The sequence below is a fragment of the Balaenoptera acutorostrata genome, chromosome 4 (genome assembly GCF_949987535.1).
Source record: "Balaenoptera acutorostrata chromosome 4, mBalAcu1.1, whole genome shotgun sequence".
Lineage (NCBI taxonomy): Eukaryota > Metazoa > Chordata > Mammalia > Artiodactyla > Balaenopteridae > Balaenoptera > Balaenoptera acutorostrata.
This window is the reverse complement of record NC_080067.1, coordinates 36,236,486-36,287,239: the sequence shown is the minus strand read 5'-3', so window position 1 is coordinate 36,287,239 and position 50,754 is coordinate 36,236,486. Positions and strand designations below refer to the sequence as shown.

Genomic DNA, 50,754 nt, shown 5'->3' with positions numbered 1-50,754 from the left:
TCCCATTGTGGTGGCTTCTCTTGTTGCAGAGCATGGGCTCTAGGCACACGGGCTTCAGTAGTTGTGGCTTGCGGGCTCTAGAGCGCAGGCTCAGCAGTTGTGACGCACGGGCTTAGTTGCTCCGTGGCACGTAGGATTTTCCCGGACCAGGGCTCGAACCCGTGTCCCCTGCATTGGCAGGTGGATTCGTAACCACTGCGCCATCAGGGAAGTCCCATGTTTAACTTCTTGCACGAGAAAATATATGGAGAGCTATATGCCGAGTGGTGGCATTTCAAGATATTTTCATTTTTTTCCGTTTTGGGGGATATAATTTCAATATAGTAGAATTCTCCCTAAAAAGGAGAGTTAGGTGTGCAGTTCTAGAAATTTTGACAAATGTTTTCAGGTATGTAACCCCACCATAATCATCACCCAAATTTCCCTTCTGCCTTTTAATAGTCAATACCCGCCAGCTCCAGCTCCTGACAATCACTAATGTAATTTTTGTCCCAATAGTTTTGCCCTTTCCAGACATCGTATAAGTGAAATCATACAATTGAGTCTGACTTCTTTCACTCGGCAAAAAACATTTGAGATTTATCCATTTTGGTGTGTGTGTCGGTAGTTTGTTCCTCTTTGTTCCTGAGTGGTATTTCATTGTGTAGATAGATGTACCACAGTTTATCCATTCACAGTTGGTGGACATTTAGGTTGTTTCCATTTGGGGGCAATTATGAATTAAACCACTATAAACATTTGAGTACAGGTTTTTATGTGGCCATATGCTTTCATTTCTCTTTGGTAAATATCTAGAGTAGATTACTGGGTCATATTGCAAGTGTAGGTTTAATTTTTCAAGGAACTACTAAACTTTTTCCCAAAGCACCTGTGCCATTTTGCCTTCCCACCAACATGCATTAGAGTTCCATTTGCTCTGTATCTTTGCCAGGACTTGGTGTTGTCAGGTTTTTTGTTGTTTTTTTTGTTTGTATGTTTGTTTTTTAAAAAAATTTATTTATTTATTTATTTTTGGCTGTGTTGGGTCTTCGTTTCTGTGCGAGGGCCTTCTCTAGTTGCGGCAAGCGGGGGCCACTCTTCATCGCGGTGCGCGGGCCTCTCACTATCGTGGCCTCTCTTGTTGCGGAGCACAGGCTCCAGACGCGCAGGCTCAGTAGTTGTGGCTCACGGGCCTAGTTGCTCCGCGGCATGTGGGATCTTCCCAGACCGGGGCTCGAACCCGTGTCCCCTGAACTAGCAGGCAGATTCTCAACCACTGTGCCACCAGGGAAGCCCTGTTTGTATGTTTTATTTTATTTTGTTTTAATCATTTTATAAGTAGATTGTAGTAACCCATTGCGGTTTTATTTTGACCAATGATATGGAGCATCTTTTCAAGGGCTTATTTGCCACTCACATCTCTTCTTTGGTGAAATGTCTGTTAAAACATTTTTCCCACTTTCTTTCCTTAGGATGTTTATTTTCCTATTGTTGAGAGTCCTTTATATATTCTATATACAAGTCCTTTATCAGGTACATATTTTTAATATATTTTCTCCCAGTCTGTGACTTACCTTTTCATTTTTTTTTACACTGTCTTTCAAAGAGTAGACACTTTTATCAATTTTTTAATTTTATGGTTCATATTCTTTTTGTCTAAGAAATCTTTACCTAACTTAAGGTTACAAAGATTTTGTCCCAGAAGCTTTATATTTTAGGCCTCATATTTAGATCTATAATACATTTCTAATTAATTTTTAATAGGATATGGTTCTCCTTTTAAAATATCTTTGTTAAAGTAATCTTTTTCATAATGATAAAACATTTCTTGTGTCATCATTGATATGAAAAAGTCATTGGCTAGCTTAGCTTACATTCCAACAGAAGGGAAGGCACAGAGTGAAGTGTGGTTCTCTTTCATAAGCATCCCAGGTTCACTGAATTTATATCTATTCTCTGTAGTGCCCAGGGCTTTGACATCATTTAAAGACACAGCGTCATGTCTGATCTGACTTGCTGGTCATTTTCAGCACATGATGAGTCAAAGAGTTTTGGCTCCTAAGTATGGTAATTTCATAGGCTCTTCCCAGACCAGCTTGGGTTTCCCAGCACTCACCACCCCTTTATCCACCCGTGGGTGCTTATCTTGGGAAGAGTCTTTAAAGATAAGGGATTTGTAGACTTCTAGGTTGCTTTGTCTACAATTTGCTTTTATTATTTTTTCAAATAATGACTATGCACAGAGAAGTCAGATAATTAATAAAGATCTCATGTTCATTTCGATCTGCATTTCCTGGAAAGGGACTCTTAACCTAGAAGTTTTGCCTCGCTTTGCAAGAGCTTAATGAAGCTGTCTTGGCCACCAGGTTTAAACTGTTCAGTTTTAACACTTTGATGTCCTAGTGACTAGCTTATGTTTTACCATCCAAGGGGACAAGTATTGTTTTACAAAGGTGAATAAATATGGACTTGGGCAAGATCTTCTCACGGGTGAACAAAATATTTATTTTTCTAATTAAGCTGAGGAAGAGAGGGGTGGAGAGGCGGGGAGAGAATGGTTATAGTAGAAGGAAAGATACGTGAAGATTAATTCATGTGTGATCCGCCCTGAGGGTGGGCGGATAGAATCAGATCTGAGTAGGGCATGCCTTATTGCCTGCAGATTTGCTAAAGGATATTGTAGTCTGGGAAGGCGAAGAAGAGGAAGGGACCCAGTATTCAGGAGAGAGTGTAGAAGGAAACTGAGTTTGAGCTAGGGCTGGGAGTGGAAGTCAAGTCCCAGATCACCATACCTAACTGCACTGTTTTTTTGGGGTTTTTTAAGTAACCATTTTTAAAATTTAAATACAGTTAACTTACAATGTTGTGTTAGTTTCATGTGTACAGCCAAGTGATTCAGATATATAGATATAGATATAGATGTATATACACACAGGCATACATATATATGTACTCTTTTTCAGATTCTTTTCCATGATAGGTTATTACAAGATATTGAGTATAGTTCCCTGTGCTATACAGTAGGTCTTTGTTGTTTATCTGTTTATCTACAGTAGTGTGTATATGTTAATCCCAAACTCCTAATTTCTCTCTCCCCCTCCACTCCTCCCCACTATCCCCTTTGGTAACCGTAAGTTTGTTTTCTATGTCTGTGAGCCTATTTCTGTTTTGTAAATAAGTTCATTTGTACCATTTTTTTAGATTCCACATATAAGTGATAGCATGTGATATTTGTCTTTCTCTGGCTGACCCTAACTGCACGGTTACACAATCCGTCTCAGGACCGGCTAGTGAGGCCCCGTGCTGAAGGACAGCCAGCACACAGCTATAGAGCTGCAGCAGGGTTGCTTGTGTGTGCCCCAGGACTCAGTTCAGCCCTACCCACCCCCTTCTGTTCTTCTCCACGAAGTCATTCCCAGGAAGGTCAGCAACCCAGGACTCTTGTGGTTCCTCCAGGATTGGAGGGTGGGGTCCTGGACACCTATGGGGGTAGGGGCAGCATGAAAGGAAAGTGCTCCTGCTTGATGAAGGAGGGACCAGTCAAGACCAGCCCGAGCAAAAGCTCCCATGAGCTAAGGCAGGGCGGGACACAGGGGCTCTCTGACTGGCGCTGACACACATGTGCTCGTGCACTGCACACGGGGTCCAAGGCTAATACCACACACCCTTCACTCAGGTGACCCTCCCAGCCAGTTCCACCTGGTGCGACAAACCAAGTACCAGACGGTGGGAAGAGCTGAAATCAGTGCTTCCCAGGAAAGCAAACAAACAGGTAAAAGACTTAAGAAAAGTTTGGCAGGGGAGACCTACATTTGACTTCTGGGAAGAAGGGTGACAGCTGGCAGAAAAATGGAGCAATCAGCTAGAGCAGTAGAGGACAATTCAAGGCCCTCTTTGTGGGGCAAGACTGCTTCCTTCTTTCTGCAGACTGGCCTCCAAAGCTTTGACCTTGTGCCTCTCAATTCACCTCCAAATTTCCAGGAGATGGATTCTGACTGGTCCAGATGTCTATTCCTAATCAATGTAGGTGAGAAAGGGTGGGTCACACAGTACAAATGTGGTAGCCACAGAGTTGATATCTGTGTGTGTTGAAGGAATTTCTCAAAGAAAGTGCTGGGGGCTGGGCAGACACCCCAAAGGCGTATGTGTTACACTGTAGTAGCACCTGCAGTAGTCATTTCACACTGTTGGCTCCGCGGGGCTCATTGTCTGGTTAATTGTCTTTTCCCGTGAAGCCCTGCCAACCCAGATTTCCCCAGGCAATTAACATTTTCAAACCTGAAGATATCTTGTTGCTTTGGTCCCATCCTTAGAAACTCTTAAGGCAATATGGAGTCTCCATTTGGTCATCCATTATTTTTAGCTGTCTCTGCCCATAGTCAGTGTTCAGATAAAGGTTTGATATGAAGCTAACATTTTGAATGAGAGACTAGTCTATGTTTTTAAGTAAGTCACTAATAAAAATGTATGTCTATGTACACACTGCTATATTTAAAATAGATAACTAACAAGGACCTACTGTATAGTACAGGGAACTCTGCTCAATACTCTGTAATAACCTAAATCGGAAAAGAATTTGAAAAAGTGTAGACACGTGTATATGTATAGCTGAATCACTTTGCTGCACACCTGAAACTAACAGCATTGTTAATCAACTATTCTCCAATATAAAATTAAAAAAATTTTAAATGTCTAAAATTTAGAATTAACACAACATTGTTAATCAACTATACTTCAATAAAAAATAAATATATTTAAAAAGAATATGGTAAATATGTGGAAAATATTAAAAATCACTCATTTTTAATAAGCAATGTTTATTATTTTTGCTTTAAGCAAAATAATGTATATAATAGTGTATTATGGAGTTTATAACAAATGTAGAAATAAAATATACAACAACAAAAATAAAATTCAGAGTTAGTCTAAATCTCTCTCTAGCTAGCATAGCTCCACAAGTCAACACTCCTTGTCTCTACAGATTTGACAAGATATAAATCCACCTAATTGTACTATCATTCAATTCTCCAAGTTGAGAATATTTTAGGAGACTTTGTGATCTGCCTGACTGAAAATTAAGCTATCCTACTACTTGGAACATCTTAACCAGAGAAGGGGTAGGAAATCTAATAATTGTCCCAGTGTGTCTGAAAAGAAATGAGTTAATACATAGAATAACAGCTGAAACAGAGTAAGCCCCGCTATGTATTACATTTTTGTTAATATTATTTTGATGCAAATCATCAAGGAAATTGTCAGTATTTTAAGTGTCACACACCCACACAAAGGAAAACATTTATACAATAATAATAGTTGGTAATGACAGATTCAAACTACTCCAAAGTTTACCATCTCAATACACCTTCCCCAGGTTATATCAACGAGGAAAATTATTACTATTTCCCTGTACTAGAATCTGGTTCATCTATTCTTATTAAAGGAGGTATCTCAGACTGTGTCTTCCTTCTGTAATAGCTTGGGCATCCTGCTGGGTTGAGGTTTAAGAATCAACCTAGCCTTGTAATGAGATACCAACAAGAAACCCAGAAATATCAGGGGTGTTACACATCTTATCTGACACAGGCAGCAACTTTCCTCCACTCCAGCTCTCCGGCTGTTCTGTATAAGAAGCCCAACTCTTATACTTATCCCACCATCATCACCAACCCTGAAAATCCCACCATCATCACCAGCCCTGAAAATCCCACACTGAATTCTCCCTCCAGCCCAAATCCACAGAGGCTTCATCTGTATTCTAAGAGAACTTTGTTTTCTTTTTCTTCCCTCCCCTCAACCCTTTTAATCCTCTAGTTCAAGCAATTAGCTCTACAAATATTAGCTGCAATCAAGGTCTAGCGCATGTGGTAATTTTCCCCCTAATAAATCAATCAATTCTTTCTGTGGAGTGGTTTCTTTTCCCCTTACAGTCATTAGAGAATGACAGTGCTACTTCAGGATCACCAGCAACTTGAATTAGTCAAGGAACGTCAATCAAATTTGCCAGATTTTGCTTTAAAGATGAGAAAAATGGGATAGATTCACAAAGGCCTCTTGTCTTAGAATAGGAAGCTTGATAAACCCTTGCTGAATCTCTCTTAGAGACGCCTTGGAGTATAATGATCCATTTGGAAGAAAATCGAAATCACTCTTACTAGTGACAAATCAGACAAAACCCAGAAACACTCACCAAATAATCTAAAAACTAATAATTGGAATAATCAACCATCCAGTATTTCTCAGCCGTGCAATGTTCTATAATACATAACAGGTTAGTACAGCAAATAAAGAGAGAGAAATAATCTAGCAAATGGACAAATTTTAATTCTATAACTTGTGAAAAAAATGTTTTGTAGTTAGAAGGGAATTAAACGATCATGTGGTCCATGCTTATCACCGTGCTTCTCAGAGCTGACTTTAGGGTTGGGATGGGGGACTCTTAGGGAATAAGGAGCGAGGGGGGTGCCCAGTGACAAAGCTCCTGGATCCCCACCTCTCCCAATATAAAAGCTCGATTTTTATCTCTTATTACACCCAAGAGTTCAGTGGAGGAAATGGTTTCTCCAGTTAAAAATAATTTGAGAATTGCCTATACATATAGCCAAGACCACTCTTTTCATAAATGACTAAAACAAATGCCAGAGAAATTAAACAATTCTTAATTTAGTGATGGACCTGGAGCCAGACCCTGGAGCACATCTTTCTCCCCAGCTCTCTCTCCACACCCCACCATGCCGTGCTCCCTCTTACTCTCAGGGGACACATCAGGTGAGAATCTCTATGCCTTTGGATTGGAGCCTTTTTTTTTTTTTTTTGAATGGCCATAAGGAAAAACCAATGAAGCCAAATAATTAGCATGAGAAGAGACACAAATACTATATTGGAAGTAAAAACATCGTCTGCAGTTGTACTCCTTTCTCGATATTGTTTCCAGTCACACTGGGGAATTATATCATCATCCAGCACCGGAAAGGGGTCACTGGGGAGGGTGGAAAGGCTTAGTTCCCTTTTCTTATGTCACCAAATGTATTGCTATTAAGATTGAGAGAAGTAAAGAATACTTGGTGAAAACTTGCTGACATTAATGACTCACATTCTCGGAGAGGCTGCAAGGAAAATGGTGTCATCACTATAATTCAAGACACTTAAGATGAAATTTCAAAAGAAGGCTGTCAGGCATAATGACTGCCAGGTTCTATTATATCATTCTCGGAGGGTGGATCACACACACTACTATGCAGCCTGTGGGTGGTTGATATTGAAGTTTGAAAGGGAGCTGCACAGAGAGGAGGGGAGATAGGCGCAGGACCCGAGGGGGACCCTTCACAACCGGGAGACATCACCGCTAACGTTCATGTGGTGACTTGGGGTAAAGCTATGATCCACGACCTGGTCTTTCATCTTGGAGAGGCTGAAACTTGACCTCATCGGGACAATTCGACAAGATGATGTGCTCTTGGTGCTGAACAGAATTCAGGAAAGTCTGAGCTGTAAGTGGTTGTGCCAGTTTATTAATTTATAATGAGAAACTTCCTCTCAAGTGACCAGATGGCCATGCCTGATACAGTCCACCGCTGAGATATCTGCAAAGCCCAGCCAGTCATCAGAAGGCAGCCGTTTAGAATGGGGTCTGAACCCTGGCTCTGAACCTTGACTGCACAGTGCAATCACCTGGTGTGATTCGACGTGAAGGCCATACTCTAAAATCAAACAAATCTGAATTTCAGGGATTAGAACCCAGACATCAGCAGTTTTAAAAAAATCTCCCCAAGTGATTCCAATGAGCAGCTGAGACCCACTGGCTTAGGGCAAAGAGACCAGCCAGGTCACCATGAGGTTTTAGGCCTCATTGTTTCCACATGGGGATCCATAATTGGTATGTCATAGACAAGTAGTTTTTTTTTTTTTTAACTGGGAACAGATAAAGTTTTGTCAATTTTTTAGCTTGCCAAGTAAGATGTTAAAAATTCAACTACTATTATTCCATTAAAGAAAGGAACACTTAACAAAAATTAGGAAAGACAAATTTCAGAATAAAAGGTCAACTTACTACGTTGTATTTATTTTTCTCATGTTTCTACAGATCAGGGAAAACTTCACTATAGACTGATGCAAACTTAAGAACTGACGTGATCTAATTGCTGTCCACACACATAGTCAGGGCTTTTCTTCTTGGACAGCTTTAGGTACATTTGGCTGGGTTTTGTTCATTAAACCAACATCCTATGCTAACTACCCCTCTCTTACCATGTCCTTTCTGTAGAGGTATTAATTGTATTGATTAAGTTGTAGGTGATTCCTGCTTCTAGGCTTGGAAGTATTCTGTCTCCTCCAATTACAGAATATGTTGATTTAATTAACTTAGCTCTCCTTAGACATCTTAAAGTTTCTGTAATGGGTGTGGCATATGGACCCTCACATAACCACTTACTAGGGGCACTGGTGCCCCCTTGTTTTGCTAGTGGGCAATGATGGCAATTATTCTAAATCCAGTGGAGAATTCATTGGGAAGTCAAATGAGTTGTTTATTTTGTGTGTCAAGTTACATGAAATAAATAGGCTTACTTACATTGTAAACCTAATTTTGAGTGACTCTTCAGAATCTTGTGTGTGCGCTGTCCTGCGGCCATGGTTTATGTTCCCCCCTCCTCCCCTGAAGGGACATTGGCATTATTGAATTGGTTCTATACTTAGTTGTCTATCTCCAACAAGACAGCGTCTGGCAACTACTAAAAGAGGGTAGCCGTGCCAAGAAGTCCAAGAGTACACCTTAAAGTCCCCCTCAAAGCGCTATTAACCTAAGACTCATTTATGCTGCCAGTGGTGTGGAATCTTCAGAGATTAATTTCTTCTAAGCTGCCATGCTTAAAAGTGGATCAAGAGACTAGAAGCTAGCGTAAACAGGTGCTTCTGACCAACTGGGAAAGTTCTATTTGCAGATGTCTGTGTTTCCCAGGCACCCAAGATGTATAACAGATGATGGGCTACCCTGCTGTTACTCCCAGCTCAACCCAACCCAAACTGAAGAGCTGGTCATCTCTTCAAGGTCAAGGGTTGCTACGAATAGCACATAAATCTCAGAAGGCCTGGATTTGAATCCAGTTCCACTACTCTCTTGAGCAAGTTGTTTGCTCTTTCTGAGCCTCAGTTTCCATATCTATGAAATGGGGATATCATGGTGATCTTCCTCATCACTTTATACACTAATTGTGAGAATTAGATAATTTAGGTAAAACACTTAGCAAGATGCCAGATGTAATAAGTTCTTACTAAAAGTTCACTTTGTAGGTCAGAGCCTAGCACAATAATGTGGCATAAATAGACATTCATTAAACACTTACACACACACACACACAAACGAGTACTATACCTGTTTGCAGAAAAAGGAATCTCACTGGAAATGCAGTTAAAAAGCTGTCACTGAATTCTGAACTTTAGTTTTCAGATCTCGACAATTTAACCAAACTCACTTTGCTATTTAGTCTTGCTCACACCTTTGTCTCTTGTCTCTCTGGCCAATTACCTCTGCTGGGACCTGTGCTTTTCAGTGATGAATTCTTAGTGCCTTCCATCTGACTACAATCCATTATTTCCATGACAATGCCTTTGTCTTCTTTCCAGATTCTGGTATTTCTCAGATCCAGAACCACATCCCCTTGCCATTGTCCCAAAGCAGCCAAATGTTTTAAAGGAAAACATTTAGAAATCTAGATATTTGCGCCTGCCTCTCCATATTTTTGTGTGCCAGGAAAAAACTGAATCAAACTCTCTATTGACACACTGGTTCTAAATCACTGATCTGGGAGAAAAGGAGTTAGGAGCCCCGGTGTTTGGTCTACGGTGCTTCAGATCCATACAGAATCCCCTTCAGTCCATTATTTTATCCTGCTACAATGAACATTTTCCAGAATCAATTAATTGCCAATATATATGTGTGTGTGTGTGTGTGTGTGTATACATATTCTTCCTACCTCTAATGACACTCCTCTTCTCTCCCCACCAAAAGCAAAAACAAAAATAAAAACACATCAATAAATGAACTTCTCAAGTTGCTGAAAATTTACCGTAGGAACCAAGCCTGTTTCTGAAAGTTTCAACTCACCCAATCAGACAAAAGGCAGAGGAGAGGGGAGGCATTCATCAAGTTACACGGAGGACTCCATCTGTTATCTTAGACCTCTGTTACCAAGGGACACAAGAGGAGATACCTGACGGCAGTTTGAAAGAGTTTTATTTTACAGATTCTTAGTCCAAAGATTTCAAATTAGAAGCAGCAGCAGAAAAGGAGAAAAAAACCAAGTAAGTGTGATGAAGCCTCCTTCATCCTGGCATTCTGACATTTAACCTGGTGAGAAACGCCGTCGATGGTGAAGTTGCCTTTTCAGCGGGGTTCTGTCTGTCCAGCTTCCATAATAAATGCAGTCAAAGGGGCAGTCACTTCTCATCGGTCACAAAGGTCTGGTTTGTGAACCTCACCCTCACGAGAGCCATTTCTCATCATGCCAAGCCAACAGAAGAAAGTCATTTTTTGCATGGCTGGGATGTTAAGCTTTGTGTGTGCCCTCGGAGCTGTGACAGCACTGGGGACACCTTTGTGGATCAAAGCCACCTTCCTCTGCAAAACTGGGGCTCTGCTCGTCAACGCCTCGGGGCAGGAGCTGGACAAGTTCATGGGCGAGATGCAGTACGGGCTTTTCCATGGAGAGGGCGTGAGGCAATGCGGGCTGGGAGCAAGGCCCTTTCGGTTCTCATGTAAGTAACTATTGCATTTGAATTATTTAATACTTTAGGCAAACTCTTCCAAGTGTTGCAAGAAATTATTTTTAAGAGCCTGGCCCTGTCTACTGCAGGATTTTTTAAACAGGTATGAACTATTTGAAATACCTAGGTCTCTTCTGAGCAGTTTCTTCTTCCTAGTTTTTATTATTTTGTTTTTATTATTTCATTCTTGCTATTTTTCTTATGACAACTTATAGTTCATGAGTTGCCAGGGAATTAAACTTTTTGAAAAGATAAGCAATTAAAATTCTTAAATATTAATATTTATGTAAGAAATTATGGGCTCCTTTTTTAAAAGGGAGGAACTTGTGAAACAGGAAAGCTGTAAGAGATGATCTTGGTTTTGTTCTTTAAAAAAGAACTAGTGTCATGGGCTCCTTAACCAACTCTAGCTGCTTTTCCCCCTTGCACAGAACTTTGTTTCCTGTCTACACCCTTATTTTCCTTCCTAGAAGCTTTGCTGTCGAAAAATATTCTTTTTTTTTTTTTTCCTTACCCAATTTGGATCATTTGACTATAGAAATTTAAAATGATACGCTGTGCTAACTGGGAAAGAATTAGAAGCCTATTTAGGATAGAAAATTTGCCACTGATTAACCTTCGAATCACGTACAGAATATGAGACAGATTTTCCTGTCGCGATATTCGTGAAATGAAAGTGTTACCTGTAGTATTTACAACCTGTTTATCTTAAGAAGAGAATTTAAAAAAAATTACCATGTGAATAGGCAACTCATTAAATGAAAATTAATAAAAAGTCATTTGTTATATCTCTCCTAGTGCACATTCAGAAATTATTATTATTTCAAAAGGGCTGGTTTGGAACAATCTTATGAAGACACAGCCAGTAAATTACTGCATAAATCACTCTTCAGGAAAGGAGGTTACCAACTGAGGCATTTAATATGAATTATTATTTTGCCTGGGTATTTTTTTTCTAGCATAGGTAGAAGGCTAAATTAATTGAATTTATTATTAACGTATGCAGTGTCTAATTAAATTTCAGTGTTGGCCTATTTATATTTCTGCAACATTCCTGACAATTTCTTAGCAGTCATTGGATACCAGCCTTCAACTCACATAGGCTGTTAAGTGATATGAATTTGCATAGGGCTCCAGAAAATCCCCAAGAATTAGTCTTCAGCTTTTCAAGAAATTATCATCTACAAGATTTGATGAAGTGGATACCCACCCTTTTCACTGCATGGCTTTAGTTCATTAAGGTAATGGGGCTCTTAGAGTTGCTTAGCTTCCCTTAGGGGGGAAAAAGAACAAAGCAGAATGTCATGTGATTTGCAACTGTATTAAAAAACAAAAAAGGAAAAAAGATGAGTGAAACGATTTAACCATGAGTCATTGGCAGCTAAAGCGTGAATAAAGCTTCTCACAAATGAATTTAGACAAAAGCAGGGAGCCTACAGGGGATTTTTCTGGAGCCTTTGCATTTTGTACAGTGAAATGAAGATAAACTTTACTCATAGCACAGGACATGTTCCAAAACAATATGTTTTCTAAATACTTACTTCACAGTAAGCGCTATGCATAGCCTGTCTCATTTAATCCTCACAGGGCCACAGTCCTCTCTGGTCCAATGAAGGATTTTTTATGGCTGTGTCCTACACCGGTTCTGTCTATAATGAAGTAGTTCTAATCAGGTGCCCCTTTGCTTTCTGTGAAGACTCACAGAGCTGGTGGGCTTTAAACAATACCCTAGCCTATCTCACAGGATTGCATTAGTCCCCATGATACTCTGAACATTTTCCCCAGCCTAGTGAAGAAAATCTTGCATTGGATAGTGCAAATTTAGTTAGAGATTTACTCTGAATAAATTGGGCATTGACAGTGTCCTTAGTCTAAATGAATTTTTGCTTGGTTCTGCTGTACAAGTTTATGTGTGTTATTTTTATGTGCAATGTATGTGTCACTCTGAAAACCCAGATGTATGGTATAATGTGAGGATGAAGAATGGACCAGAAAAATAGTTAGGCGATGTTGTCATATTTGTTCCTATTAAATGTTCCCTATTGACCATTCTATCTCTTTTAATTATAACAAAAATCTTCCCTGCCAGCATGCACAATTATGCTGGGAAAACTTCTGCCTCGTTTACTCCGGCTGATTCTCATCCATTTATGGGTCAGCAATTCATCTTCTAGAGGTCATAGCCTTCATACCTAGCACACAATTTCATTCATTATAATGAAGGACTGTTTTTCTTTCTAGGCAACACAACTGGTCGGCTTAGTTTTTCCTGATACGTCACCTGTAAAATTTTAATGATGGTGTTTAAACTCTAAATGTAGTCATCAAGACAAAAAGGACCGGTTTTTGAGCGCAGGGTGTGTGGGTGGGTTTCTGTTTTGGTTTGAAACAGTGCAGAGCATCATAAAAATATGATACCCAAGAATCATATGGTATCAATCATTCCTAGATATGCTGATCTCTTCATTGCCAAGACAGTTCAATGAGCTGGGGAAAACATATGGAATATTTTTTTTTGACATGTGAAAAATAAAATTTAACCAATCACGTATACACACACTTGCAACTTGAGTCATACTTTTTAAAGCATCTTGGACCTTATGATGGAAAATTTGTAAAATTTTCTTAGCAGAAATTTAGCTGACTTCACATTTTAGAGAAGCAGAGTTTCTTGACCAAATGAGGCATATGACCCAGATTGCAGAGGGAATGTTGAAACTACTTCGGTGAGCAAGCAGGTGACTTCTCAAACATATTTTGGGGTAGTATAGTTGGGATTCAGGGTCTCTGCGACCAACACTGAGAGTTGGCACTCGATCTCCATGGTCTCCTGCAAGTGTGACTACTGTCTCCTGCAGATCCCACCTGTTCCAGGTGATCTGCCTGCATCTCTCCCGTCACCCTCCCTACGCATGGCGGAGCTGCAGAGGTCTTTGACATACCACCTTCTAGTAACAATGCCTATCTCTCCCCGCCTCCTTAGCGCACCGCCTGTGTGGAAGCAGGCACAGTGCGGGCAGGAGGGACACCTATTGAGTTTGAGGAAGACTACCTGGTGGGAGGGAGGAGGCAAGGAAGCCACCTGTACTGTGTCACCCAGCATGCAGGGCCCCTCTGGCCTTTCATCTCGGGGTGGTGGTGGGGCTACTGTCTAGTCTCACTCACCCATTAAAACAATCCAGCTAATAGAGATGTTGTTCTCCTCCCATTGGGGGGGGAAAAGGTGATTAGTGGGATAGCAGATCGTAATGTTTAGGAAGCACTAGCATGAAGGGGAAAGCCAAATTCTCACAGTCAAATAACTGTTTCCTCCTTTATCCTTTCCAGACCTTAATGTTCACCCTGTTATTTCAAACCACCTTGTACTAAAAGTGTTTGAGGATGTGTATTTCACTGCAAGGAGAACGGGAGCCCCAAGAAGGCAAGGGGCTGTGTATCTCTCAAACCATCCCGTTTCTCCCTCAAACCAGGGCCTAGCATGATGGCTGTCACAAAGGGGTGCTTAGTAAATGTTTAAGCAATTTGTGATGCAATTTGCCACTCACTGGAGGTTAGACTTGCAGCAAATCATGTCACTTTGTTGGTTTTCAGTTCTTGCATCTATAAAATGGGAGGTGAAACTAGGCTATTTCTAATGTCTCTTCCAGTTCAAACACTCTATGATCTATATAACAAGGGGCTGGCTGTCCTAGACAAGGCCCTTCCAGCTTTAGATTTGCATGTGACTCTTCTAGCTTCAGTTGCTTGAAACCCCCACGGACAGATTTTAGCCACCATCATCAGAAGCGGTGAGTTTTGTATGCCTTTGCTCTTTCATTTTCAAAGCTCCTGATTTTTAAAGTGAAGTATTCTGAAATACCTACCATTTATTAGGACCCAGATGAATTTCATTATCAAAGTGAATGCTTCTTTTTTTCCCCCTGTCATAACCTTTTACTTTTTGTGTAGAAAATTACAGGTTAAAGAAGGAGAAAATGAAAAATGGGGAATTCTGGAATTCTAGGGAAACGGGTTAGTGGGTTCCAAACAGCAGGAACAGCCATAAACACTCATGTAATTAAGAGAGGATTATTGAGAAAGCAAAAAAAGGGAGAAAATCAAAAGGCAGGGAGAGGCTGCCCTACTTCCTTCCGTTTTTTTCTTTCATTTTTCCTAGAAACTCCTCTTCCATTCTCACTGAAAAACTCCTCTTTCCTGAACCTGATTTCATAAACTGGTAACGGCAAGAAATGAGGAATGACTAGTATATTTAACACTCCACGGGTATTCTTTACCCAAAGGCAGAACTTAAGCAGAAATTATCCTCAAATTAGCGAGAAATATGGAAAAGGTGTTTTTGAGAAAAGGAACTTCTGGCTCTCCTTGGCTAGTACAGGACAAGAACGTTTATTTCTCTCTCCTCCCTAACAACTACCTCTAATATCCTTACCGGAAAAAAAATCCACAAAATCAGCCTTCTTTGACAATTGTAATTTTGCATATACGTGTACACACACACACATACACACACCTTCCTTCCCTTTAAATTACCCTCCACTCTAACAGCCAGTGAAGTCATTGACCTGGGCTTTCCTGAGAGATGAAGTAGAGGCTGGCAGGGCTGTTTCTGAGGCTCTATGTGGCAGGACCTCAGTGGAACTTCCAGAACTTAACCCTGGAGTGTGAACTTTACCTGTTGGAGGACGACTCCTAAATCGTTCTCACAATTTGCTGCTCTGCCTTCTCTTTTAGTCTCTGAGGGTGACTCATCTTCCCCAAGGACTTTCAGACAATCCAAAAGAAAAAATTACTAATTCCAGCTGCCCATTTATTGGGCGTCTCGCGGGTGCCAGGCATTCTGCAGATATGAACTCCAACCCTTACGTGGGAGGTGTTATGATGGTAGCATCTCTTGAACAAATATAGAAACTGGAAACTCAGAGAGGTCACAAAACCTTCCCAAAGTCACAGACCTAGTAGGTAGCAGACCTAGGATTGAAATTCTTGATGTGCTCATTCCTCTGCCACATTCTGTCTCCTTACAATATACAAAGAAGGATGCAAAGAGTTGAGGGAAATGTAAGAGTAGGACTCAGTTTCACCACCTATTTAAAATATTATGTTGGGTTGGTGAGGACGTGGAGAAAAAGGAACTTTTGTGCACTGTTGGTGGGAATGTAAATTGGTATACCCACTACCCACTATACCATGGAGGTTCCTCAAAAAATTAAAAATAGAACTACCATACGATCCAGCAATTCCACACCGAGATATTTATCCAAGAAAGCAAGAACACTAATTCAAAGAGATATATGGCTTCCCTGGTGGCGCAGTGGTTGAGAATCTGCCTGCCGATGCAGGGGACACGGGTTCGAGCCCTGGTCTGGGAAGATCCCACATGCCGCGGAGCGGCTGGGCCCGTGAGCCACAACTACTGAGCCTGCGCGTCTGGAGCCTGTGCTCCGCAACAAGAGAGGCCGCGACAGTGAGAGGCCCGCGCACCGCGATGAAGAGTGGCCCCTGCTCGCCGCAACTGGAGAAAGCCCTCGCACAGAAAAGAAGACCCAACACAGCCAAAAATAAATAAATAAAATTAAAAAAAAAAAATTCTCCCTCCCAGGTTCATAAAACAAAAACCCACACATCCCTATGTTCATAGCAGCATCATTTATAACAGCCAAGATATAGAAACAAAGTATCCATCAACAGATGAATGGATAAAAAAGATAGGTTTTACATATACAACGGAATATTATTCAGCCATAAAAAGAATGAAATCTTGCCACTTGTGACAATGTGGATCAAACTGGAGGGTGTCATACTTAGTAAAATGTCACACAGAGAAAGACAAATACCGTGTGTTTTCAATTATATGTGGTGAATTACAAAATACAAACATAACAAAACAGAAACAGACCTACAGATACAGAGAACAAACTAGTGGTTAGCAGACGGGAGCTGGGTGGGGCAGGCAAAGTAGGGGAAGGGGATGAAGGGGTACAAATTCCCAGTTATAAAATAAATAGTTATAAGGATATAATATACAACACAGGAAATATAGTCAATATTTTATAACTTTGCAGTATAATCTACAAAAAGATCAAATTACTATGTTGTACACCTGAAATTAATATAATATTGTAAGTCAACTATACTTCAGTTTAAAAAAAAAAAAACCTCAAAGGTGAAAAACAATTATGTTGGTGCTTCACAAAAGCTAGTTCTCATATAACCGGGTGATGGTACTTGGCCTTAAGATTTGAATTCATTCATTTCCTCTTTATTTCACATTTCAGTGGCCCTGATATCTCAGCCCCCATCTTTGACCTTTGGAAAGTAAAACTGTCAAGCCAAGCCTGTTTAAGAATCTGGGTTGAGCAGGTCACATGGGTTACGTAATTATATTACCTTGATGTTGATAGTTTACGTTGAAGGCAGAGATATCTGACCGCATATGTGGTTAGCTGATTTAAAATCTCTGCCGACGAAAATCTACATGGTATGATCTTCAAAGTTAGCTACTTGGACTACAATAAATGTTTCACCACAGCAATGATGAAAATGGCAGGCTCCTTCCTGAGGTGACATGAACAGTTTCAAAACAGAGGCAGGGATGAAAAAAAAAAAAAAGCAGGTACATTTGATTCACTACAAAAACTGATATTTTTTTAATGAGGAATCAATGGGATAGATGGGATAGAATGAGTATAAATCCAGATCTCTTTTTTTCAAAAGATGAAACATAAAAACTCATTTTAATCTCTGAACTACATCAGGGTTTTCATAAAGCTAAAGGCATATTTCTTTTAAAAACAAAACTCATCTAAATTAAACAATGACAGATATGTGCCTTTCGTCTAGTCACCCCAGGCTGGTTGTGGTGTGATGCTCTTTTATTACAGGTATGAGAGCACTGAAGAATAGCTAACTGTACCTGGCAGACTAATTTATGCAGGATTCGTATTTCCCTCCCTCTCGGCATGTTATAACTGTGGCAAAGCCATTCTTGGGAGTTATTACCCCAATATAATCATACCCCATGGACTCTGAGCAGTTAAATGGGTTCTGTTACCAGAGACACAGATGCACCAAAGCATCTGCCGTCCCTCAGCCACTGTGGGTGATGAAGACTCACTGATGGGGCTGCTTGCAATATTGGCTGGAGTCAGGTAGATACAGTTCAGCTGAGAGAAATTCAGGCGCGGTACCAAGAAAACTGTATTATAAATGGTTCTATCATATCATCATGTCTCCTCCTTTTAAGTGCTGGGGCCATGGATTTCATTCTCCCTGACCACGTAGCCATCAGAAGCCTGGCTCAATACCTGCGTGTGCGACTAGGGGTGATATTAAAGGAGATGAATGCACTGAGTTTATGGCAGGGAATGTCTTTTACTGGATTTTCATAATGACTGGCTGCAGATGGGCTGAGGGGAAAGTCAGATCAAGAGCATTTCTGTAAGAAGAAAAGAAATCTTCCCCCTTATTCCCTTTCAAGAAAATGAATAGCTGAGCACCAAGGGGCCAAATACAACTTCTTTTTGAAACCTACCTTTTATGTGAAGGACACGTTGAGAAGAAAAACAGGACCTCTGAAGCTACCATCACGGCTTTAATCTAGGAAGAAGTGGCAGCACCATGGCTAACATCATCATCAGAGGGGCTGCCTTCATTCTGAGAGCTTCACAGATGGTGTTACCTGCAGTTTACATCTAGCCAGATGAAGACGAATAGGGTCGATGCGACCTAAACCATTAAATCAGTGGTCTGTAACCCTGGCTGTGATTTAGAATCACCCGGGGAGCCTTGAAAACTACTGACGCCAAGGCTCCATCCCAGACCAACTGAATCAGGATCCCTGGAGGTGGGGCCTGAGCACTGGATAGTTTAGAAGCTCCCCAAGTGATTCCAATGTGTAGCCACGGCTGAGAACTATTGCGGTGGATGACGGCCAAAACAGGCAGAATCAGGTGAGGTCAAGGGTCAGAAGCCCTCAGTGTTAGGGCTGGGCAGGTCACCAGAAGGAGGGCGGTGAGGAGAAACAGTATTTAGTATTGTTTCCACACAGCTAGGAGGTTTTCTGGTCAAATTTGAGTTGGGATGCTTGCCTTCCGTTCCTTTAGCTGCATATTTCTGTGAAGGGTCTCACACTTCATCCACACCCACCTGGCCTCGGAGGGAATGAGAGATCTGATTGATGGGTTTGCAGGAAGACACCGAGCATACTTGGCTCCCAGCCCCAGCGGCTTCAAAGGCTTCCCCTCTTTCCAAATCTGCCCACCAGTTACCGGAGTCTGCTCTTCCCCTGGCCAGGGTAAGGAGCCAGCTCTGCCCTGGATAGGGAGGCCCTCGGCTGTCCAGTCCTGCCTGTGGCCGGCAGGGAGTGGGGGGAGACTCTTAAGTCAGCGGAACTGGGGGGACGGCACATTCTCCAGCACTTTGTCAGAAATAAAGCTAATGTCTTGGCCTCCATCTGCGTGTCTCCTGTGCAAGGGCTCTGCTCCTTCTAAGCGACTATCACGATTCCTCTTTAGAGGTGTGTCATCAGCCCAAGCATCATTTTAGACAACCATTACAGAGAATGTGCAAGCAATTGCACAAGGGAAACAGAAGCGAGACTGGGAACAGTAGATCAGACACTGAGGGAAGTGTGTGACAGGTAGCAAATAAGTGATTAGCTCTAAATCCGAAGTTCTTGGATTACGGACAGCAGTAGTCACCCACCAGGTCAGGAAAAAAAAAAAACTCTGAGCTACGAGATAGTTTGCCTGACTTCCATGTAATCTAAGGGCTCCTCTGGGAGGATCTTAGGTCCTAATGTACAGATATGACCCCCACCTGTGGTCAAATAACTCCTCCCCCTCCCAGTGATCAATCCTGAGACTTGAAAATGCCAGCACTCTCACTGCACTGAGTTCTTAAATCCACCACTCTTGGTGGAACTACAACTCTTCTGCCATTCTTGTCATGTTAAAAAATATTTAAGTGATTACGTAAAATTTACAAAGAGCTCCCACATAAATGATCTCACTGTGTCTCTCAAAAATTCTGTGACTTATTTCCATTACCACCCACATTTACAGGTACGGGAGCTGAGGTAGCAGAGACCCCCATGAGCAGTAAATGGAAAAACCAGATTAATCTCAGACTTTCCTAATTCCCAAAGCTATGCTTTTCCAAACCTGCCATATTGTCCTTTGGTTGATGCCTGGCTATTTTTCTCTCTTCCCACCAGCTCCCCGCCCTTCTTGCTTTGGTCATGTGTGATATTCTAACCACCTCATAGTCTTGGTTAGTGACTAAACAGGTTTAGACTGGGTTTACTGATTCCTGTTTTAAGAATTGCAGGATGAAAGATATGACTGCTAGACTGGAATCAGTAAGAGATAAAAAGAGAACAAAGTTTCAGGATAAAATATAGCAGAAGAACCCAGGAGATAGAAATAAAATAAATTTTAAGGCAAGTGAAATGAAAGCCATACATTTATAGCAATCAAATAAAACATGGATTAATGGCAAGTTATAAAAGAACATACTTAGCAGTTAGTAAAAACAGTTTTTTTATCTTATTACTCTCCAATGATCTATTGAAAACAGTGTAACCTCACATGTAAGACACAAGACCTTTGTAAGTTAGAGTATATGTGCCCGCATCCCCCTCACCCCCCAAAAAAAGATCATTGGTGCTTATGTGCCCAAGTGTTCTTCTAGACTCTGAGGACACAAAGGGAATAAGAGAAACAACTAAGAATCTAGCAGAAGTGTTTTTAAATAACTGACCACTTATAAGAGCTGTACAGGTTCCTCAGTCAAGAAGGGCTAGGTTGTGTTTTAATAACAAATATGTCCAAATGTTATAGGTTTAAATCAACAAAGAATGGGAGTTCCCTGGTGGCCTAGTGGTTAGGATTCCAGGCTTTCACTGCCATGGCCCGGGTTCAATCCCTGGTCGGGGAACTGAGATCCCGCAGGCTGCGCAGTGCGGCCAAAAAAAATCAACAAAGATTGATTTCTTGCTCACAGTACATATTTGTCAGAGATTAGCTATAGGTCTGTTTCAGGATGCAGCTACCATCCGGAATGTCACCAGTTGTTGCAACAAAGAGCTGTGGAGACTCTCACACTGGCAACTAAATTCTCCGACCCAGAACTGACACAGGCCACTTCCACTTATATTTTATTGGCCAAGGTTGTTACATGGGGCCTCCAAAGGGGCCAAAACGTGCAATCCTATCGTGAGAACAGAATGGGGAAGAACCAGAACTATGGATGGTGGAATAGCACCCTTCACCATCACCATGAACGTTTTTGTTCAGAAAGCTCAAAGAAGGAGAATTACTCTCTGTCAGGGCAAGGCACAGAGAAATCAGAGGAAAGGGAGGATTAGAGTTAGATTTCACTAAATGGCATTGAAGAAGCCAATGTGAGCAAAGGAACAGCATGAGCCAAGGTATGAAGAGCCTATTGTGGCCAGAGTGCAGAGGACGCATGAGAGACAGGAGGAGGAGGAGGAAGGTAAGGCTGGAGAGGAAGCAGGGACCAGAATGTGAGGGAATTTGCTGAACGGAAGCAGTTAACTTTATCCTGTGGCCATTGGGAGACCGTTTAAGGATGTTTAGCATGTATGTGTCAGGACAGAAGATGGATTAGAAGACCAAAAGAGAGGTGGGTCAGAAGGCTCCTCCAAGATTTGGAGGTCCAAACCAAAGCACTGTCAGAGGGCTGGAAAGGGGAGCAAATATTTCCAAGATAATCAGAAGCAAAAATCAACAGGACTTGGTGACAGAGGATGAACCCCAGATTTCCTCTGGAGGGATGGTTGTGATCATTCACCAAGCTAAATACAGAAGCGGAGAATTTAGAGAGAAGATGAAATTACTTTTGGTCATGTTTAACGAGGTTCACTTATGGGCCAGCAACAAGAGACATCCATTAGTTACGCAGATCCGGAGGTCATGAGCGAGGCTGGGGCGGAGGCACAGTGCTGGGAATTGGCAGATGGGAGGTGGTAGTTGGAGCTACAGCTGAAGAGGAGGCTTCCCAGAGAGGGGAATCGAATGAGAAGGCAAAAGAAGATGCGTTCTAGAAAACACCAATGTTTCCAGGTAGAGGAGGAGGGACTTGCAAAGGAGACTGAGAGGGGATGGTCAGTGAGCTGGGAGGGAACTGTGGGAGGAGCAACCTTCAACCAGGAAGCAATGGTCAACAGTCCGGACCACCACAGAGGCATCGCATGAGAGACAATGAAGATAGCCCTGTGACTCTTATAGACGATCATGGGGGACCTTTGTTAAAGCAGTCTTGATGGAGTGGTCCTCCTTTAAGAAGGGAGGTCCTTGCAGGAGCCGAGGAGGGAATGAAATGTAAGGACCCAAAGAAAGACTGAGGTCAGGCAGTAGTTAGAAGAGTCCTAAGGCCAGGCTACGGGTGTGTGTGTGTGTGTGTGTGTGTGTGTGTGTGTGTGTGTGTATGTGTGTACAATGGGAGAATCTTGAGTATGATTCTATGCTGAGGGGATAGACCAGTAGGGAGGAAAAAGCTGAAGACAGATAGGACACGTAGATAATTAATGGATTTAGGAAGGACCCTGTGAAGCAAAAAAGGGTCTGAGAGCACAGGGAGGAGGCCAAGCCTTGGACAGGAGAAAAAATTTTTTCATTAAGAATGGAGGGAAGGGGGCTTCCCTGGTGGCGCAGTGGTTGAGAATCTGCCTGCTAATGCAGGGGACACGGGTTCGAGCCCTGGTCTGGGAAGATCCCACATGCCACGGAGCAGCTGGGCCCGTGAGCCACAATTGCTGAGCCTGCGCGTCTGGAGCCTGTGCCCCGCAACGGGAGGGGCCGCGATGGAGAAAGGCCCGCGCACCGCGATGAAGAGCGGTCCCCGCACCGCGATGAAGAGTGGCCCCCGCTTGCCGCAACTGGAGAAAGCCCTCGCACGAACCGAAGACCCAATACAGACAAAAATAAATAAATTAATTAATTAAAAAGAAAATCCTAAAAAAAAAAAAAAAAGAATGGAGGGAAGGTTGGCCTGGACCAAGAAGAAGGGTGGCCCTGGGGTACTGAAAAGTTGAGGGAATTCCTCTGATAGCCTCTGCTTTCTCTGTGAAATGGAACACTTCGGTTCTCTGGATATTTTCGAGCCTTTTGTAGGCCAGGCAGACAAGACTAAGGGAAATGGAGTGGGGATGTGACAGGTGCTTAAAAGCGGGGGGAGGTTTGGAATATCTGACGAGGGACAGAAGAGGGAAAGACTGGAAAAGGCTTTGCAGAAATGGGGGTGCCACAGATCAGAGGCTCAAGGAGAGTGGGAGTCCAGGGGCAAGACATACAGCCCAAGGAATAGAGCGCCCCCCCACCAGCCAAATGACAGCAGGAGGGTAAACTTCCTAAAGAGAGCATCCCCTGTGACTGCGTTTTCACTCCCAGTCATTAACTTGTGACTTACTTAGCTCTGTTTCATAATAGTAGACTGTAGTCATGAGAGTACCACAGCCTTCCTCTGTGCTGAGCGAGCTATGTGATGTGGGTTCCCTTTCTCTCCTCTCCCTCCTGTGACTTGGCTGCCTTCTATTCAATTGGTAGAGTCAGTCCAATGACTAGTTTCTTCTAGCTCTGTTTCTGACTTGTCAGAAATCTCCACTTTCCAGACTTCACAGAGGGGAAATTGAGCTTTGAACCAGGAGTTTAACATGTATGTTACAGACTCTAACTCACCATCTTTAGGTTCCCTCGACCTTTACATATCTAGATAGCTTTCTCTTAGAAAGCAGGCTGGCCCAAGTAATTCCTTTCCTGGGAATTCATCCAGAAAGGTTATTCCTGCTCATCACCCACCCCCAAGATAAGAAAGAAAAAGGTATGTGCTTGAAAATGTTCATGGAAGCATTAGCTATAACACTGAAATAATGGAAAGCTACCTAATGGACAATACTGCATCAGTTTGATGGAAAATCCATGTAGTTATCTAAATGGTAGTTATGAAAACAATCTGTATGACATGGGAAATGCTTATAGTCTGAGTAAAAAGAACAGAATGTGACCTTGAAACTTCATTATGATTATAGTAATGTATAAAATAAATAGTAAGATGGACAAAGATTTGAAAGGAACAAAAATAAAGGAAAAGCTTGCTTTTTATGTTGGTGAGATTGTGGGTGAAATTTGTACCTTAATTTCCATTTCACTGTTATAATGTTGTTCAGTTATAAGATCCCTCCATAAACAGCTGGACCTTTGCTCAAACTAACAGAAATATGGAGAGAGCAAGTCCATCTTCCCCCATCCTCCTGCCTTGCTAACAAAAAAGAGCTGTGTCATGTTCAAGTCTGAGATGGATTCTTTCACAAATCCCGAACTTTAAACCTTGTTATTAAACAGCCATCAGTTTCCATCTAACATGTTGACAATCTCCCAAGTATGTTGGATTAAAATTTTTCTTTTAATAAAGAGATTTGAAATTCCATTCCAGTTGCCAGCCAGGTCTTTCAACTTCTTAAAAGGAAAAAAAAAAAAAACCCACACTGGCTCCTATCATCCCTTTGGCAACTATTCTATTTTATTACTGCATTGTCCCAGATTCTCTCCAAAAACTCAATTCAGCTTCTATTACCACCAACCCCAGAAACAGCTTATATCAAGGTCACCAGTGACTGCCTGACTCAAAGGACAAATTCTGGTTCTCAACCAGAAACTCCCATCACACTTCAAACTGCCAACCCTCTTCTTCTCCTTTGGCCCTGACGTCGCTATCTGTATGGTCCTCTCCTCTCCTTCCTTCCCTCCTCACCGATGTGGCACTAACTCCTTTCCATCAGAATCACTGGCTTCCACCAGGAATCCCCAAACCTGCTAACCAGACTCCATCCCTGTATCCTACTCCAAGCAAAACGTATCCATCCAACACATCTGTGTCCAGCAGCTGCATTATGCCTTCTCCACAGCAGCAGAACCCCTTAAGGAGGTGAAAATTGATTCTTGGGGGCAAGAAAATATCCCTTACTCCTTAGAAAGTATGTATTATATGTGTATAAAGTACACATACAAATACAATACAGAAACCAATATACAATATATCTGTGGTATTAAAATTTCATGCATGGGGGGTGATTAGGAGGAAAGTCTAAAAAGACTCCTTGGGTGAGGAGCAACAGTGAAAACAAAAGGTTGAGAAATACTGCTTTGCCAGCATTCTTAGGTGCTAGGAATACAGCAGTGGGTGAAACAGACCAATGCACCTGTCCTCATGTTACAGGGGAAACAAAGAAACAAATAAGTAAAAATATACCGCTTATCAAACGGTGATAATTGCTATGGAGAAAAATAAAAACAACACAAGGTGTTGGGAGTTCGGGGGTTGGGGTGGGGGGTGACTGGGCAGGGGGTTGCAACTTTAAATAAAGAAGGCCTGCCCGAGAAAGTGGCATCTAAGTAAATACATGGCGGTAAAGGAGCAAGCCATGAGTTATCTAGGGAAATATACAGGCTGAGGGAACAGTATGTGCAAAGGCCCTGAGGTAGCAGTGTTCCCGGCTCGTTTGAAGTACAGTAAGGAGACTAGTGGCTGGAGCACACCAAGCAAGGAAACAGGTAGCAGATGAAGTCAGAGGTCTGACAAGAAGTCCAATCATGTACTGCCTAGTAGGCCACTGTATTGACTTGGCTTATACTCTGGGTGAGATTAGAATTTTCTAGAAGGGTTTGAGCAGGGGACTGAAATAACCCAATTCACTTTTAAAAGATTCCACTGGCTACTGGGTTGAGAGCAGATGGCAGGATGGAGGGGTGGAAACAGGGAGACCAGTTAGGAAGCCCTTGCAGTCCTCCAAGTGAGAGATGGTGGTGGCTTAGACCAGGTGGAGCAGTGAAGACAGGGAGATGTGGTCAGGCTCTGAAGGTGGTGCCAGGAGGTTTTCCTGATGGATTAAACATGAAATGTGGGAGTTAGAGAAGAATCAAGGATGAGGCCAAGGAAGAATCGGACTGCCAGCAACCGAAGGCTTGCTAAAGGGAGAAGGCTAAAGGAAGCAAGGGTGAGAAGAGGAGATTATGAGCTCAGTTTGGGACACCTTGAGATGCCTATTCAGTATCCCAGTCAAGATGTTCAATAGGTAATTGGAGGACATGCAAGGGTGGAATTCAGGGAGAAGTCTGGGCTGGAAACATCTGCTTGAGAGTACTTCCAGTTAAAGCCATGATACTGCATAGAGCACCAGGGGAGTACGGGAAGAGGGAGAAGAGGTCAAGGAACTGAGTTGTCCCCTGGATGGCTCAGGAGATGAGGTGAACCAACAATGTAGTTCAAGATGGTAGCCAGGGAGGTAGCAAACCCAGGAGAGTGCAGTTCCTGCAAGCCAGGGGGAAGAAAGCGTTTCCAGGAGGAGGGAGTGAGCCGCTGTTTCAAACGTAGACCAGGTAACATGAGGAGAAAGATGGACCATTGCGTTTGGCAGCTTGAAGCTCTCTGGTGCCCTGGGAAAGGTAGCATTAGTGCAGTGGGTTCAAGAGAGAAAGTGGAGAGAGGAATGAGATGCTGAGAGTGTAGGCAACTCCCTGAGAGCTTTTGCTGTAAGGGAAAGTGAGAAAGGGGGTAATAGCTGGAGAAGGACTTAAGTGAGATTTTTTTTTTAAAATATTTATTTATTGATTTATTTTTGGCTGCATTGGGTCTTAGTTGTGGTGCGAGGGCCTTAGTTGCCCCGCAGCACGTGGGATCTTAGTTCCCCCACCAGGGATCGAACTCTCATCCCCTGAATTGGAAGGCGGATTCTTTACCACTGGACCACCAGGGAAGTCCCAGATTTTTTGTTTTAAGATGAGAAAATGATAGCATGTTTGTGTGATGATGGAACTGATCCAACAGACGGGGAAAAGTGATGCAGTGGCAGAGAGAGGAGAGGATTCCTCAGCAGTGTCTTTGAGGAAGTGGGAAGGGGTGGAGTGTGGTGGAATTGGCCTTAGAGGCGCAGCGCAGCAGACCTCTACTGAACACCTACCATGAGCTGGGTTCTCCATACGCTGATGCCATTGAATCCTCACAGATGTGAGAGAAAGGTGGGACTAGTCTTATATTTCAGATAAGGAAATCAAGGTTTAGGGAGTTCAGAGAGTTAGAAAAGAAGCTGAAACATGAACTTCCTTTGTCAAATTTCAAATGCCCGGTCATTTCCCAGGCTGCCCCATGGAAAACTCTCATTTTACAGAGAGAAAGAGGGACCAGTTAACTTGCTCAGGGTCCCATAGTGGACCAGAACCTGGGCGCCTGACTCTTGGCCCAGTGATCCTTTTCTTCTCGCTAACTAAGCTCTTCCTTCCTCCATGCCAAATGGTCACCTTTGCTGAGGCTATCACTCACGTCAGGAGGACCCTGCTCATTCTAGACCTTGTTCCTCCTGCTGTTTTCTGTTTTCAGTGAGGCTTATAGAGGTATAACTACATATAATACACCTCGTCCTTTTTAGGTGTGCAGGTCTATGAACTTTGACTGATGCATAGAGGCATGTAAATACCACTGCAATCAAGATATAGAACACTTCCATTACCCCCCAAATTTCCCTTGTGCCCCTTTGTGGTCAATATCCTCCCCTACCCTCCAACCCTGGGCAACCACTGATCTGTTTTCTGTCCTTATCATTTTTCTTTTTCCAGAATGTCACATATATGGAATCATACAATACGCAGCCTTTTGAATTCACTTACTTTCAGTTAGCATAATGCATTTCAGTACACCCATCCTACTGTGTGCACCAACAGTCTGTTCCTTTGTATTGCTAAGTAGTATTTTGTTTTATGGACAGGTCACAGCTTGTTTGTCCATTCACCAGTTGATGAATATTTAAGATGTGTTTCAGTTTTTAGCAAATATGAATAAAGCCACTGTAAACATTTACATACAGATTTGTGTGTGGACATATGTTTTTAATGCTATTAGGCAAATATCTAGGAGTGGGATTGCTGGGTCATATTTTAAGGAGTGGGACTGCTGGATCATATGTTAAGTCTATGGTCAGCTTTTTAAGTACTGAAACAATTGGATATTCATATGCAAAAAAAAAAAATTTAACCTTGGCCATATACAAAAAATAACTCAAAATGGATCATAGACTTAAATGTAAACCTAAAGCCAAACAATGTCTAGAAGAAAAACATACAGGAAATTATTTGGGACCTTGCATTTGGGAAAGACTTCTTAGATTTGACCTCTAAACGTGATACATAAAAGAAAAAAACTCATAAACTGGAATTCATAAAAATAAGGACTGCTCTTCAAAAGACACTGATAAGAGAATGAAAAGACAAGTCACAAACTCAGAGAAAATATTGGCGAATTACTTATCTGATAAAGGGCTTGTATCCAGCATGCATAAACAATTCTCAAAACTCAATAATAATAGTAATAAATAACTCAATAAAAAATGCACAAAAGATATGAACAGACACTTCAACAAAAAAGATATATGGAAGGCAAGTAAACTCACAAAAGGATGCTCAACATCATTAGTCATTTGGCAAATGCAAATTAAAGCTACAAGATAAACTACACTTCTATTAAATGACTACAATTTTTAAAAACCTGCCAAGTGCCAGTAAGAATGCAGAAAAACTGGGACCCTCATACATTGCAGGTGGGAAGGTGAAATGGTACAGCCACTGTGGAAAACACTTGGCAGTTTCTTATAAAGTCACACATATAGGAGCTGGGGGTGGAGGACGGGTTGACTACAAAGGGGGAACAGGAAATTTTGGGAAATGTGGAATAGTTCCATAACTTGATTGTGGTGGTGGTCCCATGATCGTAAGCATTTGTCAAAACTCACAGAACTGTACGCTAAAAAGAGAATTTTTTACTGTGTTAATTTTACTTTGGTCTTAACAATAGGGGGAGAAAGTAAAAGCCAAGGCAGCAATGCCACTGTGTGACTTTACACAAACTACTCAACTTCTCTGCGCTTTTTTTTTTTAACCTATACACTGAGGATAAAATAGTACTTTCCTTATATTGTTGTTAAGAATTAAGTGTGTTGATTTATGCAATATACCTAAAGCACATGGTACATAGCAAATGCCATATAATTAGTGGCTGTTATTTTTATTCATATTATTATTACTCACATATTTCTCTTTGAGGAAGTCTGGTAATGAAATAATGAAGAGAAAAGAAGGGTAATTAGGGGTTTGGGGTGGTCGAAGGATAAGGAGACCTAGACACACGGACTCATAGACAGAATGGAGGAAATCAGTGATAAGGGAATGAAAGAGAGAGAGAATAATGCTGAACCCACAGACCAAGCCTGTGCTGCTCACGTGGCATCGGCTGCCCGTTTTCTTTTTTTTTTTTTTTTTAAATTATTATTTATTTATTATTTATTTTTGGCTGTGTTGGGTCTTTGTTTCTGTGCGAGGGCTTTCTCTAGTCGCGGCAAGCGGGGACCACTCTTCATCGCGGTGCGCGGGCCTCTCATTATCGCGGCCTCTCTTGTTGCAGAGCACAGGCTCCAGACGTGCAGGCTCAGTAGTTGTGGCTCACGGGCCTAGTTGCTCCGCGGCATGTGGGATCTTCCCAGACCAGGGCTCGAACCCATGTCCCCTGCATTGGCAAGCGGATTCTCAACCCCTGCTCCACCAGGGAAGCCCTGCCCGTTTTCATAAATAACTCCCTTTCCTTGTCAACAGCTAATCAAGTAATTTCTCAAGGCCAGAAGCAACGCTGGATTAACGACAGCCCCTCCACAGATCAAAATGTTCAAATCCTTTCTCTGTGGTGCAATCCTACACCTCAAAGAATGGAAAGACCGAACAAATCTACCTCCTAGATACACAATATCCAATATCATTAAAGTGACACCTCCCCATATTTATTTGAATGGTCTGCTCTCATCCTCCGCAAAGGCAAAGTCATATTAGTGTTGGCTGGAAAATGGAGGGTTGTTATCGGAGTTCTGATTGGTCATTACAGACTCGGGGAATTTTCATCAAACAAAGAAACCTGATAAAATGTAAGCATAACATGCAGGGATTAGTGCCCTCCTGGGTGACTTTCTCACAAGAGTAGGAATTTTAAGAGACTTCATAAGAATTAATAGGCTCCACATGAAATTTATTTTAGCTTCTGGCTTTTCTTTCCAGGAGGCAAATCAGTGCAATTTCTTCTGCCTTTGTTTCAATTTGGTAACAATCCTCAGTTTTCAGACGGGCTTCACCTAGCTGCCCCATGAGACACAAAGAGGTAGCTACATTTTCTACAAGTGGGGAGATGGAAGGAAGCAAGGTTTTCGATAACTGCTAGTCAAAACCAAGTCAACAGCTAGCCAAGTGTAAGAATAACAGGTTGGATGGATGGAGCTATCTCCGCAGCTGGAATTTCTGGAGGGCTGGTGATCATAGACAAGCTGCTTCGCTCTGCGCCCCCAAAGCACAGGGCAGCGTGGACCAGTACAATCACTGACAACCGAGGCTCAGCACCTGTGCACTTCCACACCCCGTGTGCCTCTGCACCCTCTTCCAAACAAAGCAGAGGCATTTTCTCATTTTATCTTCATCTATCCAACCACCCATCCATCCATCCATCCATCCAATTTCTAACTGATAAGGACTTTTCAAAACACAATCACAGTACCTTTAACATAACCAACAAGATCAATAATAGTTATGTAATATCATCTAAAACTCAGTCCATGTTCAATTTTCCTTGGTTATCTCAAAATGTCTTTCATAAAGTTTTGTTCAGATCCCAAATAATACCTATACATTGCATTTGGTTAGTACATCTCCTAAGTGTCTTTTAATCTAGGACAGTCGTGGGAATTTTTTGTCTTCATTTATCCTTTTAATTGTTTTTGTAAAGTATTCATGTATTTATTGAATATATAATGCTTGCAGAGTGGTAAAAATATTTTTTCCAAACTGTACTAAAAGGTACATAATGAAATATCCCTCAGTCTCCTCCCCCAGAAGCAGTGTTACCAGTTTCATGTGTAATCCTCTAGAAATAGTCTCTACCTAGACAAGCATGCCTGTCCCCAGGCTGTAGCCTGGTGGATAAGAGTGAGGACATGAGTTCAAGTCTGTACTCTGCCACTTACTAAGTAAAAATCTTGGGCATATCGCCTCTGAGCCCCAGTTTTTTCCTCTGGTAATTAGAACTAATAATAGTACCTATCTCATGGCATTGCTGAGAGAATTAAATCAGATAAGTTAAGTACCTAAATAATTACTTGTTATTATATACATTCTCCTTTGGCTTTTTCCCAAATGATAGAATGAGGCACTTTTCTCTGTTTGATGTGTTTTTTTCATCTAACATCGCATTTTGATGATAATTCCATACCTGTTCTTAAAGATTTGCTTCATTGTTTGAAATCATTGACTTAATTCTATTGTATGGATGCCCTACTGATAGACATATAAGTTATTTCCAACCTTTTGTTTTTACCAAAAAAATGCTGCCATGAATATCCTTGTAATATTTTATTGGATTCATATGCAAAATATCCATAGGCTAAACTCCTGGAAGTAAAATTGCTGAGCTAAAGGTTATGTGCATTTTAATTCTTTATAGGTAGTGCCCAGCTGCCCCAAAGGAAGCTGTACCAATTTACACTCCCAAGAAAAGTGCACAAGGGTCTCCATTTCCCTACACCTTAGCTCACACAGGATATCACTAAACGTTTTAATCTTTGTAAATATGATTTGTGGAAAATGGTATCTCGTAGATTTAGTGTGCATTTCTCTTATGAGAAGGTAAAAGAAATATAGCGCAAGTAAACCTCAGTAGTCAAATGACCTGCCCATGACTTCTGAGCAAGGACCCTGAGTGAGCGCCGGCAGGGCACAAATGACCTTGTCTGTACCCGTGAAGAGGATGTTCCCTATCTGATAGCGCTAAGCATGTTTTATGCATGTCCGTATGTAGTTAGTTATATCTAGCAGTGGTGAAGGGTTTGTTCTGAACCGTTCAACTGGGTTGCAACTCCTTCACCTGGTTGCTTTCTGACGCGTGGTCAGGAACACCGCGTTGTGGCCTTAGGACATGTATTTGCACAGCCGACCACTTCCTCCTTGAAACATTTTCTTCCCTTGGCTTCCTGCTGTCCAATCCATGGATTTGCTCCTAACTCACAAGCTCTCTTTCTCTCCTGGGCCCTTCTCTCCTCTAGCTACAGCTTCTCCACAGGTGATAGCCATTCCCCCGGCTTTAAATACGAGCTCCAGAACCAGGGTGGGGCCACTGAGGCACCTAGGTCATAAAAGTTAAGGAGACATTTACTCTTGGGCTTGTGCAAGGGCAGGCTTGGCCCCAGAGTGTGACTGTCTCCTTAAATTTCCCTATTTGCCCTAGGTATCTTGCTTTCCTTACACTAGTTTCACCTCCTTAAATACCTCCACCCTCTCCATGGACCTCCAGACAAATCCTCTTTGTCATCTCTACTTGGATATCCCAAACACAACTCAAACTTAAAATATCTAAAACAGAACTCTTGCATCACTTCCCCCTCCCCTGGCCAAACCTGCTTCTTCTACTTATCTGTCTCAATAGCATCCCCATTTATTCAGTTACTCTAGGAGTTATCCTTGATTTCTTTCTTTCAACAAGTTCTATCTTCCATCTCCACATCTGACAAGCTCTCACCACCTCTACTGCTACACCTTAGGCCAGGCCTCCATCTCTTATCACTGTAAATACCCGCCACCTCCCCACACCCACCCCCAGTATCCCGGCTTCCACCCTTGCCCTCCCCCTCCCCCCTCCCCCGTGTACTCATTACTTGGCAGCCAGAGCGATCTTTTCACCTCATGAAGTAGATTAGGTCACTCTCCTACTTAAAACTCTCTCGTGGCTTCCAAATGAATTTAGCCTAAAGGCAGACCTCCCCCCCTGCCACCAGAGTCAACAGATCAGCATCTAGCAGGTGCCAAGAATCTGATCCCACCCTAGCAACCCACTTCTTCCTCCACCTCATTCACCAGGAACCGTGGCCCACACCGGCTCACTGCTGCCTCAGCTGTGTTCTTCTTCCCTGCAACGCTCTTCCCCAGATCTTTATACAGGCACTTCCTTCTCAACATTCAGGTGTCAGCTCAGGTGTCACCTTCCTGACCACTGCCATCCACTCATCCAGTCACTCAAAATCCCATCACCCTGTTTTCTTTCTCCACAGCATTATCACTATCTGAAAGTGTCTTGTTATCAGTGCGTAACAGCCGCTCAAAACTCTGGGGCTTGAAACAAAAATTGACCAGTTCAGCTGGAGAATTCTTGATTGGGACTTTCCCTGTTGCAGTTAAACAGCAGCTGGGGTTGGAGTCATCTGGAGGCTTTTCTGGGCTGGATGTCTAAGGTTCTTCCCTCCCTTGTCTGGTGCCCCGGTGCTCCTCCGGGTGGCCTCCTTTTCCAGCAGAGAACTGGACTTCCTGCATGGCAGCTCAAGTCTCCAAGAGGAAAGAAGTGGAAATGGTTGGTCCTCTTATAAGCCAGGCCTGAAAGTGGCACAATGTATTTCTGCTGCCATATTCAAATGGTCAAAGCAGTCATAAGCCAGCCCAGGTTCAAGGGGATTGAGGAATAAGTTCTACCTCTTAAAGCAGAAGTGACATGTATGTAAAAGGAGGAAAGGAATTGATGGTGGCCTTCTTTGGCAATAAACTATCACATTCATTTGTTTACCTGTTATTTGTCTATCAACTCCCATTAGGTTATAAACTCCATAAGACAACAGGGACCTTGTCTATCTTATTTTATGGCTCTATTTCCAGCGCCTAGAACAATGTCTGGCACACAGTAAGTGCTCAATAAATAAAGTTTGGGAAACTAAAATGGACTAAACTAAACTTCTCCAGTTTGGTTTTTCCAGGTTCACTAATGCTAAGCATGCTAATGACTCACCAGATAAGAGAAATCCTACATTTATAAAGTATTTCATTTCCTCTGCAAACAAGAAAAACTTGCCCTGAACACAAAATCTAGAAATAGATTTGGCATGTTTTCTAAATGGAAAATATTTCTTGTATCACCAGAAATTATTTTCCCACAGCTTGTGCTACATCAAAATATTGAAGTTGACTGAAAATACCCCATTCTTTGATCTTGGTGTGGACAAGAAAAATTTTTGTTTTTGTAGCAAAGGAAATATAGAAACCTCCTGATGTTTGAACTCCCCCAGTTCTGAAAATGTCATTACAAGTTAAGACAGACTTTTTTTTTAAAGACTAATGAGAAATGTCATTAAAAGTTTGGTCATCAAAATGTATAGATTTTGGTTATAAAGCCAGCACTTGTTTATTTAAGTAATTACATATGACCGAGGGCAAAAAAAAAAAATTCCCTCAAATCTCCCCCTTTGCTAGTTTTTACTGGTGACTTCCATAAAATAATCCCATGTTTAAACCTTTTTGTAAATCCCTTGTAAATTAGTAAGTGAGAATGTATTCATCTGAAGGATTTTAGTGATTTTTGAAGTTAAAAAAAAGAGGGATTTAACTTTTTTTAATTACACTTGCAGATGACCGCTGATGAAATTTCTTCTAATCTTTGTTTTATCTTCAGTTTTCCCAGATTTGCTCAAAGCCGTCCCATTGAGTATCCACGTCAATGTCATTCTTTTCTCCACGATCCTTATCGTTTTAACCCTGGTGGGGACAGCCTTCTTCATGTACAATGCTTTCGGCAAGCCCTTTGAAACTCTGCATGGTCCACTGGGGTTGTATCTCTTGAGCTTCATTTCAGGTGAGTACAGAATTCTATCTCTGAAGACAAATGGGCTTTTCAATGCGCAAAAGACAGAGCTACCCAAATGTAAAGTGACAGTACATATACGTGGCACTATCTATGAGAGCAAAAAGTGGAGATGACTATAATTATTCAGCAATAGGGAACTCAATAAATTCATTATGGTGATCTATTTGACTAGATGGCATTAAATTATATTTTTGAAGAAGATGTAATCAAAAGGAGAGATGCTTGTATCAAAAAGTTAAGTGAAAAAAGCCGTATATAAGATTTTATAAACATGAACCTAATTTGATTTTATATATAAATATAGAGAATATATACATATATTGCATATAGACTCTCCATATATATAGCCTCCATATATATACATAAATACATATATATATACATATATATATAGAGAGAGAGAAAGTATATTCTGTTGGTAGTCGTTATCTCTGAGCAGTAAAATTATGGGTGATTTTCATTTTTTCTCATACTTTTTACTATTTCCAAACATTCAGGAATGTGCATTTATTTATTCATAATCAGAAGAATAAATAAAAGCCATCAAAAAAGAGTAAAGAGCCGGTGTTCCACCCACACATGAGTTGACATATTCAGGCCTATAGGGTCTTTCTGTAGCCTAAGTAGGTGTATCTGGGCAAGGAGAAAACTCTAAACCCAAAAATCAGTTCATTAATAAACACATCCTACTCAATAACTAGGGCTGATGGGAAACAATATGAAACCCAGTCAGTGCCACAGGGTGCTTAGGATATATTTACAATAAAGAGAAAGAGATGAGAAAATCAAAAGTGTCTACATAACTCATATGCACCATCCTTCAGTGGGAGGTCTCTGATTTCACCCCACTCCAAACTTGCAAAAAAGACTCAATGCTTTGTCATATCCCCAGGAAGCAAATAATTGTATTAGTGATTTCATGGAGAGATGAGAGAGAATACAACTCACACCAGCAAACAGTGTATTGAAGATCAATATCAGACTCTTTCCTTCTCTGCAGGTGCCCTTTGGCTGCCAGCCCCCAGCCCCCAGGCCACCAGGCCCCTTCCCTCTCTTGACACCACTCCCTTCTCCCTGCACAGTTCAACTCCAGCCACAAACTCGCACAGCTCCCTCTCCAGCAAACAAAGCCTTGTAGTTAACGGGTGCTCCCTCGTCTTAGAAAGCAGTATATGAGCCTCTATTCATGATCACTTGAGCACCCTTTGTTACCAACCTAGGTTCTTGGGCTCCTTAATCAATAGAAATTGGTAAAATGTGGAATTCAGGCAAGGCTTTACTGGGACTTGTGCTTCAGCACAAGGCAGTAAGACCAAGTAACAGGTGCCCTAGCTTGCTCGCAGAGGTGGGGGGAGCTGGTTCTTTAAATGGGGTGAGGGTGGGAGCAGATCGGTGGGTCAGGCTGGAGGGGTGACAGGTGGTCTGCTCACCCCCTTGGTGGTGCTGTGTGCAGGGATCCTGCGCAGTACCCCATTTTTGCTCCCCGCAACTCAGAAGTGGCAGTTGCGCTTTGGCCTTTTTGTATCTTATTGTTCCTAATTTGCCCCACGTGCACGTGCGTGCAGTGATTTTTATTTTATTTTTTTATTTTTTATTTTTTTATTTTTTTTAAATTATTTTTTTAATAGTGAGATAATGATTTTATTTTATTTTATTTTATTTTATTTTTTTACTTTTTATTTTAATTAATTTTTATTGGGATAGAGTTGATTTACAACGTTGTGTTAGTTTCAGGTGTACAGCAAAGTGAATCAGTTATACATATACATATATTTTTAGTCCCTTGTAGTTTCTTTGTATTCTTTCGCTCGAGGAGACATTTGTCCAGGTGCAAGCACTCTGGTAAAAGGGTCCCAGGTCTCAGCCTGTCTCAACCTCTTGGGGTCTTATGCCATCTACATCTTGCTCTTCAAATTATTTACCCAACCAAAATAGTTCTCCCTCTAGCGGGGGTTCTGCTAATATGTTCTCCATATTTTTCACAAGCAAATAATACAGTTTCAATTGTACAGGAATGATTACCCTACGACGGCAGTGTCTAAGTCCTTCTCATCTTTGGATCTCTAGCGAAAGCATCCAGCATGGGCCTCTGCACACAGTAAACGATTCAATACATATTCACTGACTTGCGAAAGCAAGCCCAGAAGGAGATGTTAAGCCGGTCACTTAAACAGCACAGGTTAGAGGAATCGGAATGCGAATGGGATGGAATTAGCAGAGTAGACCTGCAGAGGCGGTGGGACAAGATCCAGAGAGATGGGACAGAGTAATGTAAAGGAAGGCCAAGAGCTTTGCGATCAGGGCAAAGGAGCAAGAACACAAGTACAGGGGTGCACACAGACAGGCAGAGGCAGTGGTTCAATCTCAAGGGAAGGTCAGCTTAGAAGTGGGTATTGGGATTACTTCACCCCACCCACAACAGCAAACCAAACTGGAGCATCTGGGTGGTGTGCTGTTTTAGTGAAGGCCCTTGAATCAACCAGGGGCCAGCTAGACAACAGGATACACACTATTTTAACAGAGGGAATACAATGTTCAACAGTGGTTCTTCAAGGGGAGTCCCCAGACCAGCGGCATCTGCATCACCTGGGATCTTGATAGAAAAGCAAATTCTCCAGCTTCACCCCAGACCTCCTGCATCAGAAACCCTCGAGTAGGGCCCAGCCATCTGTGTTTTACCAAGCCCTCCAGGTGATTCTGATGCAAGTTCAGGTTTGAGAACCAGGGCTATAGGGAGCTGATTAAATAGATGTTGGAGGACTGAAAAAAAAAGGAGACGCTGAGGTAACTCAGAGATGGCAATGTCACAAAGCAGTGGCCGGCCCTAGGGCTAGAGAACGCAGGGAAGCGTTTAGTGTTACCAGAACCTAGAGGCTTGAGGAGAGGCCTCGGGGCACTGGGTCTCAGACCTCTGAGGAGGTGGCACTGTCATGTGACACCAGCAGGCAGCTCTGGGAATGTGGAAGGGGCTTGGGAACTCCTCAGCGGAGGCCCAGAGAAGTGCTACCCCGTGGCAAGGCCAGCCAGACCTTCCTCCCCTGCCCTGGTATCCTCCCTATTGGTAGAACTGGGGCAGGTGACAAGGCAGAACCAGAGTTGGGGGGGAGCCTGCACCCGGCATCACAAAGCACAGAAAAGAAGAGCTGGTTTGATGCCAAGACACGACAGCGTATTAAGTGCCACAGCCATCTCACACTCCGGCTTCTGAATGAAACTGAGAACAGCCCATTTGGAAGACAAATTATTTGACAGTTCTAACGGACGACCAAACTAACGGTATTTGAAAGGCAGGATGACTCAGAATGCAGACTTTAATCCAAGTCCCAGATCTTATCTCGGCTTTTGGCCAAGTCTAATGCAAAGAAAACCTGAGCACAGAAATATATGCGGGAACACAGGCCCTGGACTTACACTGTATTGTATTTATCCTTGAACTTGTTGCAAAAGCAGGTGCTCAGTAAAGGTTTGTGGATGAGGGAAGGAAGAGAGAGGGAGAAAGGAAAGAAGGAGCCAGCTCCAGATCTGCGTCTTACGGAGGATAAAGGCCTAGTGTTTCCAGATTATCTGTTTTTTTTTTTTAAAACAGATATAAGAATTCTTATTTTTTTTTTAAAGGATATTTATTTTACTTTTTTTTTTTTTTAAAGGAATTCCTTTATTATTTATTTATTTATTTATTTATGCCTGTGCTGGGTCTTCGTTTCTGTGCGAGGGCTTTCTCCAGTTACGGCGAGCGGGGGCCACTCTTCATCGCGGTGCGCGGGCCTCTCATCATCGCGGCCTCTCTTGTTGCGGAGCACAGGCTCCAGACGCGCAGGCTCAGTAATTGTGGCTCACGGGCTCTGTTGCTCCGCGGCATGTGGGATCTTCCCAGACCAGGGCTCGAACCCCTGTCCCCTGCATTGGCAGGCAGACCCTCAACCACTGCGCCACCAGGGAAGCCCAAGAATTCTTATTTTTAAAAACCAGAATTTTCAACAATTTTAAAAAAATTCTTATTTTTAAAAACCAGAATTTTCAACAATTTAAAAAAAATTCTTATTTTTAAAAACCAGAATTTTCAACAATTTTTTAAAAACTGTGCCTGACAACGAAACATGTTTGAAGGTCAGATGGACTGACAGTTTGTGACCTCTAGAGGTAACAAGTCACTCTTGAATCACAGACTAACTACTTCATTCCCTTTGATCTACATATAGTACCCGTAAGCCCCTGAAGGCTTGGAAAAGTTTATCTAAAGTTGTAATATTCACAGAGACCTCAGCTTTAAACCCCACTCGTGGAAAGATGGGGATTTCATGGCCCTTATCACAAACACTCGAAATGTGAGCCAATGAATCACACACTCAGAGGCCAGAGCCTGTACTGGGGGTGGGGGTGGGGGGTCCCTTAATGCCCGTGGGAGTCACACTTCACTAGAGACCTCCTTCCCCTGGGGCAGCTCTCTTCTGCTGAGTTTTCTCCCCTGTTTCTCTACCCTGGCGGCCTCCCTCATAGCCAGCAGAGAAAAATTCCTTCCTCCCTTTTCTTCTTCTCCTCCTACTCATCCCTGGGTTCCCCAAGATGCCACCTTTCCTTGTGCTGATGTCATGCCAGGGCTCTTTCTTCAGCTGTCTACCTCCCTGCCGGATGGGACCCCCAGGCTTGGCATCCTCCTTGGGGGGAAGAGAAGGGAAAAGAGCTCTTCCTGCTTGTCTGTCTGGGACCTTGCCTGCTGCCTAGAGTAACAATGCTGTGGGCATCTCCTTGTGTCCCCTGATGCCCTACAAGCCAGACCTCAGGGGGAGAAAAGGAAAGGGCGCCAGCCTCTGGATGAGGTCAGCAACCGTTTCAGTCACCACGGCCTGCTTGTCCTTGTGGCCCAACATCCTGTTGCCTTCCACTTCTCATGGCCTTCAGTCTGGCTCACATTCCTCAGCTTTCTTCGTGTAACTTGTCTTCCCACTGTCATTGTTCCATGAAACCCACCCAAGTCAGTTAATTTGCTCTTTCTCATCTTGTCAATCATAACCCAGGCCTGAGAAGTCTTTCCCTGAGTTAGGATTTTAGTAATATCTTAATGATCTCCCATGGTTCATTTTGGACAGTGATTCTCTTCCCGGACCGTGCATTAGAATCACCAGAAGTAAGTTCCCAAAATACTGATGCTGGGTCCCGCATCACAAATTGGAGCCTCTGGGGGTGGAGCCTGGGCACTGGTCTTTTTTTTTTTTTTTTTTAAGGCTTCGTAGGTAATGCTAATGTGCGACCAGTGTCAAGAACCACTGATACAGGTGCACTCACTTCATTTATTCAACAAACGCTGACTGAGTGCCACCACGTAGCAGCCATTAGGAGAGGTACCGGTGTTACCACAACCCATCACGCACACAGTCCTGCCTTCGTGGAGCCTAAAATCTAGTGGGAGAGTCAACAGAAGTTTACACAGGGAATTAAAGATCACAATAAGGGTGATGAACAAGCTGTCATGATAGAGAATGAAGGGAAGGGAGGATCGGGTCTTGATACAGTGGTTGGCAAAGGCCACTCCAGGTAGCTGAGTTCTAAAGATACAAAAGAGCTAAGGATCCTCAGAGAACTTCCCAAGGAGAGGAAAAAAACGCACATGAGGATGCTAGGGAAAGAGGCCAGCTTGTTGTAGGCACTGAAAGGAGGTCCATGTGGCTAGAGAACAGGCAGTGAGGGGAAAATGGGCAAAAAAAAAAAAAAAATTAGAGAGATCAGTTGACATCAGTTAATGTCAGACCTCAAAAGCCACGGTAAGTCTTTCAGAATGGATTCTAATTGCAATGAGACACTTTTGAAAGTCCTTAAGAAGCTGTCTGATAGCTGATTTACCTTTTAATTTCTTATAAATTTATTTATTTTATTTTTGGCTGCATTGGGTCTTCGTTGCTGTGCATGGGCTTTCTCTAGTTGCGGCGAGTGGGGTCTACTCTTCGTTGCAGTGCATGGGCTTCTCATTGCTGTGGCTTCTCTTGTTGTGGAGCACGGGATCTAGGTGCGTGGACTTCAGTAGTTGTGGCATCTGGGCTCAGTAGTTGTAGCTCTCAGGCTCTAGAGCGCGGGCTCAGTAGTTGTGGCACATGGGCTTCATTGCTCCCTGGCATGTGGGATCTTCCTAGACCAAGGCTCAAACCCGTGTCCCCTGCATTGGCAGGCGGATTCTTAACCACTGAACCACCAGGGAAGTCCAACTGATTTCCCTTTTAAGAAATGTCTGGTGAGGGGGCCTTCCCTGGTGGCGCAGTGGTTGAGAGTCTGCCTGCCAATGCAGGGGACACAGGTTCGAGCTCTGGTCTGGGAAGATCCCACATGTCGCGGAGCGACTAGGCCCATGAGCCACAATTGCTGAGCCTGCACGTCTGGAGCCTGTGCTCCGCAACAAGAGAGGCCGCGATAGTGAGAGGCCCGCACACTGCGATGAAGAGTGGCCCCCACTTGCCACAACTAGAGAAAGCCCTCGCACAGAAACGAAGACCCAACACAGCCATAAATAAATAAATAAATAAAAATTTAAAAAAATAAAAGAAAAAAAAGAAATGTCTGGTGAAAGACTAGGCTATTGCATTGGAGATGGAGAGAGATGAATGTATTCTAAAAACATTTTGAAAGTAGATCCGAAATGTTTTGTAGGTAGCTTAAGCAATTAGTAGACAGTGGTGGCATTAACCAAGCTGAGTAAGACAGGGGAGGAACAGGCTTAGAGTTTAGGGCAAAAAAGAAGTGGGGAGAGGAGCTTAGCATTAGAAATCAAGTGTTCCATTTAGAGCATGTCAAGTTTGAGATCCTATGAGATGTTCAAGAGGACATGTCAAGTAGACAGTCAGATATATGAGTCTGGAGCTCAGAGAAGAGGTCTAGACAAAAAACGTAAATTTAAGAGTTGTCAGGATATAGATATCATTCAAAGCAATGAAAATGGATGAGATCATCTAGGAAGAGAGTGTAGATAGAGAAAAACTGGCCTAGGACCAATCCCTGAATAACGCCATCAGTTAATTTTGGGGCTGAGAAGGAGGCAGCAAAGGGCACTGACTGGGTGTGTCTGGAGAGGAAGAAGGAAAATCAGGAGACGTGGTGTCCCAGAGGCTACAAGAGGGGGACGTTTCAAGAGTACAGGCCAACAATAGAAAACAAACTTATGGTGACGAAAGGGGGAAGGGGGTGGGGGAGGGATAAATTAGGAGTTTGGGATTAGCAGATACTGACAACTAGATATAAGACAGATAAATAGCAAGGCCTACTGTAGAGCACAGGGAACCATGGTCAGTATCCTGTAATAAACCATAATGGAAAAGAATATGAAAAAGAATATATATACATACATACATACATACATACATATATAAATAACTGAATCATTTTGCTGTACACCAGACACTAACACGACATTGTAAATCAACTCTACTCCAATTAAAAGTTTAAAAAAGAAAGAGTACAGATCAACAATGAAGTATGTGAAAGGGAGGTCACCTGCGAGAGTCAATGAGAGGGAGGGAAGGGTGGCAGGGGAAGGCAGAATGGGGAAAACAGGGTGAAAAACACTTTCCTCAAGGTTTATAACCCAGTAGGAGAGAGAGAGGCACTCAAATTAAGGAGGTAGAGAAAGACCAGGAGCCCAAATAGAAGGAGCTGAGTATAGCAGCAACTAGACCCATAGTTTCACACTGGAGCACTGATATATGCTTTTTTTTTTTTTTAATAAATTTATTTATTTTATTTTTATTTTTGGCTGGCTGTGTTGGGTCTTCATTGCTGTGCGCGGGCTTTCTCTAGTTGCGGTGAGCAGGGTCTACTCTTCATTGCGATGTACAGGCTTCTCATTGCGGTGGCTTCTCTTGTTGCAGAGCATGGGCTCTAGGCACGCGGGCTTCAGTAGTTGTGGCACACGGGCTCAGTAGTTGTGGCTTGCGGGCTCTAGAGCGCAGGCTCAGTAGTTGTGGCACACGGGCTTAGTTGCTCCCCGGCATGTGGGATCTTCCTGGACCAGGGCTCAAACCCGTGTCCCCTGCATTGACAGGCGGATTCTTAACCACTGTGCCACCAGGGAAGCCCTGATATATGCCTTTATACATTCCATTGGAGAAGGTTCCCAATTGATGATAGAGAGTCTAACCCACATATGCATGTAAGAGAGCAGGTTACGTGGAAGACTTGCCATGGATCCTTAGTGGAACATCCTAGACAGTTCAGTGAATATCCCCTGAGGATGCTATGAAATGTATTGGTTCAGGCCTTTTAGAGGTGATGAAAACCACCAAAATGTGGACTTATTGCAAAGTGTATTTATTATGCTTTCTCTTACATGTAGCATCATGTTTGAGTTACACCAAGCAAGGCAAACAAAGAAAATAACTGCCTTTCTTTAAAAAGGGGATACTCCTAATATGGACATAATTAATTACGAAAATTACAGCCGTGGCATGGAACATAAATAAGCTCAGTCATATGTAAAACATGAAGACAGGAAAACAAATAGCAGTACAGAAATAGAAGGATGCTTACGTTATATATCAGTTTCAGTATTAATAATATCCTGGCCTCTGTAATAAGTCTAGGGCATATTATTCTGCAACTGTTAGTGAAAAACCATCTGCAGCTTAGTTCCGCTTCAGTCCTTATGGAGGAGCTCTTGTTCAGAGTCTGAGAAAGACCCAGGGACACCTGGGCATTAAAGCCACAGAGCCTGAGGAGGGAGAGGATCGGTGGCAGGAAAAGTCAGCACCAAAAAGACTAGTTTCTCAGCATAAGCTTTGGAAGGAGGCCACAGAAGGAAGAGAAGTAATATTAGCCAGCCTGTGATGGTCAACAGAAAAGGAATTTTGTTTTGAGATACAGGGCAGCATCTGAAGGGGCAGAACCGTAGTGACGGGATTGCATTCAGGTCATTCACGGCAAGGACGCAACAGAAGGACTGTTTAGCTCACTTTGCACAGGGCCTGCAGTGCATGATCTGGTGCAAGGAGATGTTCAATCTTGTCCTGTCACAATTGCAAAGAGACTCCTGTCCTGTTCAGAACATGCACAAGTGTCTCCCCTCTGTTTCATTTAGAGTCACAACCCAAGTCCTTGCTACGACCGCCAAAGCAGCACTTGCTGTGCCCACCCTAGAAACCCGCACACATACCTCACCGCTTACTCCCCTCTGCCTGGTTCTCTTCTTCTCTCTGCTCAAATCCCCTGGTTCCCTTTGCACTCGTTGTTCCCTCAGCTTGAAATGCTCTTCCCCTCAAATACCTACCTTCTTACCCCCTGACTTCTTCAAGAGGCACTAAAGTGTCATCTTCTCTCTGAGGCCTCCCCAGGCCATCCCTCTTCCCTGCTTTATTTTATTCTCCTTAGTACACATCACACTCTGATAAACTACAGAATGGAATTACTTATTTTGTTATAGCCTCTCTCTCCACTCTCTCTACCACTGAGAGCTCCGTGAAGATAGGGATTTTTGTCTGCTTTATTCAGTGCTGTATCCCCAGTGCCCAGAATAGCTCAGTCAGCATCCAGTAAGTATTTGTTGGTAAATGAATAAAACAGAAGCAGCTCTACGTATTTTCTAGTAACAAATGACAATCTCCTTTTCTGAAAATCAATTCAAATGAGAAAAAGATCTTTGCATGAATCACTCTTCTCACTAACATGACATTTGTAAAACTTAAGTTAGATATGGGCTCTTCAACTCTCCATTACAGAAGACATTGTATCACAGAAGAGGGGGAAAAGCTGAACCCAACTGGTGTTATAACTTCCTCCACACCTGCTCTTTGGAAATACATGACCAAATTGCTCTCCATTATGACCTCAAAATCTACTCTTAGGTATTAGCTTGCTTTACTAGTCTAGATGGTAGCCATTGGTCTCTAAAACAGTTTGGAACTGGAACAGCTTCCATTTGGGGAAGAAATCATTGCTGGAGACCTCACCAATAATAACTGACTTTCTAGTGAGATTACATAATTTCACAGAAAATTAGCACTTACACCTGAAAAGTTGTGGCTTTTTCAACCCCATGTATCATCTCTCAAGACTCCTTAAAGAAGGAAATTTTCAACTTATCATTCTGTAGAGGAAATGGAATGCCTCTAACAGTTGTCATTGTAGGGGAGAAAAAGTTTTCACTCTTCCTTTCCAGGTTCTTTGGCTGCCTCATAATTAAATTGACATAAGACAGGTTAACAGGAGAAGAATAAATTTAGTTTCATACATACAGGAGCTCATAAAATATGAGACTCAAAGAACTGACCCAAGCAGGCCACGTTTATACCTTTCAGACAAAGAAACAATAAATTTGTGAAAAATTGACCAAAGTAGTTTGGGCTTGGGGTAGTAAATTAATGAAGAAGTAGCAAGGTTTTTTTTATACAGCCATCTCGGCCCTGAATTCCCTATCTCTGGTGATAAGGATGCCTTCTACCCTCCAGGTGCAGGGAGGGTACGCTTCACGTGGGAAATTTATTTCCTGATTTCAGGGAGACGGAGGAAGGTCAGAGTGTCCTTCTTGAGCTAGTTGTTTCTTAAGTAACTTTAATTCAAAATAATCAATCTGTTGAAGTGGTATATTTGGGAGTGGCAAATCCTGCTTCCCCTCAACATCTCTAAGAGAGTTTAAAGATGACATGTTAGCTTTCTGGAAATCTTGGCCATTACTTTAAATGGAACAGAAATTCTAATTTACTATTTCCGAAATGCAATCTTAGTGATAATAGGAGAAAGTTTCAGAGGTTTTTTTTTCACCTTTGAGGACACATTTCTACGGAAACCCATGGTACCCTAGACTCCCATGGACCCTGGCAGGATATTCCCACCCTTAAAGTATAGTCACTCTCAGGGGTCACCGAGGGATAAAGAAGCAGCTTTCTTGTTGTCTGTGACCTTCATTCCCTATATTGTAAGGGACTGGAGAGAGAGGTGACCGATTCTGTAGTCTCAGCTGCCAGAGGAGAGCCCTGAGTGTGTAGTGTCTAGTACATGACACATGTTTGTTAATTGACTGGTAATTCATGGTGTGACAGCCCTATAACTCAGCTATCCTATTCAGTCAGAAATTAACTCAGTAATCAAAGTCATTAAAAGGAGAAGGAAAAAAAAAAAAAACAAACCCCACTACGGTACCAGCCAGATGGTGGGGAAATCAAACACATGAAAGGAAAATGGCTCATCTTTGAGTAAGACAGCCGGAGCAAAACCTCGTATGCCTGGTTATATTCCAAATTCTGGCTTGAGCAAGGCTTGTCGGGTTTTCCTAAATTTGGTGTACTTTAATCTTTCTTGTGAGCTGGAGCAGTGTTGGTCAGATAGACAGACAAGGGGGAAATCTGTCCAAATGGCCCCAGCTGAGTTTGGGCTCTTGGGGGACAAGGATAACGGGGAGGAAGCGGGCAGGCCTGATCCTAACCCTTGGGCAAGAGCACGAATGAAAGCCCACATACCACGTGTCTCAACATTTAAAAGTTATAAGCTAATAAACTATTCAGTGAAACATGTTTATCCTTCGCCCTTGACACACGTCTCTCTATAAGGACCTGGAGGCCAGATTCAAATTTAGACTTCTTGAGCCCTGGGAATTCTGCACCTGATGTGGTGATGAGAGGAGGGCCGAGCCCTGTCTATTCGTCTCTCTTCCCGTGGCTGGTTCCATCCACACTGTAAAGGGCCTCGAGCATATGTGTGTGAACACTCCACTGCGTATCCGAGCTCTGACCATGCCCCCCAGACAGCTGTTCCTTGGCCACCCTCAGGCCTGTACAGCAGAAGCCACAAAATCCACCCCTGTGTAAATGGACCCAGGGAAGATGCTCGTGCCAGCCCAGGAAGTATGCTCGTGCCAGCCCAGGAAATATGCTCAGGGCTGTATGCGGAGGAAATTCCTGGGTCCCAGGGGTACCATCTGGCATGTGGTCAGGGACTCCAGATGGCCCCATCCCACTGACATCAAGCATTCCTCACCCCATGGGGAGGGGTGTCAACAGGAGAGAAAGCAGGGCCCTCTAAATGTGGGACCCATAGCAGGAGCCCCCTTGCTGGAATCTAAGGGCCAGATCAGAAAACGTGCTGAGCCCTGTTCCCACCACCACTCACATCCCTTACACACCTCTCTTCATGTCCCCAGCGGCCAGGCCACAAACAGAGACTCTTCCTGGGTATCTTTTGGTCCATAACCCATAAATAGGTATTGGTGGTCCCACATTTCCTTTAGAGCCAGAGACAGAGAGAGGCAAAAATATCCTAAATTCACACCGAGTTGTTTCCCTCCGCGTGTCCTAGCGTCGCTGAGGGGTTGGCAGAGACTCAGCCTGGATTTCCATGCTCTGACTCTGAAATGACCAAGTCGACCTCATGGACAACCCCAGACTCCAGAGCGGAATCTCAGACCATCCTCTTAACGACTACATCGTGTTTGGGGAGCTTGCATGCTTGAAGTATTAGCTCCAGCAAAGGGCTATTGGTCTTAGATACCCAAGCAACTTTTACTTTAAGAATTTGAAATGCAGTCTCAGTGTGATGCTTTCTCCTTAACAAAGCAGTACCTTTAAAATATTTAACAACTTGAAAAAGGAAACCGAGCTTGAATTTTCCTTTCAAGCACCAGGGAAATACAGTGTTTCGCTTCTGTCTGAAATTCACCATCTCCTCACACAAAGAAGGTTCTTATGGTAAAAGCAATGGCATTTTCTCCACAATTTTCAAATAAAAGATAAAGAGAAAACAGCATCACAGCCTCTTTGTTGGATCTAACAATAAAGGAATAATACAGTATTGCCAGGGGAGAGCTCTGGTTTTAAGCTCAGAATACAAAAATAGGCTGACAATTTTTACAAAGGAATATTCTCCAAGGCTGGTGGGAAGTGAAGTTTCAAGAAAATTATATCACTTAATTACTTGGGGATGTATGATGGTGAGGCTCAAGCTGGCGGGAGCCGCTCCCAGGTGAAATTCTCACAGAAGAAATGGAACTTCACCTTTCCTCCTCACCCCCAGCCCAACCCCACCCCCATCTTACCAACCCAAACCCAGCCTTTGGAAAAGGAATGGGAACATCATTTGCATGGTAGCACCTCATGTCTGGAGCGTTCTCCCCACACAGCCCAACCTCCCTTTGCTAACTTTTCCTACAGCTACTTCCAAAGGACCTTCTAGGGTGCTGCCCACCTTCTCAGTAATAGCCACCTGCACCTCCCTTACTATGACACCCACTGCGATTGGTTTATAACTGTTTTATCTGAGTTCCCTGCCTGATTATACTCTCTGTTACAGCAGAAACCATCTGCATTTTCTTTAATGTTGAGATCTCCACCACTATTCCCATGCTTGGCCCATAATAAGTCTAATGGAATAAATGAATGAGTGAATTAATGAATGGGAACTTAAGTGACTATGTTGGTGCTCCCAGGGCATTTGAATTAACTGTAATTGAAGGCAAAAGCACTTACCCCTCCTCAAGGAGTCATAAACCTAATGGGAGACCATGTGGAGGAACGAAGTAAGGGATGATGGTAAAGACTTGCAAGATGAAAAAATACATAAAAACCAGAGGAACAGCTACCAATTAGTGAGCACTTCTATGTGCCTATTCTAATACCAAGTGTTAATCTTGAATCATCTTTACTGTCCACATTTTATAGACAAGGAAGTGGAGACATGGAGGTTAAAATTGACTACTTTCACATAGCTACTGGCGGAATCAGGGTTTGAACCCAAATTGGTTTGACCAAAGTCTGAAAACCATCTCAGCGAGTTTCCTGTTAACTAGCGCCCCACTGTGGTGGCCCAGGATGCAGATGTAGCTGTGGGAGCCCTGGGAGCCCTGGCTCTCCTCGGTGCCCCTGACTCTGCCCCTCTTGCCACCTGCTTCTGCCCCCTGTGCCATCCATCCATCTGGGGGGCTCTCATTCTCCATCCTCACGGGAGAGGGCCTATTAGAGTTTCCAGGCAGCACTCAATATGACGTGCTCCTGTCCTGCAGAGATCTCATCCAGGCCACAGCCACACCACTTAAGGTTAGATTAGGCTACCAATGAGTGATAAATAAGGGGAAAATAATGATAATAATAATAATAGGTCTTCCCTGGTGGCGCAGTGGTTAAGAATCTGCCTGCCAATGCAAGGGACACGGGTTCGAGCCCTGGCCCAGGAAGATCCCACATGCCGCAGAGCAACTAAGCCTGCACACCACAACTACTGAGCCTGAGGTCTAGAGCCCGCAAGCCACAACTACTGAGCCCACGTGCCACAACTACTGAAGCCCGCGCGCCTGGAGCCTGTGCTCCGCAACAAGAGAAGCCACCACAATGAGAAGCCTGCGCACCACAACGAAGAGTAGCTCCTGCTTGCTGCAACTAGAGAAAGCCCACGCGCAGCAACGGAGACCCAACACAGCCAAAAATAAATAAACAAATAAATAAATAAAATAATAATGGGTTTAAAAAAATACATGTTTATTATTCTCTCACACAAAAATCTAGAGGTTAAAGTCCATTGAAGACACTGGTGGCTCCCGGTGGCTGATATCCAAAATTCCTCCTTTCCTGTTTTTCCATAATATATGGCTTCCATTTCTAAGGCCACCTTGTCTAAAACGTCTGCTGGTGCTCCAGCCATTGCATCCATATTTCAGCTACAAGAAGGAGGACAGGGGAAAGAAAGTGCAGGCCCCTAATACTGCACACTTCAAGGAAACTTTCTGGGCCCTACATCCCAGCCCCCCTCAACCAATGTAGTCCTCATTCAAGTCAGCCACATGCCCAGGTAAAAATCCTGAGCTCTATTACAAACAAGGAGAACAGATACTCTCTGCCTCGACACCTTATCCATGGCTGCCTTTGCTCAGGGACACATCTGGGCAGCTGTGGCCAGGTGGGAGCCCGAGGAGGGGGAGGAGCTATGTAAGCCTTCTGAAGGAAACCCTCAGCCCTTTCACAAGGGGGCTGGATGACTGCCATTCCTTCTGCATGACCTGCGAAGTACAGAGAAATTGTTCTTTTGAAGCCACACCATAGCAGTGGCTGCTTTATAGCCTGATTCCACCACTGTACTTTTAAGGTACCCAGAAATTCAGCCTTCTCCTCACGCAAAGTGGAACGTCTCCCAGCCTTTGTAAGATCGGCTTGATTCTACCCACACCACCCCAAAAGTCTTCTCACGCAGAGCCATAACCCAGGCACTACCAGCCATTGGTTGGAGAACCAAGCTCGTGATTACAAATTTGAAATATATTTTTGCAGAAGAATGCAAATGAGGATGATGGGAAAAGGCTTTCTTTAGTTTGCACATAAACCCTCTTCCCTGTCCCTTACAATCAGGAAATATTTGTCCCAACATGCTGTCTGTTCTTTCTCTTGCAGGCTCCTGCGGCTGTCTTGTCATGATATTGTTTGCCTCTGAAGTGAAAATCCACCACCTCTCAGAAAAAATTGCAAATTATAAGGAAGGGACTTATGCCTACAAGACGCAAAGTGAAAAATACACCACTTCATTCTGGGTGGTTTTCATTTGCTTTTTTGTTCACTTTTTGAATGGGCTTCTAATACGATTTGCTGGATTTCAGTTCCCTTTTGCAAAATCTAAAGACACAGAGACAACTAATGTAGCAGCAGATCTAATGTACTGAAGCGCAAACATGGTTAATTTTGTCCAACCTTTTAGATGCACGAATTAAAGTACCAAACCCTCTGTGATAATGTTTACAAACTATGTACTAAGGATACAGGCCAGGAAGTAAGGGGAACAGAAAGAAGGCTTTGGAAGGTTGTTTAACCTGGTGGGAAATTGCTTCCCCTGGGTAGTCAAGACAGTTGACTAGAATGGACAAATTGTTACTCCATATCCACACCAGAGTGCAAAATGCCTGCTCCATCAGGGAGGAATTGGAAGGCATGGGGAATATATTTTAATACAAATAAATACTATTTCTGATGTATCTACACATTTGTTGCCACAGGTACCAGATAACAGAGCTGGAATCATTTTCCTAAAATGATAATGCATTAAATGAGCATTGATAAAGTATATCAATGCACTTTTTTTAAGTCATTTAAAGCACAGTCTTACTATCCATGCCTGTTCGTCAAAATGTATAAACCTCTAACAGGAAAAAAGAAGAAACACAGTACTTTCAACAGACGTAATTGCTGGGACCACTGAGGAATCGTGAAAAATGATTCTTCCTAGTAAACTTGATGCAAAATGACTCACTGAGGTTGTTGCTTCTAACTTTTTAGTGTTTTCAAGCACTAATTCCCAATTATGAAATTATATTACATTCTGGGATTACAGCAATATCACTGTCATCTTGGGTTTTGGTCT

The 50,754-nt window shown here is 42.8% G+C and overlaps 1 protein-coding gene across 1 annotated transcript; it reads left to right on the top strand.

Annotated features, from left to right (window-relative positions):
• The first annotated feature begins 10,475 nt into the window (after nucleotides 1-10,475).
• Nucleotides 10,476-50,059, top strand: CLRN1 (clarin 1). The gene is made up of 3 exons (XM_007188132.2): nucleotides 10,476-10,728; nucleotides 34,261-34,440; nucleotides 49,794-50,059. The coding sequence occupies exons 1-3, from the start codon at nucleotides 10,476-10,478 to the stop codon at nucleotides 50,057-50,059; spliced, it is 699 nt and encodes a 232-aa protein (XP_007188194.1).
• Nucleotides 50,060-50,754: the final 695 nt, after the last annotated feature.

Bases quoted from the DNA above. Each gene is read 5' to 3' on its own strand.
- CLRN1 (XM_007188132.2), top strand. From the start codon at position 10,476: ATGCCAAGCCAACAGAAGAAAGTCATTTTTTGCATGGCTGGGATGTTA. The intron at 10,729-34,260 runs GTAAGTAACTAT...TTTTATCTTCAG, and splicing joins AAGGCCCTTTCGGTTCTCAT to TTTTCCCAGATTTGCTCAAA. The intron at 34,441-49,793 runs GTGAGTACAGAA...TTTCTCTTGCAG, and splicing joins TCTCTTGAGCTTCATTTCAG to GCTCCTGCGGCTGTCTTGTC.